The sequence below is a fragment of the Tinamus guttatus genome, unplaced genomic scaffold (genome assembly GCF_059628265.1).
Source record: "Tinamus guttatus ecotype Peru unplaced genomic scaffold, ASM5962826v1 Tinamus_guttatus_pri_ptg000116l, whole genome shotgun sequence".
Taxonomy (NCBI): Eukaryota; Metazoa; Chordata; class Aves; order Tinamiformes; family Tinamidae; genus Tinamus; species Tinamus guttatus.
In genome coordinates this window covers 1,401,279-1,472,282 of record NW_028288650.1, presented here as the reverse complement: position 1 = coordinate 1,472,282, position 71,004 = coordinate 1,401,279, and the positions used below count along the sequence as shown (strand labels likewise).

The 71,004-nt window shown below is 45.2% G+C and overlaps 2 protein-coding genes across 3 annotated transcripts; one reads left to right on the top strand and one right to left on the bottom strand.

Annotated features, from left to right (window-relative positions):
• Positions 1-16,098: 16,098 nt before the first annotated feature.
• UGP2 (UDP-glucose pyrophosphorylase 2) lies at positions 16,099-35,438 on the top strand. 2 transcript variants are annotated; one of them, XM_088521244.1, is made up of 10 exons: positions 16,099-16,159; positions 21,204-21,331; positions 21,877-21,984; positions 30,968-31,153; positions 31,899-32,032; positions 32,316-32,613; positions 33,543-33,740; positions 33,914-34,156; positions 34,571-34,675; positions 35,231-35,438. In XM_088521244.1, exons 2-10 carry the CDS (start codon positions 21,218-21,220, stop codon positions 35,336-35,338), a joined length of 1,494 nt encoding a protein of 497 aa, XP_088377370.1. In that variant the 5' UTR covers positions 16,099-16,159; positions 21,204-21,217; the 3' UTR covers positions 35,339-35,438. The 2 variants fall into 2 exon arrangements, with proteins under 2 accessions (XP_088377370.1, XP_010214199.2); XM_010215897.2 differs by lacking the exon at positions 16,099-16,159 and adding an exon at positions 16,617-16,685.
• A 1,721-nt stretch (positions 35,439-37,159) lies between these two features.
• Positions 37,160-65,833, bottom strand: VPS54 (VPS54 subunit of GARP complex). The gene is made up of 22 exons (XM_010215898.2): positions 65,676-65,833; positions 64,855-65,096; positions 63,377-63,455; positions 62,075-62,109; positions 60,816-60,947; positions 57,754-58,139; positions 54,791-54,917; positions 54,300-54,407; positions 53,560-53,615; positions 52,547-52,643; positions 51,725-52,062; positions 50,005-50,134; positions 48,942-49,123; positions 48,099-48,211; positions 46,997-47,060; positions 45,685-45,790; positions 41,465-41,552; positions 40,839-40,960; positions 40,647-40,727; positions 38,822-38,929; positions 37,933-38,027; positions 37,160-37,265 (listed from the first exon to the last, which is right to left on the bottom strand). Exons 1-22 carry the CDS (start codon positions 65,809-65,811, stop codon positions 37,160-37,162), a joined length of 2,931 nt encoding a protein of 976 aa, XP_010214200.2. The 5' UTR covers positions 65,812-65,833.
• Between the last annotated feature and the right edge of the window lie 5,171 nt (positions 65,834-71,004).

The following is a 71,004-nucleotide window of genomic DNA, read 5'->3' as shown; positions in this document are numbered from 1 at the left end:
CTGCAGACGGAGATTAAACCCTGCAGAGCTGGGCATTAAATTTGATAGTTCATATATTTTTTAAAGGGCCAACCTTTTACTTTTGCCTTAGGGTAGGAGCAGTGATCCCCTTTCACTCTAAGAGAAAAAGAGCAAATCTTTTCTAATCTCCTTTGGGTTTGCAATTGAGGTATCCCTTGGTGCAACAAAAATGGAGGGAGAGGAGCATTATTTACCTCTTCTTCCCAATTCCCTGTGTCCTGGCTGCCAGGTGGAGGCAGAGAAGTGATTTAGAGAAGTGAATTTCCTGTCTGGCAAAAAGAAACTTCCCAAAAAGTGACGTCTTTGGTGTAGAATTTCCATTGCAGTTTGTGTTCTTTTGATCCAAAGAGCACAAGGGTGGCATAACACTGTTTCAGTTCCTACTGCTCTATGATTGTGTCTGCAAGGTGAGATTAGGAGCAGTTGTCCCTGTGTCCAAAATTCTGGCGAGTCTGGCATTCTCCTGAGCAGTTCAGATCCTCTTGGGCAGAGATGGAAACCCAAGGAGTATCTTCTGGTTGAGTTTGAGCAACCTGACGGATGCAACTGAAAGCCCAGTCTGCTGTATGAACTGGCCCTTCCTTTCTTCTCCTTTTCTTCAAAGTCCTGAAACAAACTGCTCTGTTTTGGTTCACGGGTCTCCTTGACCTGCTGGCAGCACCGTTCCCAATGCACCACAGGGCACCACTGGCCTTCGTGGCCTCAAGGGCACATTGCTGGCTCCTTTAATGAGAGTTTTATTCCAGGAGAATAACGTAGGGTTAGGCTGGTGTTGATGCTTTTCCGTACTGGTATTTTTTCTTTCCAGGCTGGAGAAGTCTACAAAAGGATAACTGAACAAAACCTGACTGAGAATCATCTGTCTTCTGTAGCATCTCTCCAAACCCAGAGGCCAGCTGCTTTATAGCATGGCCCAGAATAACCCATAGTGAACAAAGATGCATCTTGGCCAAATGATGAGTAGCTAATATCTTATTTTGGCCTTTGGATACCAGAGGATGCGTCCAGTGAATGCACAGAGCAGGGTGGTGCATTCCGAGTAATTGCATATATGAGTAGGGAAGACATTATTACACTTCCTTTTGCAAATCCTCAACTATCGCCTTACAAGCCACAGACCAGACCACCACAGCTTTGGGAACTGACACTTGTCCATTTTGAAGAGCCTGCATCAATTTGCAGGCACATTCCTGCAGGCTGTTCAGACATCCGACTTCTAACTGTGCCTGGCACAGCAAGAATTTTGGAAAACTGCTTGAATTCTATAGAAATTCTATAGAAAATCTATAGAATTCTATAGAAAAAAATATGCTGAAAATATTGCCTACAAAGTGTACGCTACTTACACAGTCTACATGTCAAAACCACCACATGTAAAACCCCTAAGCCCTTCAGAGAGAGAGTTGTCACATTCCTGATCCTTACTGCAAATCTCAATGTATTTTTTTCATTTTAGGAGGTAACTGATTTCTGATATAGCCACAAAGGGGGTTATTAGGACCAGCCCTACTCATCAATAAAATCTTTCTCAGCAATGGGAGTGATACTCAAACAAATAAATGGGAATCTGACTCAGAGTGCTTTTACGTGGTGTTTCTCAGCCCTTGACGTGGGAGAGTTCCTGGTGTGCAAAGACATGATGAGATAGTCGGGAAAATGACTGCAAAAAAGAGCCATTCACGCATGTATATCCTCATGTACACAGTTAAGCAAACAGACTCAAGGAAACAGAAAGGAGACAGAAAAGAAACAGAAAAGAAATGATAAATGGTTACTCAGAGTTTAGCCTGCCTTTTATTATTTTTTTATTGACCTCAAAATGAGAACACTGTGATAATATTGCTTAAAGTGGCTCCTGAATATTTTTCAGGAAGGTGGGACTGAACAAGCTCAAGAAATGCAGAAAAAGGTCAAGTGACCTCAAACTGAAAGTCAACACCAGAAAGGTGCAAACTGATCAAAGCCGCCCTGTGATTTCACAATAAATTTTACTATTGATTTGGACTGGAGTTTGGTCATGGACTTCAATAAAAGCAGACCTGGGCACAAAATCAAAGGTCACTTTGGTTTAGGAGAAGGTGGTTAAATGGAAAGGTGAGGAGCAGGAAGAGAGTCAGGTTGGTTTGAGTGAGAACTGCAACAGCTGCAGAGCACGGGAAAAGTGGGATGCAAACTGTGAGGATGTACAAACATGTTGGGACGAGGACAGCGAGGACGTGGGGACAACCTGGAATGCAGAAGTGCTGAAGGAGGAAAGAAGTAGAAATGGGTTGAAGTAGAACATGGAAGGGTGTTTTATCCCCGTGGAAAGGAGAGAGGTCCTGGTGGAAGGTGGAAATAGGGCAGAAAGGCCAATGCTGCTGGGAGGTGCCGGGGCCTGTTATCCTCTTAGCGGATCCCTGCTCCAGCAGGTGTGAGATTAGAGGCAGTGCCGTCATCCCTGCCGCGTGAAGGAAGCTGGCAAGGGCCCAAGGCCCAGCACACGCTGCGACAAGGCGGCCGCGGGAGCGCGCGGCACGGACGGCGTCTCCGCAGCGAGGTGCCTGCACCGTGTTTGTCTTGGCCCTGGCAAGGCGAACGAGCGGCTGGAACGAAGCGGGATGGGGATGGCAGCTGGCGATGGCTGCACGATAGGGACGGCCTTTGGTTCGCCCTGCCGGAGCCACCGCTCTGGGGCGGGGATGGTGCAGAAACGTTGCTCGGGCAACTCTGATTTGCAGGGCTACAAAGAAGTCACGGCAGAATCCAGCACGAGAAAGGAAAAGCCTAGAAGGAAATCCTTCAGATAAAAAAAACACAAAAACGAGGCAATGATAATGGGCAAGGAGCGGCATCTATGCCTGGTCCAGGGCGCGATGCTGGGACAAGACTTGAAAAATGTTGCAAAATTCCCATGAAAGATGATGTTCCCCCCGTCATCACTGAGCTGACTCTTTAAGTGAAGGTAAGAGCAGCTGGACTCTACAGGCTTTTTTCTGCACTGGGAAGACTCTTATCTCTGTCTCTGCTTGGACCTTTCCATGGAGCAATCCACCTCTGGACATATCCAGGAGCCAGGATAGTCAGCACAAATCAGGATGAGGGTTTGGAGGGAAAGAGCACCAAAAGACACATTTCCACGTCGTTTCTTTCTTCCCCCAACAAGTGTTGTGAGGAGACTTGAATCCTTCACCCTTTTGACCAAACAAGATAAGTATCTCGGGGGTTCCTCACAGCACTTAACCAGCATCAGACTGGAGATGGAAATAGCCTCAGCCAGACCGCTGTGCTCAGAGGTTTTAGAGGTTTCCTTGAGCAGCTAAATCCACACTCTGCTTGGGCAAAATACCCAGGCGTTTCAGCCAGGCACTTTCTCCCACTGAGCCATGGCAACGCCGGCGCGGTTTTCACTGCCAGCAGTGCATTGCTGATGGGCCAAGTCCACCTCGGCGCACAGCAGCACGGCCACGAGGCAGCAAACTGCTCCCCAGGGAGTGAACGGATGCAGCCCCTGCAGCCTGGGCTTCTCCGAACGTCCCGGAGCAAAAACAAAATGTGGGAAAGGCCAGAGTGCAAACTGGAGAAAACAGGAGCGGGCTCTCCCTGCTGCTCCCACGTGTTTTTTTACTGCCTTTCAAAGACAGTTTGTGGCCGTGGGCATCTGGGCATGGCAGGGCCATCAGGAGCTGCCTTCCCTCCTCTTCTGACTCATTCCCTGCTCATATTCCTCAGCTACGAGGCAGAGGAAAGGTTGCAGGACTTTTAGGCAACCTTCATTTAAGCAGCTTCGGCTGGGCCTGAGAGCTGACCTCCCATGTGTAGGAAGGCAGGCTGTTCCCAAGGGAGCACGTTTCCCAAAAATGTGTGCTCATTATATCAAATGGATGTAGTGCTTTGGTGCTTAAGGGCTCTCCTTCCACTAATGCTGCTTGACTGAATCAATATTATAAAGATAAATTGCTTGGCCAAACTACTGTTTCCCTTTCAGGGTGAATACATTTGTGTTTGCTTTTGTACATGATTGCAACTTTTTTTAGAGTTTTATTACATTTATGTGAGGGAGGAAAAAGCAATCCTTCATCCACAGCATATATACCGCAGTCTAACTGGGCCCTAGCTCCACCAAACTGGGGAAAAGAAGATGAGCCTGGGAGGTGAATTACTATTTTAACAACCTCCTTGCGTAGTTGTATAATCCTCACTGAAGTTGAGGTGCCGATTTTCAACAGAGCAGACAAACATAAAGAAGATAAAAAGGCATTAGCTGTGATTGAATTCGATATCTATAGGCACTGCACATTGTGAGTGCAGTCCTCCCTTTAAAAATGTTTCTTTTTCCTTTTTTATTTTTGTGACTCAATCCCACATTTGCCTCATTTTCTATTCACAATCAGTACAAGCAGTGAAAAGTGACTGCTACCGTTTCTGTTTTGCAGGTGACCTGAAATTTTCTTCACTATACACAAAATTGGAAGCGATACTTTAGCGAAGTGCATTTTTAAAATCAGTCAACTAATCACTCCATCAATAGAGGGAATAGTTCAGGTGTATCTCCCTGGATAGTTTATTTCAAAGGCATATGAAGTCTTTTCCCCAGTAGCCATAAATCAGACAGAAAGAACTGTAATTAAAAGGAGCAATAAGATCAATCTTGTAGCAATTAAACTGGAATGGGAAGGATAGATTAGATATTATGTTACTTGTGTTGTTATTAACTCTGCCCAGAACAGAAATATGACATCAACTTATGCAAGGCTTTGTTCACTGCCTACTACATCTAGTAATGGAGCTGTCACTTACTTCATCTTTCCATAACTGTGGCATTCTTGGGAGAACAAGCAGGAATTGGATCTAGAATGAGATGGAAACATTGCAATGAGTGTTAATGTTTAATTTCACGGAGCTTGCCAGTGCTGTGGCACCTGCAATACCAGAAGGCTGAGTCAGGTATCAATCACGCCGTTTACAGCATTTACACATTGCCCCACTGATTGCAAGGACAAAGTCTTGGACTGTAAGAGTACCAAAGTCCCTGTGATAAGATGAACTGAGTCAGCGCAGGAGGTGTTGTCGCAAAGCACATTAAAACATTTTATGCAATAGCTCCGCTTGATACAGAGCCCAATTCAAAAACAAACAAGTGATTTTTCTTGAGGCACTGATGATAAAGGAAGACATGAAAGATCTCTGGCTCTCTCCAGGATAACTGGCTGCTAACAGCAAAGGCTGCAGCCCAATTTACGTTGTGGTGAGTCAAAGCAGGTGCTCTGGGCATCTCATTTGGCCTGACATTTCTAACCCCAAGACAAGGTAGGAATCATATGCTTTTTGCAGGTCCCTTCTGTAGCATGGTGTCACTCCTGGGCAAAGGGAAGATCTCCGAGGAGAAGACCTGCTTGCTCGCACCCTGCACCTCTCGTTCCTCCAGGTGCAGGTGATCTTTGAGAAGCCCTGTGAGGTCCATCATCCTTCCTGCAGGAAGCACATGCATCTTAACCCAGTCCCATGGCCTCCCAAAAGCCGTCTGCCTTAATCCCTGGGCCACCAGGCTCTCCCCACCTCATCACATGTGTACGCAGCCGTGCCTCAAGGAATGACGCTGCTTCCCATGGAAAGGCACATGAGGTTTGCTTGTGTTGAGAAGAGGCCGAAAAGCCATCCATCATGAGCTAGGCACCTCAGTATTTGTAAAGTAACATTTAAGCTCCTTTGTATTTATTCCACGTTAGCTCTCCAGAGCTGTCAGATGATTGACATATGTGGTCATTCGTGGCCATCTGGGAAGCCCAGATCAGCTGATATCACATGGAGCAGCCGGGCCCGCCAATGCCAGGGCGAAGCGCTGAGCCTGGAGTTAGTTTCAGAGCTGGAATTTGTCCAAAGCTCGTCAGCTTTCACCTTCAGAAGAGCAGTGCAATTAGGTCACGCGTCCCGTTTAATGGCACTGCTACCATAAATGCTGGGCCTGACTTTTGGGGATTTAGAGAAAGAGGGTACGGAAAGACAGCTGGAAGATGTATTGTTGGAAACAGAGAGTGTTTTTATAACCTGTTTATTTTCTCGGGAATTAAGATCACAATGATTAAAACAGATAAGAGATATAAAATGTGGAGCTCTGAGAAACTTAGGCAAATGCACATCTTTTTCAAGAAGATGCTGGGAGTCACAAGACGATTTGCCACTATTTTTAGCAGCGGGAGAGCTCTCTGGTCTCAGCACACCTAAGGGCAGCAGTATAAAGCCAAGGAAACCCTGTGGGGAATCATCCCCAAAGAGGCAGTGGTTTCCCTGGCCTACAGGCCCTTGCAGTCCTCCAGAAACCACTGGGCTGTGTAAGCACAAGCACATGGAGGGTCAGCACCTTGAGTTACTGCTCCCGGCTCTCCTGCCACTTGCCAAAGGCACCTTCCCCTGACTGAAGTGGGAGCAGGAGCTTTTTAAGAAGCCTCCTCTCCCCGCTGCCCCTTATGCAGCACTGTCCACCCTGGGGTTTGCTCCTCTGTCAGGATCAGCTGTCCTGGCATGACCTGAGAGCAGATCCGCTGGTGGTCTTTGGGAGGGTGAAGTATTCGGCGTGTTACACGAGCATCCGTGTGGGTTACATCTTATTTTGTTAGCAGTGGCAAGGCTCGCTGCCAGGTCTCCTAAGAGCCGAGCAGAAGTCACGCCAGCAAACAACGTTCTATTTTAAATGCAGCTCTGACAACTGTCCCTCCTCGACAGGGATTTGAAATGTCATTTTAAAGATGGGGGGCTTAGTACATGCTGTACGGTTTAAGGAAGAAGGTAAGGTGCAGCCTCCTGAATAGGGTTTTTGCTGGGTTATACTAGGAAAGTTAAACAGCAGTCACACTCCATCACTGCATCGCTATATTCTACCATATAAAAAAAACCATGTGATGTTAGCAAAGGCCAAAGACTGCCTTTACGTATGCAAATACACATGCTATGCTTGACCCAGGAGCCAGCAGCCCATGAATAGGTTCATTCACCTCTGCAGGAGTTACTGGTTTTCTGAATGCAGGCCTTCAGCAGAAGCTGAATGTACCTCTCTGGAAGGCAGATTTTGGATTGCAAATTAAAAAAAAGCCACTGTTGCTTTTAGAAATGGAGACTCGGTGCCGCTTTTTGGAGGAGGAAGGGTTGTGTCTGCAGTTTTCTGAGCATGAGTAGGCCCTTCTTTGGAAAGCCTGGTCTAACAGAGCACTCCTAGGGCATTCACCAAGGGAGAAACACAGCTTCTAAAGGGCCAAAAGCCTTAGGGACTCGCAGGAACAGCCCCTTTCTGCTCTCTCACCCATCTGTGCTCCTCCCTTTTGTTTTGTTTTCATTCTGAACAACAGGCAAAAATGCAATGCCCATTTTCACATCACTGGGAGCGTTGATGTCATTTTGCAAGTCATTTTTATCAGCAATACTTGTTGTTGGTGGTTTTGTTTCTAGAAAAAGCAACGATAGAAGAGCAGGGGATGGAAAGCCAGCTGGCAGGGCCGAGCAGATGCGCCTCTGCTGCCTCTTCCTCAAAGCAACCCTTGTTCTGCTCGCATGCAACACTCCTGCCAACACACAACTTTCGTAAGACAAATTTATAGTGTGACTCAGAACTCACAGAGCACAGCCCCTAAACGAACCCTTCCTTGGAAAAGTTTCCATCCGTGTAATGTTACTGCGCAGGGTCATGGATGGGGTGTGATGCTCCATCACATGCACATGACCCCGAGGGATTCCTCTGCTCCTGGGTGCTGAGGTTGTTACAGGAGAGCTTAGGGGGAAAAAAAAAACAGCATTTAGTGTCCTGGTCCTGGTGTGAGAACGATCAGCTAAAGATAAGTTGCCTGTGACTGCATTCAGGAATAGTTTGCATTGCTCCAAGGTCTTTTAGGCCCAAGGAGGTCGCCGTTGGCATGGCAAATGGCTCCTCGTGCGTCGTGCTTGAGCTTCCCAAGAAACTGTTAGTCTGGTCATTGCAGCCTCTGCGTTTGTGCCTGCCCAGCACCAAAAGTCATGAGCCAAGGGGTAGACCTGGCTCTCCTTGTAGGAAAACAGGAGAGGCCTTTACAAAGTTCTGTGAGTACTTCTGGTTAGTGCAGGAGGTGACAAATCCCATAGTGCCCAGTCCCTTATTTCCTATGGAAACAGCAAATCTCTCAGTGGGTCTCATCAGAGTCTGGATTTACAAAATAATCACTTTTCTGGGGAAAAACAAAAACAAGAAACGCTGTACTTAGCAGGAAGTGTGTATTCTGGCAGAATTATCGGAAGGAAGCATACAACATAAAGAGGCAATGAAGAGGGAAAGTCTAAAGTGACCTGGAAGCCTACAGCATTTTAAACCTTGAATTCCTTCGGTGTCACAACATGTTTCCCCTCCGCACTGAGATGGCAAATGCTTATGGACAGAAATATTTAGAAAGGATTCACTTTTACAGAATTTTACAGTAGGACACGGGTTCAGTCCCAGTAGTTGCTCATGCAAGTAAAGTTATTTGCTTACATCCCTCTTGGAAGGATTAAGATGAATTCTCTTTAACCTAGCAGCACTTGCCAGCTGTTGTGCTTTGGATTAGAGCATCCTGCCATTTCTCTGCTGCAAGGCTTTAAAAAATGTTGATAACTGCTGAATATCTAAAGAACAATATATGTTAAAAGTTAATGACATATATATATATATCATCGTATATGTATCATCATTGGCTCCCAGTTAAGCACTTAGGCAACAGACAACAGAATACAGAGAACATGCAAATAGTAATAACATCTCTGAAAGAACAGATGATGATTGTCGTGTAGTAGTAACATGTACTAGTATTGTATCACCATGGGCATTATTTAAAATATTGCACTTCAGTCCTAGCCTGTGGCCAAGTCCGATATACTTTTAAGGGGAAAACAACCAAATTGGCTTCTTTCTCTCCATGTGGAGGGTGCAGCTGCATGGGAGCGGGATGGCTCAATGTCCCTCCGTGTCCCGCGGCGCGCGGGGAGCGTGCGGAGCGCGCGGGGCCGTCAATGCACGGATTGCAGCGCAGCTCCCGCGCGCTTCCCGAGCTCCGGCTGCAGCTTCCCCGGCACGTACTCGCCTCCTCAATGGCCCCTACTGTATCGGTGCCTTTTGGCCGTTCCGCTGCTTGGCCTCGGAACGCCGCTGGGGAATGGCACGGGTCTCTGCCCTGAAGAGGGGGCAAGAAGGGCTAGGGAATTAAAAGCTTGTCATACGCTTAAAAATACGATATGGAGAACTTCGGATAGACAGAGCTCCCTCCCACAACACATACGGAGAAGACTTAATGGACAATATGCTGCCAAACTGTGCCCGTTTCACCTTGGAGGCTTCACCCACCTGGGCTTTTCTGTGCTTTCTCCACCTGCAAGCATGGAGGTCCTGAATTGCCAGTGCACAAAGCAAAAAGCATCACCCCGTGTAAACTGTGTGACTCCTCGCCCCTTCCCTCAGCCAGCTCCAGTCCTCCCCTCTCCCCGTGCTTCCCAGATCCCTCCTCCCTGGCCCAGTTTACACAAAAACAGGGCATCAGCTTCTCTTCCCACCAACTATAGCCACCTCGTCCACTGTTTGGCTCCGAACTGTCCCATTCCCGCACAAAGGCTGCCCCACCGTGCGTGCCCAGAGCTCATTTCTGTTTGCTGTTTGTGCTGGGACTTTACACTACCTAGCAACCGCTGGTATTTCTTTTGCCAGGCTGGTTTACTATTATTTATATCCGTTCACTATGTCTGCTTTGCAGGGCTTTAACACAGCCCGTGGCCTGGCTTTGCCCCAGGCTGACAGTCCAACCAGGTTTATGGCCCACTATTTCATGCTTCTGTGGCCAGTCCCTTAATGGTCAGAGCTATTAAATGCACAGTTTGTATGATTAAACGAGATTTATGTCATTAAGATTTATATCAATGAATACACAGCTCCCATAGCCCGGCTGCAGCAGTGTCCCCGCAGCCTTTTGCTTGGTGCCCAGCCTGTGGCCCATTCCCGGGAAAGGCAGGCCGGTGACCCAGGGTGAGCAATTCTGGGTGTCTCTCTTTTGGGGTGTTTCTCTCCTGCTGTTTTGGCTCCAGTTGCTGTTTGGTTCTGGACGTGGACGCCTTGGACGGGCCATTCACAGCCAGTATCTCCTGCCATGGGGAAACTGCTGGAATACGCTCTTTCTTTGGAGCTGTTGCTAGACACAGCTCCCAAATTGTCCTGTCCAAGCTGGGAACGTGCCCTTGATGGTTCGCGACACTGGGGACCACCTGGCAAGCAGGAGCTGGTAGCCACATTGTTCAGCTCCCTGTCCACCGAATGAGCCGAGCCACCAGCCGGGCCGCTGCGAGGAGGGATGGAAACCTGACTCACCCATCTCCTGCTGCTGATGTAATTTCCACAGAACTGTGGGGATTGCAACAGCGGCGGGTCCAACCCTGCTGTTTTGAATTCTATCTCCATGGTTTTCGCTTGCTAACATGTGCTCTGCGAGAGCCTTGTATTTCTGGATTGGTGCAGAGGCTTTGCCTGGAATCGCCATCTAAACCCCTGTGAGCTTTGGAGGACCTGGAGCTGCCTCAGAAATGGGCAGCAGGACCTTAATTTGAGACGAAACACTAAATCTGGATCTGCACACACCCCATGGGTGGGAAGAGCACGGATTTGAGCGCAGGTGGTAACTCTGCGGCTCTGGTGGATGCTGGAGAGGGAAGCTGCCTTCGCCGGTGCCCTTGAGCCCTGGGAGGTGCCGTCCCCGTTCCCCGCGAGCCGGGGTGACCTGCTCTCCTCCATACCATCGGCTGGACGTACTGGTTCGCCTGCATTCTCACATTCCTCCTCGTATCGCAGGCGCCCTCGGTGCAGCCACGTGCGCGGGGAGAGCCCGGTTTGAAAAATAACCTTCACCAAAAAAAAGGAAGAAAAAGAAAAGGGGGGTTATTTCTAAGGTGGCTCCACTCCTCCGCGTGACTCACGGACCACGCAGAAGCGCGTGCGGGAAGCGGGGCGCAGGCAGGGGAGAGCTGTGACTCCGTGCACTAATTATTTGACCCCCTGTGAAACCCAAGCCCGGCGCTGCGGCAGATGAAGCTGTAATTCTCCAAAAGGTCACGGCAGCTGCAACCGTAGAGCCGGTGACCGCGGCTCCGGGTCCCATGACTATTGTCATGTTTACGGAGCCATCCGTAGCCCAGAGATAAGGCTTCCCCTGGCAACCTCCCTGCTCCACCACGATCACCTCCTGCCCTCGCTGCGGCTTCTCCAAGGGGGAGCCGGGCCTGGATTTTCCCTGTGGGGCTGGCCAGGTCCCGGCCCTTCCCAGATCGTGGTCCCGGATGGCCTGGGAGGCTGCGACCGGTGTCCCCACCAGACCGAGGTCAACCAGCCCGCCTCCATGCAAAGTGGACAGCAAGAATAATCCTTGATTACTCTGAATACCTTTTAAACTGCCACAGAGGTGCTTTTCCTTTCTCATATCACTAAGAAGAAAAGTTGAGCTCTTCGGATTTGCAGAGAAAATAGGAGCAAACTTTGGGCACAGAGTCAGTCCAGCAATAGAAGTGCTGGACCTGGATGAGAGCTTTACTTTTTTTGTGATGTCTTAAGATGCCCTTAGAAGTACATGCTGATGCACTCAGTAAGGTTTTATGCTGCTCTTATTGGATTGATATCAGCTGGCTCTTCAGGTTGGCTGGAAACTATATATATATATATGTTTTGCTCTAAGAGGGATGCTTTCATCTCATCTGAGAGGAGAAAGGGCCTTGGAGAGCTGCATCAGCTTCAGATTATGGCAGTGGCAGACCAGGCTCTCTAAACACAGACAACTTAATCCCATTTGTGCTAAGAGCACTTTACATTATCCTGGGATATTTTAAGGCCAGGTCAGTATAAAGTGGCTTTTGTCTTAATGAGTATCAGACCCAGAGATTTTGTATCTCCACTTATTGCAAGCCTCATAATCAGACTGAAGTCTCCAATTAGCTGTGCTAATGACTCTGCCATATAGATAAAACCTGAAGGTGAAAGGCAACATGCTAGAGTTGCTCTCTTACCTGGAAAAGGCTGAGATGCAATTTGCCTTTTCTTTGTTTTCTTTTCTATTTTATTTTTTAAGGAGAGCCAAACGGTCCCTCTGTTGAAGAAATTTATCCAATTTATCCTCTGCCCGGGCTCCATTAAGTGATTAGCTGACCACACAAAATGCCATTCAATACATTCAAAAGCCAATCCTCCTCTATTCCGACCGGATCAGAAGTCCCTCTAAAGTAGCTTTAAGAGATCCGAGGGCCAGCTGCTGTGGGGCTTTTTGGGGTGTACCAAATGGGATCTGGGTTTGCTGACGCCGTCCCGAGCTTTGCAGGTGATCTGCACCGCCTGTGCAACCTGCTGCTGCTCCGGATTCGTGCGCACAGAAGCGGCTCCCGAAAGCAAATCCGCTGGCCCGGTGCAATTCGGATTAAAAGAAGGGAGGAAGTTGTTGAAAAAGATGGGGTCGAAACCTCAAGGGAGAGCAGTTTTGCCAGCTGAATGGCTGCTGGAATTTGTTGAGCTTCCTTAAATGGCCATGACTGGTTTTCCAACTGTCTCAATGGCTCGGCAGAAATATCTTGTAAAAGTTATTGGGAGTCCAAATTTTCCGTGCCTTTAAAAAAAGGCCAGAATTCTCCTGCGCGTTCTACTGAACTCGGGATCTTATCAAGCTTGTCACCTGCCCCATGTCCAGAAACCAGGCTTATTTGGTGACAAGCTGCCGTGCTAGCGATGGCGAGACCCGGTGTCCTCCTCCCCAGTGACACCTTGTCTCGCACAGGGCTGTAATCCGCAGAGAGACGTAGGAACGCTGCGGAGAGGAAAATACCTTTTTTCCCTACGTTTTGCTGTCCCAGCTCCCCTAAAGGGCTGATGTCCACTGAGCAGGCCGTCAGCTCCTTCCTTTCCTTATCTGAGGCCTCAGCCCCGCAGCCCTGCGCTGTCCTACCATGGTTTGCGTTTCATAATTATTTCCATAAATTATGGAATAATTATTCATAATCATAATTTATTTCCAAGGTTTCTGCTGATAGTTGCAGCACTTGGGGTGCTCAAGTGACCTGCAGCTTCCGTTCCCCGATGCCTTGGTGGTGTTCGGAGCTGGTTTCCTTGTCGGTGACATCCGAGGTCAGGGCCCACAGTGACAGATAAAGTTCAGTGACCCGAATGCTGAAAGGGAAGCTGCCCAGTTTGCAAAGACAGTCCTCAAGCAATACAGCAAACCTTCTGCAAGTGCCTCCCTGCTTCAGCAAGGAGCTGCCGTCGCCTCCCCTCTGGCTGCAAAACATTTCTGGCCGCTTCTGGATTTCTCTGGCAAAGTTATGTAAGAAGAGATTAAACTCACTCGTGTTTCACAACAACCCACAGAAAGCAGGGCAAAAAGGGAAGTGCTCCTGGATGCCGCATGTGCTGGCTGCAATTAAAGCCTGGCTTTAAGGGGATAGCTTAACACTATCAGTCCCAATTAGCAAACGTTACTGGAGCGGGGAACGGGAAATCCCATCTCTGGGGAGATGCCGGAACATCTCAAGAAGTTCCAAGGGGCAACCGGAGCAGCCACCTTCGCTGGAGACCTCCAAGCTTTGGCTCAGAGGAGAAATTCCCCGGGCAGAGGAATTTCTGGCTGGAAGAGCATCCTCCAAAGCAACCAAAACACAGCAAATGTGCCTCACAACCTGTAGACTGAGGCGTTTAAGGAGCAGGGCTGCAGCTCTGCTGACCTTGATGGCAACAATCCAAGTTGCCACTGGAACAGCCTGAGTGGCTCTTCCCTGCCATCAAGATGAGGCCGAGACTTGGTGTTTGGCGAAGCACTGAAATAAGATATAGTAGACATGGCATGTGTGTGAGTACTAGAAATACATTAAGCTGCTCTCTGATGGTCCTTTTTGTCTCCCCTGGCATACTTAGTACCGCAGAGAAAACATTTTAGTAGGGAATCCAGCTGAAATGTTCATTCCTCTGTAGCTGAGGAAGGGAAGTAACCATGGTCTCAATTAAAAGGGTTGACTAAGCACTCTTCTCTAGCGAGAGCCTGTGAAACTGCATTGGTTCAGCTCAGGTGATATATGTACTAAGTGGGAAAGTCTGGCTTGCTGCAAGCTAAAAGGGGGGAAATCTACTGATTTCCATGTGAGAGAGCAGGAAAAAAGAGCACTGCAGGTTTTGCTGATGCTCGCTGTGCTGGGGAAACCGTGAACATCTTCAGAAATGGAAAACACATGTTTCGGGTGTTTTTGAAAAGTTTGCCTCGCGAATGTTGACTTGTCTAGAAACCCAAGTTGCAGATGAAAAATATGCTCACTTGTAGCATTAAATGATCAAGTTCCCTCTTGGCATACGGCCTTCATCTCCAGACCTCAACAGCACGTGTCCAAAACAAGCAGAATTAAAATTAAAACAAGGTAAAAGCGGTCAGTAAATGCACTAGCCTAGAATGGGTGCTTGGCCACACCACTGCGGTGGATGATGCTGCCTGGAATGGGACTACGGGAGCCCGGAATAAGATCAGGCATCCTGGATCTTGTGCTACAGATGATATCTGACTTTTGATCCTGTGCGAGCAAGGCAGGAGGCTGGTGGTGCGAGGCACTAACTATTGCACAACCGATACAAGAAATAAAATACATCTGGATCTGCTTTATGGCAAAAGTGCCTCCTCCCAGGACACCTCAGGCATTTCGGGGGAAAACCTCGGACACATTTGGGATTTTCCGGCATTGCAGGAGCGAGAGGGCGGCCAGGAGCTGAGCAGGGGCCCCAGGGGCTGTGACTGGCCCAGAGCAGCCTGATGTGGTTGGAGCTGCTTTGAGCAGGGGTGGGATGAGGCACCTCCGGAGCCATCGGAATTCTGTGATTCCTCAGCAAACAGAGTGGGGCTGGAGCAACCGGAACAGCTGGAATCCCGTCTTTAATCCTGTTCTTGCCTCCTCCTTCCATACATGTCTGTTCTGTAAGGAGTTCACTATGTCCCGGTGCAGATCTTTCTGGATTCCCAATGTTGCACACCCAGTTATTGCCAACTTCATGTCTCCTGATCTGCTTCCCTGCTCTTTTTCTGTTATTTTTTTTCCCAGCTTTTCAGTGAGAGCAACCGCCACTACTGATCCCTTCTTGAGCCTCACTGGGCAGCCAGGAAAAAGGAGCCCCCTCTGAGCGGGTGGGAATCTGGGAATGCTTCCACCGGCTCACACATGTGCACGCTCACTCCCCTGCACACACGCGTGCACACTCAGACACCCCCATGCACACAGGCCCTTGCGCATACTCACATCATGTATGCAGATGCATTCACACAACCCACACGCATGTGTGCACACTCACTGTGCATGCACACATGCACACGTGCACACTCACCCATGCACACACGCAAGTGTGCACTCACACTGTGCGTGCACGCTCAAACCCCATACACACATATGTGCACACACTGCACATGCACTCGTGTGCACACTCACACAACCCCATGCACATGCATATGTGCACTCACCACACATGCACACATGCACATGTGCACACTCACACTGTGCGTGCACACTACTCACACAACCCCCCCAAACATGCAGGCACGCACTGTGCACTCACACTGCGCATGCACACTCACAATCCCCATGCACACGTCGTGCACACACTGCACACACACATACGTGTGCACTCACGACGCATGCACACGTGCACGCATGCACTCACAACCCCCGTGCACACACGTGCACACATAGCACGTGCACGCGCATACACGCGCGTGCACGCGCACGCCTGCACACTCGCACCGCGCATGCGCGCACCCGTTCGCACACTCCCCGCGCACGTGCCCCCCCCGCCGCGCGCATGCGCGCGCACGCCCGCACGTGCGCCCCGCCGGCCTCGCACAAACCCCCTCACGTGCGCCCCGCGCATGCGCGACGCTTCCGTTGCCCCCCCACCGCGCAGGCGCCTTCCCCGCCGGTGGCGGCGGCGCCTCCCTTCCCCCCCCCCCCCCCGCGGCGGCGGCAGCGACGGCGGCGGCGCGGGGGCTGCCGGGAGGGCGGCGCGGCGGCGGCGGCCGCGGCGGCGGCGGGGGCGGGGCGGGCGGCTCGGCGCGCTCCGGGCCCGCAGGCCGCGCCGCCCCGCCCCGCCGCGCCCCGCCCCCGCGCCGCCGGCCGCCACGAGGTGGGTATCGCCGCGGCGCCCCGGCCTGGCCCGGCCCGGCCCGGCCCGGCGGCGGGGGCGGAGCCGCCGAGGCCGCAACGGCCGCGCGGGGAGGGAGGGCGGGGCCTGGCGGCCGCCGCCGCCGGGGCGGGGAGGAGCCCGCGGGCGGCCCGGCCTGGCCTGGCCCGGCCCGGCTCGGCCAGGCCCGTCCCGTCCCGGGGAGGCGGAATGCGCCGCGTGCCGGGCCCGCCTCTTCCATTGATGAAATTTAAGTTGCCCCGGGCTCCCCGCCGAGGCGCCGCGACCTCCCGCTCTCCCGCCCGCCTTCCCTCCCTCCGCTCGGGGCTGCCCAGCGGCAGAAGCGCGAACGAACCAGCGAGCGGGCGAGCGAGCGGCGGCGCCCGGCGAGAGGCGCAGGACGGAGGAACATCCAGAGCTCCTTCCCTCCGCCCCCGCAACCTTCTCTTGCCTTTTTTTATTATTTCTATATTTATAAAAGCAGATTATTTATTTTGTTAAAGAGCGAAAATGTCGTCCTTTGCACAAGGTAAGCCGACGTGCTCTGCGGTTTCCTGACTCTTCAGCCGTGTTTGTGTGCATGTCTTTATTTTTTCCCTTTCTTTCTGATTTTTTTTCCACTCTTCCCTGCACCAGGAGGACAGCAGATTGCTGGGGCACTGAGGGGTGTCTTTGGCCGAGCAGCAGCTGAGTTAAGCTCTGCAAGGTTTCTTTTTTAAGCAACTTATTTATTTTTGCTGTCTGTTTGCCAGCAGCGAAACCAGGCTGAGGCAGTTGTAGCTGCAGGGCTCGGATCTACGGACCGGAGCTGGGATATACGGAGGGAGCCTGTGCTGAGCAGCCTTGTAACGTATGGGAAGAGCTTGGGTGGCTGCACTCTTTTTTTTTTCAGGGGAATGGGTGTATTTGGGCATGTTCTCATCCCGGTAGACTCTGGTAATCTCGTTTTTGATGTGTGTGTGTGTACACGTACGTGGTCTGAGTTTCAGATTCCTCTGTTGCGAAATGGGGAGCCAGCCCACAAGAGGTCATTTCAGGAAGAAAAATGACTTTGGTGCATTGCTGTGGCAATTTTCTTTCCCTCCTTTTGGTTATTCTTAATGGGGGGTGTGTGTGTGCGTGCGTTTCTGTAATGAATTCCATGCCTGTGGGGTTTTGTTTTAGTAATATCTCTCTAAATCAATGCAGGCCTCTCAACCAACGTAACCCTGCCTATGGACAGAACAGTGTACATAAACAGCTCTCCTGCTCTGTGCACTTTGGAAAGCTTTGGAAAACTGCTGTCACTACCTGGCTGGGTGTCCAGGGCTGCACGACACTTGCTATGTAAATGCACCCACTGTTTGCAAATGTCCCGAGGCACTGGGGCAAAATACAGAGCCCTGAGGAGGGAGAAGTGCTGCCGCCCTGGTTCTCAATGTGCCTCTCTAAAAGTTACCACTTTGAAGTGACTTATTGGGTGGCTGGATTGCCAAGGTATCTTTTTAAACTGCTCCTTTGAACAGCCTATTGCTGAAGGTAGCCATCTTGCAGGCAAGAGGTATTATTATTTTTTTTTTAATAAATCTGGAAGCTGAAGAAACCTATGTAAAGATCATAATCACCTTTTAAAATATTATAAGGGCCCGCCAATCGCAAAATCTTTTCCGAAAACAGAAAACATTAGCCGTGTAAGTGTTCTTTTAATAGGCCAGTAATACTAAAATATGTTGCCAATGTCAAGTGGTATTTTTAGCCCGAGGATCAGGCGCCAGGCTGAGAAATCCAGCTGTGTCTGATCATAACATCTCAACTTTGCAGCGCGCTGCCGGCCGGAGCCGCTCGCCGCAGGGAGCCGGGACCCGCGGCGCGGCCGCGCGCGCTTCCCGCCCGGGACACCACGAAGCTGTTCGTAGCAGCGAGCGACAGAACAGCGTTTGTGAAGGGGGAGCGCTGCAAAATCAAGTGGCGTCCGTTAACGTTGCGGGTTTTTTTCCTTGTCAGGGGTAACAAATTGCCTTGAACTTTCAGTGGAGACGGAGGAAGCAAAGGCTCTGTCCCCTCAGCATGGAGCTCAAGGTAGAGGATTAAAGTTGAGCCGTGTGTTTTTAGCTTATTGGCCCTCTCTGGTTTTTATGCACATAGTTTGACTCCAAGGAGATCTTTATTTAAAAAAAAAAAAAAAAAAAGTCCGCTCTAAGTGTTTTCATATGCTTGCTTTGTTTGCAGAAGTAATTAAAATAAAATTCATAACCCTCAGCACAAGAGATTCTCATTTTTTTTCCATGAGAGTACTTCTTGTGACTCCCTCCTGGGCCGGACCTTGCAATCCAAGAGCCAAGGCAGCAAAGTTCTCTTCTGGCTGAAATAATGAACACTTAGGGCAATAAAACCAACTTTATTGCATTTCTTAAAGTAAAAGAAGGAGGAACAGCAAAAATAAAATACATGCAGCCTCCTGAATAAGAGGCCATTGCTGTTTTGGATAAAAGCACAAGAGCAGACTAGAAATAGCCATGGGGCAGTGTAGTTTCAATGAAACCCTCCACCTTCCAGACGCTGCTGGCAACGTGATTAAAGATCTCTCCTGGCTGTACCACCTGAGAAAGCCTTGGCTACAGTAGCATTACTGATAGCATTAAATTAAGGTGTCCTGGATGGTAGTTTGCAAAGCCCAGTGTTTTTTTGAAACTCGAAATACTTTTAAAATAGGCTCTCCCGTTCTGCACTAGTTTCCTGCTTGGACTGGTCTCTTAAGAGTCTTTCACACTATTTTCTCTCACCTCTTTACCGCCTTCGGATGCGTGCTGGAGAATACTGATGCCATAAAAGGGAGGCGAAGCTGGAGGCTGAGCATAGGTTGCAAACAGCCTCGAAGAGACAATTCTTTTCTAACATAATCAGGATGTTTATGGCAGCATGTACCCTTGGAAATCTGTTTTTAAGGTTATCCAAACCCCTTGCCTCCTATCTTATTTTACAGTACACGGTTAGTACTTTCTATTATAGTTTTAAGAAAACTCTACTTGCCTGTAGGAAGTGGTTTTGGCTATACAGTTGCAGTGGTCTTTCTAAGTCTCCGCCGCTGTCGCGGAGAAGCGAGGAGCAAACCTTAACCCTCGGTGCCTGAGCTCTGGCTGCCTGGATCTAGATTAAAAGGGGGACCATCCAAGCTGACTAACCTGCTTGCCTGGCACTTGGTGTTTGGAGAAGGCAACGGGCTCTACTTGGCTTCCCTGCAAGGACACTGATGTTCAAGTACTGCTCTTAAGTCCTAGAGAATTTATAGTATTATAAACAGTGGGATATTATCATAGTTTTATTATGCATTCTTCTGTTTATGATATTAGTTAAATCTCCAAATGCTTTTGGCTGGTAAGATACAGGCCTTTTGCCCGTTATAACTATCAGGCTTTTCCTACTTACATGGCAGCCTGGGAAAGGTTGTAGCTGGCTCTGTCCTGGGCTAGGATTAACTGCAGGAATGCGCATCTCTGGAATGCCTGATACTTGGAGTTTCTTTTAAGAGGTGTTGCATCATATGAGGAGGTTCACGTGTTTTACAGCCTCACGAGCGACAAGAACTGGACTGTTGTTGCTGTAACCGTGGGCCTGTATTGCAACATGCTGAAGGGAGGGTTGCAAACATCCCAAAGTGTCTTGTAGCCCTGGTTTCCTTGGGTGTTTAAACAGTGTTTCAAGATGAATCAACTCAAAATGCCTGGAATGGAAAAGCAATGGAAATACCTGTAGCCATTCTGAGAAAAGTGTTAGGCTGGTGTGTATCTGTAGGAGGGAGCACTTCATAATAAAGAGCCATGCGAGTTTTCACATGGTTGAAAGCCTGCTAGGTGTGCACCTCCAGATCGGATATTACCTGTTTTTGCTAGTAAGTGAAGCTTTTGATTAAAAAGGAGCCTAGTGTTAGTTGTTCTGTTCATCTGGAGCTTGCACGTGCCCCGAGTTGCACCTCAGTGTGTACGCTGCAAAGCTTTTTCTTCTCCTTTCCCCTTCCTGCAAAACGGGGCAGAAAATTGGCCTCTGCAGGCTTCAAAGCAAGGTTTAGATACTGCCTCTGAAACTGAGGCTGCGAAGGACTTTTAAAAAAAAAAAAATCAAAACTGTATTGAAATGATCCACCTCTGGCTTTCTTAGACATTTGCAATATAATATCTTTTTTGTTTGTTTGTTTGATATTATTCATACAGAAACTTTTAAAACAGCTTCCTCTTCTACCACTATTTCCCGGCAGTTTGCTCTAAAGTTGCTATCTTTTTTTTGCACTAGTATTCGGGGTGTTTCAAAAACTCCAGCTATATTTGGCAGCGCATCACTCTGTGTTACAGAGAAGTGATTACTCAAGGGATTTGACAGAAATTAAATTAACTAAGGTCCTTAGCAATCATACTCAGAATGTTATTTGTGCACTTACTCTTTCACGTGTATTGGACTTATCACTGTCTAAAGCAGAACAAATGCTGAAGTGATAAACAAACTAATTTTCTAGGTTGCTAAGTAACTGAAGTGCACCCTGTAATGCAGAAATATTCATGAGATCAAGAAAATAGGGCAATATTTACTGTCCTGAACTAAAGATGGTGCGGAAGTTCACTCTATAATAATTAAAATACATTTTTATTTGGCTGCGTGAACGGAAGGATTCCCTTGATCACAGTGTTCTAGATAGAAGGAAGAGTGGTTTTAGTGAAAAGCCTTATCACACTTCTGCTTGTTAAAGTATGAGGATATGGTGGGACCGGAATTCCGTAGCTGCCTAGCAAGGAAGTGAGCACTTGAAGATTTCCAGACATTTCTGTTTTGGAGAATTTTTCTCTTTTGTGATGGAGAGAGGCACCAAGAGAGGGGCACTGCTTGAGGCCCCAGTTTCAAGTGTGTGCTCTAAGTTACTGGCAACAAAAGCTTCAGGTTCCAGAGTGCCAGAACAGTAAGAGAATGGGACTGGATTATGTGAGTTTACCTTTTTAAGAAATCTAAAAGCTGTCTGTTGTCCAAATAAGCCAGTTTTCCTCTTTTTCCTTCAACTTATGTTTTTTTCCTTTTGCTTAAGATTTGAGAAAAGCGATGTCTCAAGCCGGCACGTCGCAGTTCCAGGAAGTCATTCGGCAAGAGCTGGAATATTCAATGAAAGTAGAACTTGATAAGATACTTGCAACTGCACCTTCAAATGAGCTGGAGGTAAGGAGGAAAATGAAGGCACTCCGAAGCATAAGAAATTAAATGTAGGAAATTAAAGTGAATTTTATAGAGGGAGATAAATCACAGACTACTGTAATCTGTGTTTTTGCAGTGTGCTCTGAGCCTGTGTGGAAAAGTAGTCTGGGTACAATGTCAGTTGGAGACTTCCAGTTCCATGCAGATGGGTGACAGAGTTATTACTAAGCGTTTAATCATCTTTGGCTATTTAAGGTTCTATAGAGTCTTTAATGGATTATAGAAGGGGAGGGTGAAGTTGCTCTAAAGATTGGGTTGAATTCTAATTTAGTGCTACAGTTTTGACTAAAGAATGGTATTTTGGGTGTCCGCATTTCTTTTAGCACCTTGAGTTTTAAGTGGAAATGGTTGTAGCCTTTGGTTAAATGTTAACATGCCTGTACTTCAGTGCTGACAAGATTTTTCTTGTGACTGGATTGTACATCAAGTTTATAGAGAGGAAAAAAAAAACTCATTAAAAAGATAGGCGTTAAACACCAATATTAACTAATGCATTTTTCTTTTTGTAGCACACAAAAAAAGACCTGGAAGGATTTAAGAAACTGTTTCATAGATTCTTACAAGAAAAGGGACCATCTGTGGACTGGGAGAAGATTCAGAGACCTCCAGAAGATTCTGTAAGTTGCAATGAGGTGACACTCTTTGGAGAACATGAAATTGAGAATTGCTACTTGTATCAAATGGCGTAGTTACCATAGAGTGGATATAAAAATGGATATTGTGGTTCTTTACAATAATGTAGGACAACACTTTATTTTGAGCTCTCACTTTGAAAGATTTATTTATAGACATATGTTGTATGTGTTGCTGAACATCAGCTCCTACTTAATGTATGTATCAAGTTCTGTGGTGGTATGAACTGTTAAATTGTCCTTTGAGCACAGGAACAAATGGGACAGCAGCCATCTCGCCGTTTGGTACCTTCTCTGGAGTAAACGATAGCTTGTGTGAGAGGGGAAATCCGCAGGAGCCTCCCGGTGCGCGGAACGCTCACGGGTCCCCTTCCCCTCCTGCCTGGGAAGGAGGTTGCACCTCTCGCACGAGATCGTTTCTGCAAAGCAGTTCGAGAGGGACATATGGCAGGTGGGCTGGGTTCTATAGCTCGCCTAGCAATTCTATACAGCACTTCAAGAAAAGCAGAGAATCTGAAACAAGTAGATGATGTATTTTTATTTTTATTTTGTTTTAAGGAGTATAGTTTTATAATGCTCTGCATGTTAGAACTTTTAACCTGCCATTTGAGATACTGCTGAGAAAGCACTAAATCTATTTTTTTTCCCCAGTACTGTTTAGTACTGAAATAAACACTTTCAATTACACCTAACCTCGTTTTATTGATTCATCTGTGGCCCTAGGCTGTCTTTTGGCTCTTGCATAACTAAAGTTGTAGCTGTGCTATGAATTTTTGCTTTTCCCAATGTAGTGATCTTGGCATATTGTAGGAGTTCTGTGAGTTCCGTGTCCTTGCACATTTGTGGTTTCTTTTAGCCTCTCTGTGGTGATTCAATCAAGGCTCTGTTTGCAACTGAAAGGCAGGCTTTTCAGTTGCTTCCAGAACAGATGCAATACTAATCTCTAAAGCATTGAAGAATGATGCTGTTTTAGAGCAAGTCTAGGTTTGGGGTTTTTTTTTTTTTTTCCCCAGGCTGAGTGTTTTCTTTTAACTTCAAAAGCGTGTGATGTGTCTCTCCTGTGCTCCTGTTCTCTACTGCATGAAGTGTTGCTTTGGGGAGAAAAATCCCCCTTAAATGAAGAGGGCAAAGTGAGAAGTGGGAGTTCTAGGTGACATGACTGAGGAGGCAGGCTGGAGGAAGGGGCACTGTGTTTAGGCTAGAGGGGCATGAGACTCCAAGGAGTGGTAAATCTCTTAATTATAAAAGAAAATTAGCTGCAGTAATGAAAGAAATGGTTCTGTTTCAAGATGAAGATAAACCCCGGGATTAAATCCCAGTAAGGTGATGCAGGTCGGTAGGCCCCTTTGAGGAGGAGTGCTCTTGTCCATTTTCTTTAATTTTGTGCACTTTTCAATGGGAAAGCTTAAGGTAGCTAACAGAATGCAAACTATCTGGTTAGACATTGGGAGCAACTGTCAAACAGGAGGCATAACAAGGCATTAAAGTAGATTGGGAGATTCCATAACCTCCTAGACAAGGCTTTTTTGTTTTGTTTTATCTTTTTTAAGAAAAAAAGAACATATGTGGGGAATGGTTTAGATAACAGGGCTGTAAAGAGATCAAGATCAGAAAGGGAATAGCTCTCCTTTCTGGCCTGTGTTGTCTTACTCTCATTCCAGTACAGTTTCCTGGACAAAGTGCAACTTTTAAACTTCCTGGGTTGATGGGAGGAGTGGGTTGAGTAGTTTCAAAACCTAAGAGCAAACCTGATCTCCTTGAGATATATATATTTTAATTTTTTTTCTGACCACAAGAGTTCGGTTTTCCAGAAGCCTCAGTTGTATTTATGCCTGCTTTCTTCCCGCTGTTTTAAATATATAAATCATGTAGGTATGTCCTGGGGAAAGTTAAAACAGTTTTACACAAAACACTTTCAAGTGTTCTGCGAACTATCAAATTATTCTTTGCAGAGGAAATTATTAGAAATTATTAGGTAAATGTTGACTTCTTCCAGACCAGAACTACCCATCTTACTAGTAGATGAAAAGGGTGGGCGCTTTAAAATGAGAATTTTAAAAGGGCTTTGTACCAGAGTATAATACTGAGTCCTCTGGGGAGGACTGGTGGCCGCCTGTTGAGAATGTGCAGGTTTGGGTGTTTTTTGTTTGTTTTTAACTTGAGCTCCCTTCCGCTGTGTCTAGTTGAGTTAACTCTTCCTTGTTGTAGAAGTCACCTGAAACACTCCTAGTCTTGTCAGGACAGCACAGCAGGACTTTGTGTTCTTCGAAAGTTAGTTGGTGATGTGACAAGTGGTTTGTAATTCAGAAGACCTCGTTTTAGGGACAGGAGAGGGAGGAGGGGAAGAGGGTTTTTCCAGCTGCTTTTGAAAGTTCTTGAATTACAAATATGGGCTAGGAAGGATTTCCCCTTCCCAGTGTGAGGTTTTTGCCTACTATGATTTTGGGGAATTGGTTGGCTCTGTAATCTATCCACACTACTGAGAATTCTGGCATATATAAATTCAACTGATATCTGGTGGAGCTCAAAATGTAGACACATTTGTGGGTGTATATACCTGTACATGTCTGTGTGTGTGTCTGTATATATATACATATTTTAGAAAAAAACAGTCTAAAACATGACAGAGTTTAATAGGTTAATGTGTGTGAATGGCTTACTGCTCTTACAGGGCTTATCTTATAATCTTCTATTTTACATAAGGTACTTGGGAGCTTCAGGTTCAGCAGGAAAGGTGTTTCAGGCTTTTGCCCAATGACAATGCTGAATTTCTGACCAGGCTTCCGGGGTGACTCAGTTTGTTACCCATTGCACTTTTTCTTTCAATGTTGTCTTATGTGTGTGGCTTCTTTTTTTGTTTTTTTTGTTTGTTTTTTCCCCTTCCTTGAAGCATCTAGGATTCTACGGAAGAATGAAAATAACCCTGAGAAATAAAAGCTCCTGTCAGAACTGTCAGTAAATTAAAATGTATGAATGACTGTATTGTAATGTTCCCTGCCCTCTGCAATGGGAGGTTTCACCCCTGATCTTCTCATTTTCATTGCAGCAATTAACACCAATGGGGAAGCAAGTTGTAGGCTCCAGACAAGGATAACAAACAATTGAAGCCATTTCATGTTATATTCACAAACTTCCAACCTGTTTTTCCATACAGATGCTTTCCTTCCAAATGCCCAAACACTCACAGTGATAGCAGGCATAGTTAGAACTCTTTCCTGTTAGAGTCTTCAGAGAAGAAACTGTGTTTAATCAGAGGGCCATTTAACAAGGAGCCAGGGCAAAGAATGTGGACACGGCAAGTGTAATTTAATCCTGCAGATGCAGATTGCAGCAGTGTGTTTGAGCTGGAAGCAATAGCAAAGTCCTGCTGGGGGCCCTCCAGGGGAACTGCAGTAATCAAGCTAATCTCAGAATAGCAATGCGAGACTTCATCTAAGACATACAGGGAGCATCCCAAACAATCTGAGTGCAAGGAGCTGGCCTGTTAGAGGTGTTTTGTGGTTGCTTTTGCGTTTGGATGTTTGTCTGCAGCTCAAAATGTCATCTCGGTGAACGCTTTCATGAAGGAAGAGGAAAAAAATGGCAAACTCATACTGAAAAGCAGATTATCTTCCCAATCATTAACTTGGAAAACGGTTTTTAAGGTTAACTCGCTACTATTTCTAGAACTATCCTTTGGTGCTAAGTAAATAATACCTTGGTGCTTTGTTAATGTGTATTGATTAATGTGGGTGTTCTCATTCCCGTATGTCTCCTCATAATGACAGCCTTGTTACTCATTCTGTGCGTCTCCAGCAAACTTTTCCAAACCTCCTTGCACAAGGAGTATGCTTCTGAAGTTTGTTGGTCAAACTCCCAACGTTGCCTCATGGAAACTGCTCCAAAAATCCCTTCTGTGATGTTGTCTACAGAACCAAGTGAAGCTCGAGGTCATTTTAGAACAAGACATGTCTCGGATGAGTAACGCTGTAATGGAGCATCAATTCTGTCCTGCCTGCTTGTTTTTATTCCTGGAGTAATTCCCTATCAGCAAGTATATTCAAGCCCAGTATTCCGAATCCCGAGAGCAAAAATCAATTTTTATTACTGTGAAGCACTTACTTGTGTGTGTGCTTATAGGTAACGAGGCGGTTCTTCAGGTTTGTGCCTGCACATGACCAGAATTGCTGGACGACCATGTAGATATGCAGTAATACTGATGCTGCAAGGATTCTGCTTGCACTTGAGTTCTTTGACATTTATTGCTCTCTGAACCTTCAAGATCAAGGCCTTCGTTGCCAGATTGTCAATTCCATTGCCTGTGCTGCAAGCAGCTGAAATATTTCGTGAGTCTGAGCTATAAATTTTGTGTTGTAGCTGATGCAACAGCAAATGAACTAAATCCTTGATGAACGACCTGTTAACTTCAGCAGGACCAAGATTTTCCTCAAGCCTTCTACATAAGCCAGTTTCAGACATGACAGCAAAGGCACAAAAGGGTAGTTGGCACTTAGCAAAAGCAAATTATTTTGGGACAGTCTGGTCCTTAACTGAAAAGCAGGTTTTTGTCTTTTTGAAGAACTCTGAGTAATGCAGCGAGAGCGCAGTGAGCTTTGAAAGATGAAATCATTCTTTTGGCTTTTCCAGCAGTGCCTGAACGTTGTGGGGGTGACTTATGTCCCACCGGCTGGAGTTCAAACCTGAGCGTTTTAAATGTATGGATCTTACAGTGTGTGCAGGAGACGGTGGTGACGGGGAGCGAGGATCTAAGCATGAGCTTTTCTGGCACCAGGTACAATTTGCCGTAGCTCCTGTTTGTAGTGAATTGTCCTTGAAGCTCTCTGATGAGTTTATACCTTCAGCACATTAAAATTGGCAAATGTAGATTAACAGCGTGTAGCTACTCTTACGTGTGAGTAACTAATCTCAGTATTGGCCCTGGGGAGGTAAGTGTTGGTGTGTAGGGGCTGGTAGCAGGTAGTGTGGGTGTAGCATAAAGGTGTTGGTACTTGGGGTGACAGTCTCTTTAGGCAAGAATTGAAAGAATGTGTCTGTGCATGTTAGCGCCTCTGGGTGCTCGCTTGGAATTGGATATTTGCCCTCAGTTCCTACATTCATGACCCCTCATGCTGTATCAGCTGTCCCTGCCTTTCTGACAAATCAGTACTCATAACCTTCAGGATTTTTTTAACCTCTATGGTTTATTCAGATGTATCCTGCAGCACTGAAATGCTGTATTCTGTGTCCTGCCCCTTGCGTTTATTCTGCGTGTTTCTATTTGAAAAATGTAGCAGAATAAATGGGCTGTGGACTGAATAAACTAAACTATGAGCAGATGGTATTCCTGAACGGATATGCATTTAGAATGAGGTGCACTGCGTAACAAAACTCCTTTTCTGCTTGAATTTTGCATATTCTGCAAACCTGTTTATATCAAAGATCCCTGCATAGTACTAGAAGATTGCTAAAGGTTTTTCTTTCATATCTTCATCTGCATCTTGTCGATGGAGAAGTGAATGAGATGGAGGGAACTTTCTGTTTTCTCATATGCTACATGACAAAAGTTTCATCTCAGTTTGTCATGCCTTTATTATTCTTTAGCCTATAGAATTGTACTTTATTGTAAAATAAAGTGGTGTCTGAAACTGTTTTTAGGAGCGTTTAGCTCAATGGTGAGAAGGGTGTTGTGTCCAGCTGCAACTGGAGTTGCTTGGACATTCTGCAGCTTCCCCCAGCTGTAAATCTGCACCCTCCACCTCGCAGTGGATCTCAGCTGGAGAGGGCCTGTTCTGTGGAGCGCCAGCCCCTTGGCTAGGGCACTGCCTTCAGAGCATCCTGATGTGCTCCGTGAAGTACAGCTTCCACGCAGGAATGATAAAGTTTTAGTTTTTGTTTACCGTGAAGCTTCGCTTTGAATAAGCTTCATCATCATACTCGGGAAAGGTACTGTTTGCACAACTTAGTTTTTCTGTTTCCTCATGCTCTCAGTAGCTGACTTTTCCAGCTGTCCTTGCTTAGGACTTCAGTGTTTTCAGGGAAGCTTATTCCAGTAGAAAGTGTGTAAGTGTGTGTATGTGTGAGGGGGGTGTGCACAGCATATGCTATGTATATGATAAGCTATGTATGTGTTTTCTTTGCTTTCTTTTTCAAATATTACCATATCTCACTTCCTGGAAGAAATGAGCTTTTCAGTTAAGTTGTAAATAAAACAACTCTGCAGACTGAAGGCTTTCTCTGTCTTCATTTCAGCTGAATAACTCTATTGCCAGCCATAAGTTTCCTGATGAAGGGCTGTAGTGTTCCTCTCACATAAAGTGCTTGTGTGGGCAATGTGAAATGGTCCTTTCTGAGATGGGTAGAGCAGGCCCTCGTAGGGAGTAACTGTGGCACTGTTTTTAGCCAGGTTCTCCCAAACTTAGTAGCATGAAAAGTTACTATGTGTTCAACAGTTATTGTTCAGGCACACAGCAAAAAACTCTGTTGGATGTGGGAGAAAAGTGAAGTCTCAACTGAAAAGTTTTCTAGCCTGGTTTTTGATTTCTGCAAAAGACAAGAGATTGCTCCTAAACACTCAGACAAGCCAGTGCTCTGGGTCGGCCTCAGAGGATGGCTGTTCTGCCGACCTGAGATGGGCCAACCCAAATAAAAAGGTATTTTGAGACGCCGGGCTCGGGGAGTTTAGGGGCTGGACCTCAGCAACCTCATCTGTCTCCTCCTGTATCCTTGATCCAGGATGGGAACATGTGTAGATTATTAATAACGAACGGTGCTGTCGCTTAAACCACAGCCTTTTCAGTGAAGGGCGTGGGACACCTGTAGCTAACTAGCTAGTTAGCAAGGAAGGAGCCTGCTTTTCATTTGCAGTCCAAGGCAGCAGAAATCCACTGTGCTCATTTTGTGTAACTTTTATAGGGATTACTTGGGACATGTTATTGTCTAAAAATTGCTGTTTTCTTTCATAATATTATACTATGGAGGGAAAATTGAGAAGCTCTGTCAAATGTTTCTGACACCCTGGACCTCGTTTGCAAGCTGCATCCCTTGGGTCTGTGGATGACACTGTGGTGATGTAGGTACATTTGTAGGGATCAGCGCTCTGCTTTTCCAAAGGTTAGGATTCAGGCTAAGTCTAAGCTAAAACAAATTTCCCCTCCCCTCCTCTAGCAATCCACATGGACTTTAGTGACAAATCTTTGTGGTAATTAAACAGCATAATGTTTCTTATGGAAGTATTCTCTGTTGGTTGAATGGAAAACAGCATTCCAGCATTCCCTGCTTGCTTCTATCAGTTAATCCCTTCCTCTAGGGAGAACCTGGGCAGGCGACTTGAGCCGTGCTAACTCCGGGTTTACCTTCTAGCTGCCCTGCTGAAATACAGTCTGTTCACTCTGGTACTGTGATTTAGTTGGAAGGTTGTAACTGAAGTGCGTGTGTGTGTGTATATGTATTTTCCCTGTTCTTACTGTTATAAGCCAAGTCTGATTTGTTTTGCACATAAGGATAACTTCAGCTCTCAGGGTAGTGCCTTGCTCATAGCACTCTTCAGCTGTGTGTGCTAACTCGAGAAGATCTGATGCAGGGAGCCTCTTCTGCTTTTGGAATACAGATGGAGACATAGGGTTTGTTCCGAACTACTTCCGTAGGTGAAAATGCAGAATATTAACAGTTAAGAGCACATAGATGAAGACATTTAGGTCTGGAATGTGTTGGTTGGCTGCTGTGGGGTCCTCAGCAAGTCTGGAGGTTCTCTCTTAACCTGGGGAAAGCACAGAGAGGGGGTGCATGGCACTCCTGGTTTCTCTTTATGTTTGGAAGCTGAAGAATCACACCTGCCTGAAACGAGCAGGAGCTTTCCTGGTAAAGTATCGTTTGTGCAGAATGTAGCCCCTAACAATTTTGCTTTAATGCATCTTTAAGTAGGCTCATTTGTCCAAGATCATCATTTTACTTTTGTATCTTTGCTTTGATGCGTATATCACAAAATACTCCAAATCCCATGGAATCAAAAATGACATCAGAACATACACTTCTGTGTTCAATAGGCTAGAGTGTTTCAGTGGGGTATCTGTACTGTTATACGTATTTAATATGGGTTTTTTTTGTGTGTGTGAGGTAGTAGGTGTTTCAAATTAATTGCCTGCTTTTTTAGAGTATGTATCTTGTGCAGTGGGAAACTCTCCGCACTGGGCTGAGTTGAAGCGGTTGCATCAAGAGGCCCCTCGGAGCAGTGCGAGTTTCTGCTGTGAACAAGCAGAGTTCAGTTACTGCTGGTGCCACAGCTCGCGGGACGAGCTCGCCTTGCATATCCCATCCGTAGTCACCACCGCCTTTCCGGGCGCTTCCCAACGCCGGGAATCTGCCCTCTGCGCCTTAGGGCCGGGCTGGAATTGCGCAAACTCCCCCCTCTGCCCCCGCGCATCCGGGTGAGAAATCCCAGCCTTGCTCCCGCCTAACGTGGGTTTCCAGTTGCAGCCAGCCGGGTTTGCCCGCAGCCAGCGCGGCTTGGAAAGCTCCTCGGGATGGAGCTGCTGTGTGAGCAGGACCAGAGCAGCGTAGGAAGAGCTGGAAACACTCGTCCTCAGGGCAGCTCCGCGCTGGGAGAGAGGGGATAGTGCACTGGACTGGTAACTGGAGTAAAAAGTCACTTAGAGTCAAAGAGCCACCCTTCTTGCTGAAGTGTTTCCTTTAATGACTCAGTGCAAATGCCAAACAGTGCTGCGGGTTGAAGCAGCGTGAGGAGGAGACGTGGTGCTGCCTGCTTGCCTCCTCCCTGCATTGGGGAGGAAGCTGGTGGCCACGGCGTTGATGACGTTGTTCAGGAGAAGATGTGGCTCCATGTGCGCCCAGTGTGGCACGGTGCTGTCACACGTGTGCCAAATCATGCTAACGACTGTGGGTATTGCTGTCTAGTTTAGAGCTTGGAAGGTTTTCCGGAGACGGTGACTTCCTAGCAAACGCCTGAACGCCTCCCGCTGCTCCTCTCTTGCAGATCCAGCCCTACGAGAAGATCAAGGCCAGAGGGCTGCCCGATAACATTGCGTCTGTGCTGAACAAGCTGGTGGTCGTGAAGCTCAACGGCGGCCTGGGCACGAGCATGGGCTGCAAAGGCCCCAAGAGCCTCATCGGGGTGCGCAACGAGAACACCTTCCTGGACCTGACGGTGCAGCAGATCGAGGTGCGTGGCTGTGCCCCCGGACACGGGGCACCGCATGGCACCGAGGGCTCCGCTCCAGCTCCTGCAGGCTCAGCTTTTTGGAAACTTTAACACAGCCTAGAAAAAAGCTCTTTGCTGCAGCTTAGAGTTCCAGCTCTAATTAAACCCCTCATCTTAGAAGTCGTTGCTGGGATTTCCCTCTGTAGAAAGAGAAGTAAAAGAGAACAACAGCTGTCGGTGCTGGGAGACCATCACACCTTATGTTCCTAGTGCAGAATGCTCCTCTTGCAGCAGATCATTAAGCTGGTCATTAGAGTAGGAAATTGGCTGCATCTGTTGTGCAGTTCCTGGGACTCGGAGCAGTTTGCCCCAGGGTGTTGGGGTGTCTCTCCCTGCTGTGGGTTAGACCCTCCTGCACAAGAGGGGGATCAGCAGGAGCTAGGGCAGCTCTCCCAGGGCTCACGGGGTGGTCTCTTGAAATACCTCTGTGGTATCTTGCTTTCACATTTCAGAATCTTGATGTGGGTTTAAAAACAAAGGTTATTTATGCAGTAATTAATGTAACCCTTATCTTTTACTATTTACAAGGATTTGTTTTCCTTTACTTGATTTATTATCCAACCCATTGGTAAAAGAACCTCTTTCCTGTGACAATTTGGCAAAACGGACTGGAAATAAAAAATGCATTCCTGTCCTCAAAACTAGTAAGGTAGCAGGATTAAAGGTAAGAGCATGTGCTCACTTTACCATTTCTCTCCCATTTCAGCATTTAAACAAAAGCTACAACACTGATGTTCCCCTCGTTCTGATGAATTCCTTCAACACTGATGAAGACACCAAGAAAATCTTGCAGAAATACAGTCTCAGCCGTGTGAAAATATATACTTTTAATCAAAGCAGGTATCAAAAAATGTCTCTGCTCTACCTGGGGTAAAAAGAAGACCTTGCTTGCTCTTCCTCACCCTGCCAGGGGTGGAGGGTGCAGCTTCAGAGGACTGGGTGGTAGTGGTGTCTTTTTATGCTGCTGTTCAAGCTCCTTTTGGGGTGGACTTGGCATGATTGTAAAGTCAGAGAGGGCAATTGGAGAGAAGGGTGAGGGAAGAGGCACCTTCGCTGCTGCCTTTTATTTAACCCGATGCCACCCTGGCCCCGGGGAGAGCTTAACCAAATCCTTGCCTTCCAGGTACCCTAGAATTAACAAGGAAACTCTGCTGCCCATAGCCAAGGATGTGTCTTACTCAGGAGAGAACACGGAGTGCTGGTACCCCCCGGGCCACGGCGACATCTACGCCAGCTTCTACAACTCCGGCCTGCTCGACAACCTCATCGCAGAGGGCAAGGAATATATTTTTGTATCCAACATAGATAACTTGGGTGCCACCGTGGACCTTTACATTCTTAACCACCTTATGAACCCGCCCAATGGGAAACGCTGCGAGTTCGTCATGGAAGTCACAAACAAAACGAGGGCAGACGTGAAGGTAAATACAGGCACTGTCTGAATGCCTTGCATCTTGGAGGAGTCTGAACATCTTGTCTCTTCTGTATGCATGAATTCAGACATACTTTCCATCTTCTTATAGCTATTTCAGGCACTATTTAACACATCAGCTGTGATCTAATTCGAGATGCACAAAATCAGCAAGTTTATGAGGTTCTAATTCATGGAACAAATTGGATCTAGGTTCTGGGCAGCAGCAGACGGCGAAAGCCTGGGCTTTACTTGTGTTTTTGGTGAGGAGCCCTTTCTGCAGGGCGCAGGTAGCGGCGCTGCCCTCTCTGCAGCCCTTTAGTGAGGGGAAGCCCAGGGATGCAGAAGGCCGGAGGGAGGGACGGGGCAGCCGGCCCTGGGCTGCAGCCTGCGCGTGGACGGGGCCGCTGCTCCGCGTCCTGCCCTCGCTGGCTCCCTGTGAGGTCCCCATCTTGGTGACTTGGCCCATGTTCACAGCATGCGGATGCCACCCACACGTAGGGATGTGTTGTGTGACACTCCTTTGAACGTGAGCATGGTGGGGGCACGTGCAGTTTTCTTCCTGTCCATTACACATTAAGAAAAGTCTGACTTGGTCCCACGCATCCCCAGGGGTGCAGTATAAAAATACAGGGCTTCGTCCTCGCCTAGTGCAGCTTGCTGAGGCAACACTCGTTTCTCCAGCGAGTGCCACAGCATCTAGCAAAGTTCTGCTGAAGGTCACTCATAAACCACAGCGCCTTCCAGCGACACTCAGCAACTGCCACCCAAGGGCCAAACTCTCTTTAGTACTTGACAGTTCCGATTGACTACAGAATATGTTTGAATAACAGTAGCCTGGCAGCTGAACCCAGGCCCCCACTGTGGGTTAAATGGTCAACAGCACCGAACGGGCGCACAGGAGAGCAGCACCTCAACCTTGTTCTCGTACCCCTGCAGGGTGGGACGCTCACGCAGTACGAAAACAAGCTGAGACTCGTGGAAATAGCTCAGGTTCCAAAAGCACACGTGGATGAGTTCAAGTCCGTGTCAAAATTCAAAATATTCAATACGAACAACTTGTGGATTGCTCTGTCTGCAATTAAAAGGCTGCAAGAGAAAAACGCCATTGACATGGAGATCATTGTGAACCCAAAGGTAAGCGGAGAGGAGGGTTTCCCAAAAGCCCTGCTCGTTCCCGGGTGCCTGGGCAGCGCCTGCTGCTCCCGGCAGGGAGCCGGGCACTCGGAACGGCGGCGCTCGGAGCAGGCCGGGATCCTGCTCGGAGCGGTCCGTCCGCTGGCCGCGTTCACACAGGCTTTCCCTTCCAGACGCTGGATGGAGGCTTGAACGTTATCCAGCTGGAGACGGCTGTGGGGGCTGCTATCAAGAGCTTTGAGAACTCACTGGGAATAAACGTCCCTCGGAGTCGATTTTTGCCCGTTAAGACCACGTCAGATCTCTTGCTTGTGATGTCCAATTTGTACAGCCTTAACGCCGGCTCCTTGACCATGAGTGAGAAGCGGGAGTTTCCGACGGTGCCGCTGGTCAAGCTGGGAAGCTCTTTCACAAAGGTAACCTGCTCGAGTAGCACTTGTTGTTTCCAGCTTTCACAGGCTGGAAGGAGGTTTCCTTTACCCCTCTCAACGTTCCTTTTTGCTCCCTCTAAATAGACTGCTTCCTATCTGGACATAATGTCCTGCTCTTACCCTGTGCTCCTGCACTCTGACAGTCCAGGGAGCAGCAGGGGGACTTGGCTTCTCTGGAGCTCTCCCACCCTTCAGCCCTCACTCCTGTCATTGCTGCTTCTAGCTGTAGGTACCCCTGACAGAAATGACTGTATCACACTGCTTCCCCAGGAGCAACCTTTATTTTTGGCAGAAGACATTCCAGAAAGATTCCATAAAGTAGTTTTCAAGACGCTCCTATGCTTCTCTTAGCCCACACATGGTTTTAAAACTGTCCCTGTTCTTTTCCATCCCGAAAAGGTTCAGGATTACCTGCGGCGCTTCGAGAGCATACCCGATATGCTGGAGCTGGATCATCTCACCGTGTCAGGTGATGTTACCTTTGGCAAGAATGTGTCATTAAAGGTGAGCATAAACCGTGCGCCACGTGCATGGACACGATTAATCCCTGCTGCGCTCAGAGAAAACTGATCCTCGGTCAGCCTTGGTGCAGCGTCAGCGGGAAGCAGCAGCCAGAGCAGCGCGGGGAGGCCCAGGCTGAGCAGAGCCCCGCTGCAGCCGGGGGTGACGCTGCAGCCGGGGGTGGCGCTTGGCCTTGGTGGGGCTGCAGTGCTGCCCTGTGTCAGGATGTGCTGAGGAGGGTAGGACTTTTTTTTTTTTGCACCCAAGAGCAAGGGGCCCTGATAGGAGCACCCCCAGCAACCACCAGTCAGCTCAACTGCTACTTCACAGTCAGCAGGCTGGTAATTACAGCCTGTCCGTGATTGCTGTTTTAACCTTTTTCATGCAAAATATTACCTGTCTGCCAAGACAATAACTCAGTCCAAGTGCACGCAGGCGCCGGCTGTGTTAGAGCTGGAATCAAACCAGTCTCCTAACCACACAATCTTGTTCCATTCAAGTTGTCAATTCATAGCAAGCAAAGTCTCTAAATGCTCATGTTCTTCTCCCAAAATCTAGGGAACTGTCATCATCATTGCAAATCACGGTGACAGAATTGACATCCCCGCTGGAGCGCTGCTAGAGAACAAAATTGTGTCTGGAAATCTGCGGATCTTGGACCACTGAGTGAAAGGGCCTGCTCAGCTCTGCATCCTACTGTGCTCAACCAGCCTCCTCCGGGAAGACCCTTTTAAGCATTAGAAATAAGTACACAGAGGGCCTCTGCCTTGTCATCTTCACAGTACCGCAGTATTAATTTAAAATTAATTTCTCTCGCTTATCTTTTTAAGCAGCCACATAGTGCAAAGGATGTGTGTAAGTAAGTAAAGCTTCAGTCCTCGAAGAGCTCCTGTCCCTCAGTTATTAGACGCTGGAAGTGCAATACTGTTTGCCTGGGGGGTGAGGAGCGCGGCGGCGGCCGCGGGTTCCGCGTCTCTGGCGGCTGCAGCGGGACACGGGGCGGCTCCGGGGACGCGGCCGAAGCCCAAGCGCGTCCCTGCTGCCGCCCGCGCTGCCGCCACCGTCTTGTGCCGGTGTCACCCGCCCGCCGCGTCCCGCAGGGCTGCAGCGTCCGGCCCGGCCGCCCTTGGGGGAGACGCTGCGGGGAGGCCGGGCGGCCGCGGCCAGGGGATGGAGCGGGAAGTGGGGACGGTCCCAGCTCCCCCAAGGAGCCCAAAACTCGAGAAAGCCGCCCCAGCCCCCGGCCGCTGTTCGCTTCCCCCGTCCAGCCTGGCGTTTCTGTTCATACCCTCACCCTGCCGCTGCCCTCTTTTTCAAAAATGGATTATGGCACTTTGAGTACACCCATGTTCATATTGTTAGTCATGTATGTTAATTTATCATCACTTGTGATATTTCTAAATTTGTACAGGAATCACAAGCCCTGTCCTGATCACTTTTGATTTCTTAATGTTTCTCTTGTATTCACATGCAGACAGCTTTATTTTATAAGCTTAGTATAACACTGGTATGTATCATTAAAGAAGTTGGTCTTTAAAAACAACTGTGAGTGGAGAGGTTTCTTTTGAGGGCTCTTAGTGACACCTGTGACGTTACGAGGATGACTCCGGAGCTTGTCCTTGGAGTCGGAGGGGCGAGGACACAGGCACTTCCTCTCAGTCCTGGAAGCTTCTAGTCTTAAAAAGGTAGTATTAATAACTCCTAATCTATTTCAGTTAAACCTTCCTTAGGGCACCTGGCTGACCTTCTGTGGAGCAGCTTAAAACCATGAAAATGAGCTCTGTGCCTTTTCCTCTTCCTTTTTTTCTTTCTAGGCAGCTTTTTGCATCTTTAAAACAGTGGCAGAATTGGCAAGTACTAATCCTCTTTAAAATTAGCAGAACCTGATGCTTGTTTTGGAGACTGGAGGAGGCTCTGCCCCCACAGCCCTTTTACTACTCTGAAAGTGCACAGAACCCCCCGCCCCTTACTTTAATCCTCACTGGTGATTTTCATTCCAGAAGTCCGGTGTGGAGGTAACAGCTCCAGTGAACAGACAGGTATTAGAGAAGTGGCTTCAGCTGGGAGAAATACCCTGAAACAGGACAGCTCCCTAACAAAGCTGAATCCTATATTCAAGCAATCAAAAGACATTTATTTATATAAAGTTCTGTAAAAAAATAAATTTTAGAACAGCATCGTTTCATAGAGAAAAACATTTTCTACAGCATTCAACTGCAAGATTTTTATATTGTACCATCATTAAATAAGGTGGGACACCACGTGAATTTCATTGCACTAGAAGAAATGCAAAGCATCTTTTTAATATAAAGATATACAGAGCATTCTAGACAACTACAGCTGTGTTACAGCTATGTGTGTGTTTGGATTTGGTCCAAAGCAACCTGAGTCTGTTTCCAGAGCGTGACGGACATTGCACAGAGCTGCCGGCCCCTTCCTGGACACGCAGGGACCCTCCCTGTGCCCGCGGCTGCGGCAGAGCCTCAGTCACCTCTTCTGCTCCCAGATCTCAGCCATGTTCAGGTCCAGGTCGTTGAGGCCTTTCAGAGCTTGAAGGTTTCCAGTGTAAAAAGCTACGTCCGCCGTCACCAGCCTGCAGTGAAACCAGGGGCAGTTAGTGCCCGAGCCCACGGCGGCCTGAGATCTAGTGCCCACCCGGGCTAGTCACATGCATGTTAAATACCAGGTCAGAACAGAACGCTACTGACTACTGCCCATCTTACAGCTTAAAACCTGGATTCAATTTTAACTTGGAATATTAATTGCTGTAGTATTAACTTGAGTATTTTGGATGCTTAATATAAAAGGAGCCCAATGCACTGCCCGTTTAACAGCTGACGCACAGTTAAAAGCCCTCGAACAGCCTGGAAAGATCCTGGGCTCAGAACCCCCATCCTGCTGTCCCCTAGCAGCAAGCAGCAGGATGTAGGAACAGCAGGAAAAATTTAACCAGCATTCACAGAATTGGATTTTTAACCATTATTAAAGAAACAAGCACTTCAGCATAGGATAAGAGGGGAAAAAAAAAAAAAAAAAAAAAACAGGTTTGAGACCTAGGTCAATGAAAACTGGTAGCAACAGAGCTGGTAGGGCAGGGGCCAACGCTGACCTCCCCATCTACACCAAGCTGCTGCCCCTCTTACAGCTAAAAAACACCCAGTGCCACCCGGGTAACCCGGAGCGCAGCCGCGTTCTGCAGCTCCCAGCAGGGCTGAGCGGCTTCGGGTGCCTTTTGTAATGCTCGATATCAACGAACGTACCCGTTCTGAGGGCCTCCATCATTGACAACGTTGAGGTGGGCTAGCTGCCTCTTCAGATGAAGTTTGTAGCTTGCATTAATCCTTAAAAACAACATCTAGAAGAACCCACAGAATGAGAATAAGGAACCATCCCCATATTTGTGTCATTGCCTACAGAAAAACACACTGCAAACCATGTCTCAAGTCACTAAGCTTCCATTGTGTTCTTGTAAACCAGGTTGTTTTTTTTTTGCTTTCTAAGCTTTCTGGCCACATACAGCGTGTATGTGTGTGTGTGTGTGTGTGTGTGTGTGTGTGTATATGTAAATATATGTATAAATATATGTATATGTGCCACAGCAGGTGGGACTGTGTACATCCTCACCCGTTTGTTACGTGCCGAATTTAGAGCACACAGTCTCTGGAACATGAATGTCTCTTCCCTATTGCCTGAAGCACCTAGCAGCATATGTTAAGGCTAGAAAATAAATGACTCTTCTGACTTTTTTACTGTACTAAGACTATTAAAGGTTTCTTTTTCCTCCAAAAGGAAGTGGAAAAAAAAAACCCAAGAGTGCAAACAGACCTTTTAGTTTAGCGTAAAAGAGAAACTACAACTCTGCATTCCATGACTGTGTCAGGCTTCCTGTTCTTAGATTTACAGTTCTGCAGAAGCACTAACTGCAGGGGAAGCACAGACAAACAATGAAATCCACATCTAGCAGACTTGGCTTCACGTTGGATTTAAGGACCTCAACCCTGTTCAGCATTACAGAAGAATTCCCTACAAGGAATTCCCTGGAAGGGCTGCCTTTGAGTCACCAGCGTTGCCGCCCGTGCGGCACCTCAACCCATTTCTGCGTTTCTGCCTGGATGAAGCACCGGTCGCGCACACGGAGGCTGCTGCTACCTGAGTCTGCTCCTCGGGAAGGAGCTCGGAGATGGCTTCGTGCATCTTGGCCATCTGCTTGCAGATATTCCTGAAGCACGCCGAAGGAACGGGAGCTTTCACTTCATACTGCAACAGGAACAGAAGGATGAGTCCTTTCCACGCCTCGGAGCGGGGGATGCCCCGTCCCATGGGAAGCCCTGCGCTGCTCATGGCATTTTCACACATTACGGATTCAGAGACACTCTGCGGCTCTGCTTCGCTTCCTGCACGCAGCCTCAGCAACTCCCGACTTGGTCCATTCATCTTAGTTAGGTTATAATTGGTTTGGGCTTCTTTAATTGGTTCTCTTTGCTCATTATTTTTGCTCGGTTGCCATTAACCCACAATAATTATCCACATGCCAGGTCAGCACCAAACCGCCCGCCTGCCTGGCGCACGCAGCGCCGCTTCCACGGAGAGAGGGGAACAGCCTCCCGTGTCCACGGAGAGAGGGGAACAGCCCCCCGTGTCCTGCTTGCTGCCCACCTGTCTTGGGCTCTGGATTCTCACCAGGGCCAGTGCAACAGGAAATTCTCTCTACTGTGTGCACCTCCCAGGGTTTCACCAGAATGGTCCTCCAAGACGCATGCATCAGAATTTCTATCCAAATAGAAGCCCTAAGGAAACTCAGCATGGGCCAAGCTGAAAAAACACTGCACAAGTACCCGGGAAAGCAGAGTGAGGAACACCCCTTCCCTCACAGTGCCCGAGATGGGAGCAACAAGGCCCTGGGCAGCCAGGGCTAGAAAATGAACCCGGCTCCTCTGCTCCCGCCACGGAGAGGGCCGATCCGAGCTGGATTCGGAGGCACCGCGGGGAGGTTTCCCGCTGGGAAACCCCCTGGTTTTTATGTTCCCCGATATCTTCGCTGCCAACACGACATTTGGGAAACGAGAGCGGCCAAAACAGGGCAGCCGCCAGGAGGGGAGGCCAATAAGTCGCCCGCGGTCGTCTCCCCTCCCGCGAGTGCGGGGGGCGTCCCGGGGAGCCGGGCGGCCTCGCTCGGCCCTCGGGAGCCCTCAAGGACAGGAGCAGCCTCAGGTTGCAGCTCCCGTGGCCCCGAGGAGACCTGGAAGGGATCCCAAGGGACAGATACTGCTGACTACTGGCAACAAGGCAGACACTGCTGCTGGGGGCTGACTTCCTTAGGACCCAAGGTCTAACTTACAGCGTTTGCCTCTTGTTCTCAAGGCATAACAGCAAAAGTGATCAAAAAGGCAACCTACGATACAGCACAGGCCTCCCTCTCTAGGTGGAGACCACTATATAGATCTTTTAAAAGCTCAAACACATTTCACAAGTGACTTGAAGAGGATAGCATAAACGCCGAGGGAAGAAAATGGGCTCCTAAAAGGAACAGGTTTGCCCAAGCCCGTCAAATCTGCCACTGAAGAATTAATCTTTCCCCCACCCCAACATGAAATGGCTTAAAAAGTGGCAGAAAACCCAGAGCTAAAGCTGCCCAGGGGAGCAGAGCACTTCAGTCTGTAACACCAGAGCAGCTGCAGCAGCCGGAGCAGATCCGGTCACGGTGACGGAGCCAACGACCCGTTGGTGGTGGTGCTGGTGGTGCTACTGTGTGTGTGTGTGTGTGTGTGTGTGTGTGTGTGTGTGTGTGTGTACGGAGGGTGCACGGGACCCAGGCAGTGAGTGCAGCGCTGCCCTTGTGCATGGGCACCTTGAGGACGTTCAAACAAGTCCTGAACAGGAAAACCTGAGACTGCATTTGGAACATCTAGAGTATACACAGCAACACATCCCAAGGCAATTTAGACAGTGCATAATTATTTCCATAAATCATTACCTTGGATAATAGTTTGTCAAATAAGCTATCCATTATGGCTACGAGCTTTGCTGAAATTTCAGCTATGTGGTCATGATAATCCTGTAATGAAAGAAACCAGGTTTTATTTACTATCTAATGGCATTCATATTCTTCAGAGCACAAATGAAAAGCAGAACTTGTAGTTTAATTAGAAAGTGCCACAGGAATTACCTTCGTAATGTGGTCAAAATGCCTGAGCATGCTAAACTGTTTCGGCTGCAGTCGAGCTTCAAAATGAGCCCTGATAATAGGAATGTAGTGTACGATTAGCTGTAGGCAACGTGAAGAAAGAGCTGTAAACCCAGAAGGAAGAGAGGGAAAGAAAAATATAACTTAATTATTACAGGAACAGTCATTTGGTATAGACTGCACTTCCTTCAACATAAATAACAGCATCTAACACAATTTAATGTGCTTAAAGATTTTTAAAAAAGAGGCAGCTCCCAAGCCTGCCAAAGCCACCGCTGAAGTTACTACAGCTCTGCAGTCAAGCATTCCCAGGAAAACCTGTTCACTCCTATGTTGGCTCTTTTCTTTCCTTCATTTAGGACAGAAAAGTTTCAAATGTAAAGTGATCTGATAGCAAAGGAATTGGAGGCATTTCAGTGCATCCCTTAAATGGAAAAAAAAAAACTTACATTTTTACTCATATTTTACTCTCTTCCTAACAAACCTGCATCACCCTCTGTCTTCTACATGCAGCACCATGACATGGATGTAGCTTATCCTAAATACTTAGCTTCTACTAAACAGCCAGAAGAATATGATTTAAATATTTTAAACTCGAAAATCCATACCTAGATTTTTTGTAGTGATTGTTTTCAAACCAACAACTTGCAGCGCACCAGCTCCAAGCACGAGTTGGCAACTTCTAGAGTTGAAATACTGCAAGAGAAAGAAAAAGTTACCGAAAGTGCATGTTGCCATTTTAAGAACCACAAATATATCCCAAAGCGGCACTCCAGGATGAAAAGCAGTTTAGAAAAAGCATCAAAAGAAGTCTGCAGGACTGAACAGGTTACGACAAAATAAATGAAGGCCAATAGCCAAGTTTCATGTGTTCCTCCAAGAGGACTCCTAGCTAATAACTGCTCTGCGTGTGCTCTAACGATCCCGGGATCAGCACATCACCTAAGCCCGCGGGCTCAAGGCAAAAGCAGCATTTTCAGTGGGCTCTGATTTTTCTGACTCAGCTTACACTAAAGCACTCAAGGCAAGGTCTTCTGAAATACTCTTATTAAAAGTACAGCTGGCTACTCAGTGGTTTTATCTTGGAGGCCGGTTCCTGCCTCTTTACGGGACCTTTTGGGGAGGTTTCTCAGTTGGAAGGAAGGCAGCAGGGCAGACTGGCTGCACTCGGCCTTACTTTGAACACAGAACTGGGTCCTGCTTGGGGTTTCTCACCCCATTTCTCACACCTGGGCCTTGCAAGGAGCGCAGTGCAAAGCTTTGTTCAGGAAAACAGTAATCCCAGAATGGAAAATATCAAAGGAGCAGTTTTCTGCCCTGGCTTCAGACCCTCCCAACGGTCTGAGCATGAGCTGTTTGGTGCAGGGATATGGGGTAGAGCAATGAGCAATTCCTCTAGCAAGAGAGTATCACTCTGCGCCGATGCCCATAGTACCAATCTACTGAAGAAGCACAGTTTGGAGCAATAAATACCATTGGAAGTGTCCAAGCTGGCTTATGCTTTCTCAGGAAGATGCTGATGACAGGAATACACACTTATTTTCAGCAATAACACCCTCTGGGTACAAGAAGGCAACGACAGAGATGGAACAAGGGGTTTCCCCCCTTGTGCTGTCTGCCTATTCACACCTGAGTGTGCATCTCAGGGATGGAGCACCCCAGTGAACACGGCTTTTAGAGCATCCTTGGGCAAGAGGAGAGCAGGGAAAACACTCGGGCAATTAGGACTTAAGAAGGGAAATTGGTTCTGCTGAGGTTATTCTGGATTCTCTCCTCAAAACCTCAGCACGTATAATGGCTTCTTCAGCTGCTCCGAGCAGGACCTTGGCAAGGAGGGATTCCTCCAAGGCAGGGAAGGAAAAACTAACTGTGGTTTCAGCACTGAACCAAGGAAAACTGTGAAAGCGAAGCGTGCGCCAGGGTGAATAAAGCTGACCTCACTGGACTCTTGAAAGGACCAAATTCGCTCCTGCTCAGGGAGCTACATTTGTGTTTGTAACACCAAAAACGCTGACCTCTCAGGAATGATGCACGGGTGATTTAAGGCTATGTCAGATTCCCCCCGCACACCGGGAGAGTTCCACGTACTGGGTGACTCATGGCTGGATCGTCCCTTGTCGGCTCCAGCAGAAAAGCAGCATCATTAAATGTATGCAGGCCAACTAAGGTCTCTGCAGCAGGGAAACAGCCCTTATTAGCAGAATCCATCTTATTTTGGTATTCTGGTCTACTACCTAGCTTGGGGCACAAGATATTCTAGATTGGGCTGAGTGAGTCAGGAGAGACAGGGAAACTGTCACTGTCACCCTCAGTTCCTGCAGTGTGAGCACGAGGAGCTTCCTTGCTGGCTCTGGCTTATGTGGGTTACAGGGAGTTCTGCTTCCTCTTCATCTTTGAGCACTTTTTTTTTTCTTCCTTTTTTTTGCTGTAAGCATGGGAAAAATACAGAGAAAGTGATATTGCCATCTGAGAGCAAGGAGAGTTTGCAGCAAGTATCTGCAAACAGCAGGACACGTCCCGGCTGGAGCAGCAGCTTTGCTCTCCCATGTGCTCCATGTCACAGCATTTCTTGAGGAGCCCTTTCCAGCAATCAGCCCCCTGCCCAGGGCTGGCAGAGCCACTTCTTTCATTCGGAGCATTATGTTATGTACAGCTCTTTGAAAAAGGACTTTTCATCCAGAAAATTCTTGTGCCTTTTTTTTTCCCCTCTCCAATTTATCCATATTGGACAGAAAACAAAACTAAGGACTACAATTAGATATTTCCTCGAACAACTCAGCAGTCAATATGCTTTTGTTCTCTCTGGCCTTGCACAAAAGCTTTGGTCTATTGCTGTGCCCCTGGTCAAGATACCTATCAAGTTTTCCTTTCTTTGTGCCTTTAAGGGAAGGGTGATGTGTGATGGAAAACTAACTCGCAGCTACTGCTGGAAAATCATTTGAGCAGCCTACATTTCATGACCAGCTATCTTCTGGCGAGATCTCAAGTATCCTATAAGCTGGAAACAAAGCACAAGGAATTCCATTGTTTTTATTGCCTTTGAGGCAGGAACACATATACAGAGTACATGGAAGAGTTGACAACAGTCCCATGTGGTATTTGGGTTTTATTTTTACCTTCAGTTCCCCCTTTCTGTCACAGACTGTGAGAAATCTTTTAAGTTCTGCTCTTTTCCATCTGATAGAGCACAGAAAGCGTAGGAGGAAAAACAAACCAATGCAACTCAGTGCTTTTAAAAACATTATCCTCACATTGAGGTCACCCAGGAGAACAGGCAGCTTATGCACTGACAGAGACTACGGGGTCAGACTTGTTTTGTTCATTCAGTTCTCCAGACCTACCACTTTCTTTTAGGGCAATGGCAACAAATTAAGTCCTTGTCAAGTGACTTAAACTCTGTGGTTCTCAATGGGAAGCAGAACACTCAGGGCTCCAAGGGCTTATGTCTGAGCAGTGCTTCCTTTGGGAAACAGGGTGGGAATTGGGAGGCCAAACCTACACAGAGCTCAAAGGCTGATCCTCTCCCTTCTACCTGAAGCAACTGTTGCTCTACAACTCATCTCTGCAATACAGAGGTTTCCCCTTGCCCAGAATTAAGCTTTTTTGCCACACTCCTGCGCCACAGTTTGCACAGAATTTGCTTCCTCTCCTCTTCTCCTCCATAGAGAGGAACAAGACTTTTCTTTATGCCTCCTGGTGGACATGAGAAGTAGAACTGTCAAACTGAAAAGTATCACACACTGTCTAAGCTCCACTGAGGTGTTTAGCTTAGGTTAGAGCTCACTAAATGTCTGGTAGATCATTATAAGCAAGGTCTATAAAGAATGACAGACGCTCATGTTCCCTCCTGCAATACAGGAATATTATGAACTCACCCGATGGCCTGCTGGGGACAAAGCAACAGGAAAGCAGCTTGTCTGAAACATCAAGGGAGCAATATCCCCTCCTTGTGCCTGCCTCGAGGAACGCGTTTCTGCATCCTGATACCTTTTCTCTGAACCTTTGAGGTGCCTCTGGCCTATTCTCCTCAGCACATTACAAACTGTAAGGTCCATCTCCCAGGGTACTCCCAGCCAGCATATGCCAAAATGTATTTTGTAGAGAAGAATCTGCTGCCCTTGTAGGGATGCTCATGTTCATCACTCTAATGCCTGATGTAACCTTTGTAGGCAAAACCAAAGATAAAAACCTTGGAATAAATTGAGTTGTAGGCTTTGGGTACGTGTAACAATTTTAGCTGTATTCATGTGTTCCTTTTATTACTATTTACTGGTCTTACCTTGTTGTACCTGTCTTCCACCAGTCTTCCTCTTCTCTAGCAAGGAATAAAAGACCAGGGCCTATTCATTCATCATCTTTACCTTAAGCTACCTTTACAGTGGCTTTGTCACAACCTATTTTTCACCCTTATGATGATATTACTTCTACTGACTTGCACAAAGCAAGAGACTAGTTTCTTTCATGACTGCAGATATGTATCAATGGGATCTGGAATGAAACTGCATTTTCTCCAACAGCACTGCTTATACCTCCAGCCTGAAGGAATAACTGCTATGAAAATTACTGCCAGATGAAACTTGCAGATTCCCAGGTGGAGAAAAAAGAAAAGGAAGGACATCCTTCCTGAAGTTAATTCACCCAACATATCTGACCTTCAAATCTGTGTGTTTAAAAAACCTACCTTGTAACAGAGTAACAAACAAAATCATTTTAGTGTAACTTATATGGTTTATGTTACATCATAAAAGCACATAAAGCATTTGGGAGAGTAATCCACAGTCTCCTGGCCTGAATCCCTGTGACCAGGGCAGGCAGGACACGCTCATACCTTCAGTAAATCAGACAGGCGGGTAAGCATGTCAGTGGTGATGGAGGGAATGTTGTCCACACACTGGCAGTACTCGAGGATTATTCTTATTAACAGCAACACTGTCCTGCAAGAGAGGTAAGAGCCAAATGTTAGCCCCATTAGATGCTGAAAAATTAAATAAAGTCCACTCACAAGACTAGAAAGCTACCTAATGCTACAGGTCGTAGCATTAAATCAATCCACTCACTGGCGTGGGACAAAAGTGAACTGTAAAGAGGATATACAGAGATGGCTGTAAGCACTATCCACTCCACAGGGTGGTTGGGGGAAATACTGAACAAATACGAGAGAAAAATGTCTAAAGTTTACAGAAGAACTTCTTATTTCAAAGGGTGACTACTGTGGAACTCGAAGTCTCCATTCAGATGTTAGAGGGGAAAAAGCCTTAAAGCTCCTTTCTTAAAATACTGTACAACTCCGGCCAACTCTTGGTAACTGAAAATCCAGAGCCTATAGACAATGACAATCAGTGGAAAGGCTGCTATAAATGCAGATAAGTGAAAAAAATGGACAAACATATGGTCTATTAAATGTATTTTTTCTCCCTCAGAGAAATGCTCTTTACCCTCTAAAGGCTGCTCAAATACCTCAACCTGAAACACTATTTTGCAGTGATAGCAGGAGGCTGGTTTTAAGTTCTAAGCAATTGGGTTTCTGCTTGTAATTAAACGATGGCACCTCACCACAAAGCACCCCGAAACAACAGCTGGTCAAAGACACCATGAAAATCAGCACTTTCTTGTTCTAAGTTTGGGACAATTTAACCTTTTTGGACTCAGGTTTCACTGAAGCCTGACAGGTCGGTCTCTCTACCAAAAGAGCATCTCATGGATGCTTAAGCTTCTCCATCTTCAGAAATACAGAAGACTTGCAAATTAAGTAGTAGTGGTATTCATATTTTAAAAGCGCTTTGATATAATCAGTATTAAGAAATTCACATTCAAACCAAAAGCAATGCAGATACAAAGAAATAACATGCAGCACATGCAATGTGGTGTGAAGATAAATGTGTATCTTCACAAATACATGTTTTCATAAAGTAACTGCAAAACAAACACCATCTTCAATTTCAGCTTAGTTGTTTAGAGAAGAACAGAGAACAACTGGCAATGTTTTATAATTGTTTGGAAACAAAAGAGTGATTAATCTGTGGAAAGAAGGCTCTTATTTTATTCAGGTAAGGATGCTAAAGCTGTTAGTATTCACCCACAGTTCTGCCCAAAAGCACTTGCCAACTAACCCACTGCTAAGAGAGAAGACTGCAGCTTACCCAACTGTCGCATATTTTTGTCCTTCAACAACGAGGAATTCAGTGGGTTTTCTTTCTTCAGCAGCTAAACGTTTAACGAGAAAGGGAGAGGGATGAGCACAGAGCATGTGGGTTTCCAGAAGTGAAGTGTTTCCCTTACTAAGGCTTGGAAAAAACAAACAAATCAATCCTTGGAGCACCACTTTCTACTTTGTAATAGTCACATGCAGAACGCAGGTGGCCACACATCATAATTAGGACCAGTATCACTATTTATACTGTCAGTAATGCCCTGGAGTGCTTCTGCTGAAAGCAAAGGCTAACAAGCACATTTCCATGCTGCGCTCCATCGCTTCTAGGGTTAATGCCTTTACGTCCTCTATCTGTTATGTCCTTTTTCTTGGGGGAGAGGTGGGAATGGGGCCTTTCTCGACTGTGATATTACTGTTTTTATCCCAACTTTCTCCTCAGTTGCCATCTTTCTCGCCCTCTAAATATGTTCTCTTCCTTTTCTAGCTGCTCATGTAGGTTCATCGCCACCACCCTGGGAAAGCAATCCTACAAGGCAAGGAGTGCACAATAATGCAATCTCGTTTTGCACACAGGGAAATGAGGGTGTTTTTTGCTTCTTGTTCCTCATCTGAGGCCACGTGAGGATCCTGTGGTGAGGTAAATAATTGAAGAGACCCAAGTTTTCAGTTGAGTGAGCAGCCACATAGCATGCCAGCTTTCAGCTGAACAACTGGCAAATCAAGTAGTGCCAAAAAGCACCGTTTCACACAAACAGGGCTGAGCTCTTCTGTTTCTTCCAACAATTCCACGTTACGTTCTGGAGAAAGACTGTATTTGTGCAAAGACTCTAAGCCTCTGTTTTGGGAATCTCCATTCCTGAGCTAGCCCCTAAATGGGTTCTGCTAAGACTCTTTTAAGGTCAACTCAAATTTGAACAGTGCAAACAAGAGAAAAAAATATATATACAAATCATCTTCCTTTTGCACTCCCCAGAACACAGCAAACAAGCACAGATCAAGACTGATGCTGGGATGTATCTGGCCGCATTCAGTAACAGCATTTGCTGACAATCACTTGAAATGAGCTAACAGCAGCACTGCAGGATACCCACCTGCTGCCTTTTTTTCAGGGAGAGAAATTCTGCCATCTGATACGGAATCGACGAGATCCTGAAACTCGGCAGGGACTTCAGCTTGCTTCCAGCGCTCGTTGTCCAGGAGGAGACTGCAAACACAAGGGCAAGGAGGTTGAGAAAATGAAATACCTTGTATCTTTATGCCTCTCCTGCATGCACTGCTGTGGAATCAAAACTACAGTAATTTAAGAAGAGCCAAGGACTGAAAAATGCTACATCATTAATCCTTATTATAAAGAGATACTCCATAAGGGTAGTAACAAACTCAAAATCCTGTTGCCTGGGCACTTTATGGTTTCTACATCCAATCTACCCTAGAAGGCCAGAGGCCCTTGTAGGAATAAAGATCCTTTTGTGATCACTGCCACGGAAATGATGTGGCAACATGGTCATTTTGAGAGCTATTGAGGGATGAAGGCAAACAGACTAAATGTTCATAGGAAGGCTGCTCTCAAGCATTACAGACCACAACCAGCCACACACATCTGGCTGGGGAGTCACTGTTCTGAAATTCCTAGTCCCTGAGACAGGGAAGTCCCACCCTTCAATATCAATAAAAACTCAGGCAGTTTTTAGTCCTTCCTGTAGTTATTACTGCCCCAATTTAGACAGTTGTAGAATAATCCAATTAAAAGAGGTTCTGAGGAATGTAAAACAATCAAAAATAATAGGATTTTACAACAGTTTCCATCCCCTTCTTGTACTCATCACTAGAAGTGGATTACAGGTGTGCCAGGCAGCAAAAGACTTCTGCTTACACAGAATGCAACTGATAAAATTCTTCTTTTACAAACACGAAGAGCTTCTACTGAGAGATACCTTAGCTTTGTCTTCCTCTCCTCATGGAACCTATTCACAAATCTGTTGGCTTGGCTCTGAAGTGCTCCTCGCAAGGACATACTTTTCCTGCCACAGATCTGCTCAGTATCTAAAATAAAGCCTTCCATCAGCCGGGAGAGGGCAACGAACTCGCTGGAGTTCAGCTTCTCCAGGAAGCCATCCTATGTGCAAAGGAAAAGGCTGTAAGGAGATTAACACCACAAAAATCCAGAGACGTGAGGAAGCCTCTAGACAGCCTGTGCGAGCGCCAGGGAGAAATTAAAGATGCAGAATTCAGAGTTCAGTTCTTAGTACTAACTCCTGCAATAAACTAATTTGGCTCTGGATAAGACCCCTCTGCTAAGGCTCATCCCCAAGTGAGATTTGTGTTGCTGTGTGCCTACTTACTGTGATTTTTGCTGGGGACAGGTCTGACCCACAGGCTGCTGGCTGGTGCCAGGCACAGAGCACCTCTCAGTGTGTTAGTCCTCTGTGCACCTTCCCTTCTGTGAGATATTGGGGAGAGCCAAATCCCAGTGCAGAGCAGGATAAAATATAATAAAGGTTGGCTAGAAGCACGCGGGACCTTAATGCAAACCTGACTGTGACACACCACAGGGGTGAGAGACTGGGTTTTCCTGTGGTTTTGTGTGCTCTGGGCCTGCCAAATCCCCCCAGATTTTCCCCACTGGCTTTGCATCAGAGCGAAGGTACTGAGAAGTCATAATATGGGTCCACTAGTGCCTGAAGCAGTGATGTTACCTAACTCCACAGGGTATATTAGAGTGGCTAAATTATAGCCACCTTGTCATAGATACTCTGTATTCCCTGCACAGAGCTTCCAGCATGGCATGTTGTGGGGTAGGGACCCAAGTAGGTCACAGAAACTCATAAGGCCTTAGAGTGACATATGTTAATCAACACCAAGTGCATGTGACAGCAGGAACAGCTACTCAATCTCAATCGAGAACGCTTTTTGAAATCTTGCTTATTAAACCAGTAACAGGTAACAACTTTTCACTAAGGCTGCGAGCCCGACCGTAGTCCCGGTGAAGCTCCCTACCTTGGCCCGTGCCATGAGGAACTTGACCGAGCGATCGTGGCAGATATCCGAGGCATTATACAGCAGGTCCTGGATGTTGTTTGCCAGCTTGCCCAGCTCCAGGTCTGTCAGTTTCATGTCATCAGTCATCCTACGAGGGACAGAACCACATGGTTGAATATCCATATCTATATATACATAATAAATCAGTATTTTATATATATACACACACATATATATGTTTCTTTTCACCATCTGAAGGAGGAAAGAGCCTTGCAGCAGCTGTCGAATACAATCAGTTAATCACCAAAGTGGCTTGGTACAGATGGGACCTCCTAAGCTGCTGTCACTGCCACATCAGTCCGCCTGATAAGCAAGTACACAACTCTATTATCTTAATATTTTTAAATCCTCACTCTAATTGTAATTACCTAAGGCAGAAAATATGATACAGCAGTAATTAATAAAATAAATATTGCTATAATTTACCCAGCTCCCCTAATACTTAGGCATCACTAGCATATGACAGACAAAAACAGTATTTTTCTTCCAGTGCAAAGTGCAGTTTCCGAAGGAGATATCCCGCAGCGCTCACCACCTTAATCTCCAAGCTACAACTCTTTGAGCTTCAGGCTCTTAAGCTTGTGCTTTTTGGAAATACTTTCACAGTTTGTCTGCTGCTTTGAGGACAAAACTCTGCTGTTCACCCAGCTAAGATATGAGGACCATTTTCTGGTCTAGCCAGGCTGACAGTGTGAGAGGAAGGTGGGAGCCCAGGATGCTGGGAAGCAGCCACTCAGCCAACACTGCTGTAACTGTCCCATTTTTTCCTCTAAACACAAAGCAGGGTTCCTCAGAAGAGCAGAAAAGGGATGAAGCAAATTCATTTTAGAACAAGTTAAGTAGCTACTCTCAAACTCTTTTGTTACTAGAGAGCTCTTTGTGGTATATAACTAGCTACTACCTTGGCAAAATGCTCCCAATCGGTTGGGATCCAAGTCCTTCCTCCTCACTCGAATTCCCTTGATTCCTCTGTGCACTGCAGTTCTTGTATGGCACCAGTGTTTGGGCACAAGGAGACCCAACTCCATTTTATGTACACAATATTGACTGTAAATCTATGTCATGCAGCCAGCACTGTGATTTGGAGGGGCAAATGGTGGCAGTTGCCTCAGCTCCAAGACACAGACACTCAAGTACCCAATTTCACCCAAGCAGGGGTGAACTTCCATCCGTAAATACGTGGAAAAAGTTGCAGTGACTGGACGCCTACAGGGCTGCACTGCCTGTTACCAGAGCATTGGGATGTATTTATTTAGCCATGCAAGTCACTGAGCAGGCAGTGAGCAGCACTTTTCATCAAGGTATATTTCACTGAGACAGCTTAATAAAAATAAAGATTAGCTATCATGAGCAGGCAGGAGAATGAGATGCTGCAACCAGCCAAGGGCACAGGGGTGATTAACGTCTTTTATGGAAGCTAGACTTGCATCTGCCCTGCTTTGCAAAGCAGAAGGCTCCCCAGCACAACAAATGGAGAAGGAGCCTCTCCAAAAGACACGGTCTGATGGCAAGCTCCAGCGATGGTGCTAGAGGACCATTTATATTTCACTTACCTAGAAAAGTCACACACACCTCCAAAGACTTGAACAGCAGCCTCAAAACAACCCCTGGCACCCACTACCTCGCCTATTCCCACGGCGAGTTGGAGACGGGCAGCGCAGAGCCCACGTTTACTCACATCATCTCCACTCCTCCCGGCGTGACAGAGGACGACGTCTGCTCCTTGCTGGAGGACGAGTCGGTGGTGCCCTCCGGCTCGGAGACCGAGTCGCTGCTGCAGGGCTCGCTGCTGGGGGACACGTTCCTTTGGGAGGCAGTGTCGGCCACCGCCGCCGGGAGGTCCCCCTCGCCGAACGCGTCGCTTATGAACAGGCCCTCGTGGGTCAGATAAGCCACCTCGGTGTCCACTGCGCTGTCCTTCGCCGAGTCCTTCTGCAACGGCTCCTCCAGCTCTCTGGTTTTCTGGTTCTTGTCTAGAACCAAGAGAACCACGCTACGGATAACATTTAATGTTGCCTAGAACCAAATAGAGTGTTTATTATCAAAAAAACTGTAGCACAAGCTTGAGCTGAAAAAAGATATTTCCTTTTGCCCATAAAATTAAAGTAAAGCCTGGCTTTATCTTCTATCATGTAATTAGCATTCTGAGACAGACCTGTTTGTCTCTGATGGCAATCGATATCAGATATATCGGAGAAAGGTGCAAGAAACCTCATTTGGAGTAATCTGCCACATTCAAAAGTGCTGTCCTAATCCCTAACAGCCTCAGATGGATGTAATCAAGCAACAAGAGGTATTAGCTCCCTCCCAGGGCTTTCTTTGTTAGCACTAATCATTTTTGCCCTGGATGCTAATTTTCACATATCCCTCTTTCAATCAAAAGTTTGAGTCCTATAATCAAAATCAACACCTTAAGATTTCACATGGAAAATAGCCTCACCCCGTTTCTGCAAAATGCCTGAACAAATTATATGAAGCTCTTGATAAACTAATGTCTTACCTTAATTCTCTTGAGGAAGATGGTAAACTTAGAAAAAATATTCTTCAGTAAATCAAACCACTGAGGAAAATTCATCATCCTCATCTGGTCTGCAAGCCTTAAAGAATAAATAAATAAAGGTCATTTAAACAAAAAACATGCTTTAAATGGAATTGTAAATAGTAAATACAAGGAAGTTAGTGCAGACTTATCTTGGGGCAAAAGACCCCACCTGAACAACAGCCACAATTAGCACAAAGCAAGTGGAACAAGGAAGGAGGTGCTTAAAATACATCATGCCAGGAAAGTGAAAGCCTCTCACCTAACACTGAGCTTTCCCAAGGCATGCTATTATTTCCCCGTGGGATTAGTATGTAGCAAAAATGGGGCAGGGGTGGGAAAGGGGAAATCAAATTGTCACAGACTGTATCACACACACACACACAAAAAAAGTTACAGCTATTACTAGAGTCTCATTATAAGCCCACACAGTCGCACTGCAATGAGAACAATTCTGCCAAAGTGCAAGCCAAGGGCTGAGAGCAAAGGGCAGAAAGTCACCAACAGAAGGAAAGTAAAACCCTGTAATAGATTCTTACGTCCCTAAAATAAATAAATACATTTTGCAGAATAATAAACATTGGAGAATGGGAAACGAATACACTGTTTCTAAAAATGGCCCTGTTCCCAGGGTCTCTAGAAGTTCCTTATGCAGCCGCTGCTCAAACTACATCAGGCTGCAGCCAGTCAAGGCTTGAGTATCTGCAAGGTCAGAGATCCCACAGCCTCCCTGGGCCCCTTCAAATGTAAATTTAATTTAAAAAATAAAATAAATGCACCTTAATAAACATTAGAAATCTGAAAAAAAAGAGGGCAGGGAAGCAGGCAGGATCAGAGGCTTAGGGAGAAACAAAAGAACAATTCTTAATTACTGGGAAATTTAAGCACAGATTAGTACCCTAAGTTTATCTATGCTAAGAACACCCATTTCCTATCCCCACCCATCATAAAAAACGATCTAGCTGTATACTTACTTAACAACCACTTCTGTATCTATTTCTTCCATCTGCGACACCGTATTAACCACACACTGTCAAATTTAAATGGGGAAAAACAAAACAAAAAGGGTCTTAGCTTCTTGGACACTGCTTCATTTCATAACATACATAATAACCTTCACGGTAAGAAAAGCAAAGATGTATTTGCATCATATAACAACTTTTTTAAAAAACAAAACACCCCTTCCAACAGCTAATTGCAAAATACGGAGGCCCCACATGTTTTTGCTCTAAGTGGGTGCATAAAACCCAGACAGTGACTGATGCTTCCCAGGTCGGACTGTGCACGTTTTGTACCTGTGTTTTAAATAACACTGTTAGTGGGGGAGCTTTTTAAGACACTGGCCTTGTTCTTGAAGGGCACAGTGACTTCCAGACCTCTGCTCTTTTAACTCCCGGCTATACAGAGCTACTAAAATCCTGGTCAAAACATCCCGACAACGAATCCAAACGGGAAACACATTTGAGACTGTTTCCTTTGCTAAGGAAAACTACCTGAAGGCGCAGACAATAGGCAACAATGCAAACACATTCCCCAAATCACAGGGAAATACTCCTTGGATCCTGTCAATTTCCCCTATTTCACAGAAACTTAAACTGGAAATTGATTCAGCTCAATCTATTACTGAGTACATAAACAAACAAACAAAAGCAAAACAGACACTTGTAAAAGATCAAGACAATCTTATCAGATAAGTTAGAAACGTTTGAATTACCTGTTTAATTATGTTCTTTGCAGTAATAATCATTTCATCTCCATATATCTCATAAAAATTTAGCTTTCTTTGTTTTAAAAGTCCAAATACTAGTGATACAAGTCTCTCCTATCAAAAAAAGGAACAACAACAAAACACTAAGGATATCAAAGGTAAGGACAAGAAAGGTAATTTAAGAACTGCAGAGAAGCAAAAAAGTTGATATATCAAATACACAGTGGATAGGATTTAGATGAGTGCAATGCCTAAAAACATAATATAAACCTACATTTAAACACTAAAACATAATATATATTTTTAGTTAAAAATACATACATGTTTAAAAGAAAAGGGGAGGGAGGGAGGAAAAGAGGCAAGAATTTCATTAGAATAGAAGCAATATGAAATGATAATGTTGCTACCAGGAAACTAAATGAATTAGTTGATGCTAATTAAGTATGTTAGAGATGCAAACATATTCATCAGACAGTTCCTTTCAGTAACAGACATACCTCTTCTAGAATTTGGCAATCATCTTCTAGGGGTCTATTTAAATCATTGCGAGCGTAAGTTGAAAACTCTGCAATCATCATTTTATCTATTAGCTTCTCCAGTTCACAGAGCTGTGAGCCAAGATGCCTAAGAGAAACAGCCATGGAGATACGAGCTAAATAATCAACCTGTAAATGAGCCATTAGTTCACAGCTGAAGAAAATAACCACCTAGGACGTTATTTCCATGCACAATTTCCAAAATTTCAATGCTGATTTAAGGAGGGGCTCAAATTTTTCGCTCCTTAGAACAGCTGAGGCCACATGTTTTTCAGAAGTGCTGTCACCTTGAAGCAAAACATGTATGTGAATGTTAATAGCACTTAGAAAATGGTACTTAGGATGTAGGAACTTTCTTCTGTTTTTTAGTATTTTTTTGTTGTTGTTTTGGAGAGTTCCGAGTACTTCTCTGCCAAATCAACCAAAACGGAGACTTTCTTTTGCTTGTCCAGTTCCTCAACTCTTCAGTCTGCGAGTTCTTCCATTTCCAACATCTGAACATTTAATACGGACATGGACATTGAATTCACATGGCTGAGACACAGCAATAGCTTTAAACGCCAGAATACACTTCAAAGTAGAGTTCCCTGATTAGGTATTTTTAATACCCCTGAAAATTAAAAATATTTTTTCCACATATAGCAGATTTTACACTGTATTGGGCAGACTTGCACATGCAGCCGCAAGGGAGTTCCTCACATCAAAAATGCTGACCAGAGTTCAAACGCTGGCACCTAAAGAGATTCTTGGCTGAGTTAAACTGAAAGTGGAAATTTCAGAACTGCCAAACAGTTCTGGTTTCCTAACTTTTTGTGACAGCACTGAGTCGTCTGGCAGAAGGAAGGAACATATATACATATATATATGTGTGTGTGTGTGTGTGTGTGTGTGTGTGTGTCAGGAGGGAGTGTGGGGGGACAAAAGACACTTTGCCAACCAATTCCTGATGAACAAATTGGCAGACATAAGTGGACACATTTTAAGCAGTATCCAATTTAGGCCAAGCTGGCCTCTAGCAAAATATGTATATACATATTTGCAAGCCTAATACCTAAACCCCAAAGGCTCTTACTTAGCTAAGCACCAAGATGCTCTCTTAGCTAAATGACTTGGATGGGCTTTGCTTAACTGCACTTGAACAGCTCAACCTACCCACTCAAACCCACAGAAACACAGAAACATCCTCAAAAAGCTGCCAGCATTTGGTGCCACTGCTTTACTCAAGCCATTCTACCCTTAACAGTGAGCAGCTACAACACAGAAACATCCCAGAATAAATCGGGGTGTAATTCAGCCCCCAGCTGAACACCCCGGGTTTGAAGAGGCTCTGGTCGCACATCATGTCATTTTCATGTCTGACTATGTCAATTTTTAGACTATGTCAATAAATACAGGGTAAACAAATATTTATTTACAAATAATTATACTGCATCTGGATTCCTAGGCATCTGTGTTTTGCCTGTATAAACTGTAGCTTGCCAACAAAACCTGTGTAAAAATTTACTGAATTTTCATCACCCCAACAATGTTAAAACAATGTCAAAGCTGTCACTACAGATTTGTAATTCAGTTAATGTCCATTAAATACTTTTTCTAATTAAAAAGATGAATTTGCAAAGCTCATGAGTTGTAGGATTTTAACTCTATCCTATAAAAGCAACAAGCAATAATCAAAAAGTTACGACTGATGCACATAACCACACAGAATATTAAGACTATATTAAACGGCACCATTAAGGAATATATATTATATATATTACTTTTGCTGTAACTAGAATCCAGTTACATTTTCCTGAATATAACATAGCAAGAGAATATTTAATATATGGACCACCTGAGTAGTTTTCTTCCTGCCTTACAATAAATGATTCTGCAACACGCCTCAATTTAAAACTAAACATTTCTGTTTTCCACATGCTGCCATATGCAGCATGCTAAAGCATTTTTTAAAATCATTACAATAAATAACTTTTATTTAGAAATTAATCTCTTTAAAATAGGTCTCACTTGACAGCTGCAGCATTCTTGCTGAGAACAAAACAAAAACATTCATTGAATCCTTCTGAATACAGGAACAAGCAGAAGTATTTGTATTAAATTTTAACTTAAAAAACACCAACATTCTACTGAAAAGCTTTCTTAAACACTGCCCTGTCTCTACCACACATTTTCTCTGGGCAGACAACGCACCCAGGTCACTGGGACATGGGGAGGGATCAGGCTGGGCTTCCCAGATAAACTTTTGCCCTTACATCTCTGTTGGGATAATGGCAATTGATAGGTTTATATCACTTTTCTGAACCTTTAAACTCTAAGAAAACAGAGACAAAGCCCACTCACTTTTATCTATTTATTTCTAACTCTAGCAAGCTAATAAATTATTAGTTATTTGCAGAAAACTCTTCTTACATGCTACCTGACTGCTGACACGCAAATATGTTCTACGACGAGTGTAACTTCAGAGTAAGGAATTCCAAAGGGGGGACATCACATATACGGCCATGAGAACCTAACAGCCTCCTCTGCTGACGTGGCAGGTAAGAATCTTAGGTTATTAAACTGCCAGCTGAAACTCATTCTGATTGATGCTGTCACAAGCTTAAAAATTCACTTAATATCATTAATATAAACATAAACATGACTCACTTGAGAGCCGTGCGCTCCAGTCAAACGCCTGGGAAGAACAGAGGAAGGAAATTGCTACCTGAAGGTTGACTGTGCTTAAAGACAGACTAGCACCTTTCCTCCCAGCAGTTTATTAGCTCTCACCCTTTCTGTGAGCCAGCTAGAAGGGGATGTTAGGAGCAGCTCAGCAGAACAGCGAGAGCCGAGTAGGAACGTCAGGATGTGCAGCTCGACCCTCTCACCTGCTGGTGCATCCCAACAGCACCTGCATTTTGCCCATCCTTTAGATGGTCACCTACCGAAAACTGTGGACGCCCTGGAGCTCCTGCTGCAGCACCTCCTGGGTTGTTGCTATCAAGTCCAACGCTCCAACAAACTCAGAAGTGGAGAGCAGCAACTGTACCGTGGGCTGCGTTTGGTGCACGGTAGCCATTAACTTGAGTTTATTGTAGGCTTTTATACAGTTATTTCTGGTGAGCGATAGTCTTAAAACTCGAAGCGATCCTTCACACATCACTTTATCAATTTTGGAGATCTTCTCCCGAAGTAATTTTACAGCCTGGGAGGTTTTCCTGAGGTAGTCCTGCAACTCATGCTGAGAGGTCATTGCATGGAAAAATGCTTCTGAGCGCAGAGAAATTTGATGTGCAATATTAACTTCCACAATGTCCAGATAATGGCTCAGCTAGAAAGATGATGGGAAAAAAAATGCACAGCATGGTTAGGAGTTGGCAAGTTTATCCCAGTGCAAACACTCTTTGAGGGCGTAACGGAAATGTCTTTGGGTATTGTAAGGAAATTTTTCCAGTAGCTAAAAATCCTAGGATCTCTTTGTCATGTTGGCAAGCAAATAACTACCTACTGTGGTTTGTTCACTTCTTTTTCAGCAAGCTCAAAACCACTTTGGAAAGGCTGACTTGGTGGCTCTCTAGCTTGACAATTTAAAGGTAGAAAAGTAAATAACTAAAAGACAAAACAAAAACTATTGAGTTTTTGTATCACAGAGTTTGCATCCTGGAACCCTCACAGCCATTAGCCCAGCTATGGAGACTAGTTAGCAAAGAGAGACCCGTATACACACGCAAATACGCCGTGTACTTGAGGTCATTCGAAGGATGGTGACGATGGGAAAGGCTGGTTTTGGTGTGGCCCTGCTGAGTTAAAAGATTGCAGCATCTTTTCATAAAGGACATCTAAGCTGTCTGCTGCTGCTCTTTGCCAAGAGGAGTTTCCACGTAGTGTAGTTCATGCATGGTAGCCCTGTGGAATTTCCAGTGGCCGAGCACAGCTTTTCAACACAAGCTTGAGACTCCCCAGGTCCAAGTGTTACCAGCCTGCTGGGCTCACCTGATCATTTGAGCTGCAAGAGCTCTGTGTTGGGCCTCATGCTGAATATGCAGACCCAAAGGAGTGAAGCATTAGGATGCTCATTTGAATGCTAATACTCAGATGACCTGGTTTCTACCAAGTGACACGCGCTCAAACCTTATGCTGCATTTAAACATGTCCTACGGCTGGTTTAGATCTCTGGAACATAACATCAGCTGGAGAAGATTTCCTTCTTTCTTATTTTCCTGCTAAATATATTGAAAATTAGGGATTTATCGCCTCAGTGCAATATGCAAACTCATGTTTCCGGTAACAGGTTTAATGAAAAATGTCCTTCACTCACCAGCTGTAACACACCTAGCCCATGGGAAAAGCCCACCAGGACAGATGTGGCACAAGGATCAGAGAAAGGATTGCTATTAATTATGCTGAACATTTATTTGATTGCACCAACCAGATGCTCTAGGCCCCTTCACTGCGCTAAGTGCTGTAAATAAAACAGAACAAAATGACAGTACCTGCCTCAAAAGAGCTTACAGTCCCAATGTATGGCAAGAAACGGAGAGAGACAAAAAGGAGAAAGACATCAGGGGAAAGTTGTTCCACGCAGATTAACAGCAGTCCAAAAGCACTAATAGTCTAAGGATGTGTTTTGGCAGGGTTTTCCATATCCTGATGAGAAATGCTGCCCGCAGCTAAGGATAAGAGCCATAGAGCTTCTATTTGCACCTCTCATTTGCACCTATATGCATTTGAGGTGCAAATGAATCTTGAGTAATTCCAAGCCTTTAGCAAGGAAAAATAAATAAATAAATGAACGATGGGCACTTTATAGTAACAAAGCAGTGCAATATTTTGGATGCGAGGCATGTGGTTTTGGAGGCAGCTGAACTGCTTTATACTATTTAGGCATAATTCTCTAAAGAAGGGTGGCTCAAAGCTGCTCAAAGGCCTGTTTTCACTCCACTGCATCAGAGGGGTTCTGAGTCTCCTCAAAATTCAAGTAGGCTTCAGACACTGGTTTCAAACAGTGACCATTACAAGAAACTCCAAAGGCCAAGGTATTCCCAAAGTTATCTGTAGACCAACCCAAGGCAGGGTTGGTCTAAACCAACCAGATGGGTTGTCTGAGAAAGGGACAACCTAAGGCAGAAGCAAGCTACTCTCCAGCAGAGCCTGTTCTTCCCTTCTGATCTGAAGAAAGATGAGGAAGACAACTCCTGCAGTTTCTGTAACATCTTCCTGAATAGCTCACACCATATTTTTTTTAAATAGCTCCCAGAAGCTTTAGCATGTTACATGGGAAAGAAAATGAGTTGGAAAACAGGCCATAAAAATCACAGTTTTCCCAAGTGTTTGAAAATTTACACCATTAAAATTATTTGCTGCATGGTTTTCTCCACTTCGAGTGCATAACTCTTAAAAAGCACAAGAAGAAAACGACCCCAGATGAACAGGTTATCTTCCAGACTCCTGCTTCCAGCAGGGATGAAATCACTCTGCCTTCATGTTCTCCAACGCTCTCCAGAAGGAGGTTGGTGCAGATGGCATGACAACAACAAGAAAAAACTACTGTCAAATAAAACCTTAGGAGTTATTATTTGTTTTGGCACAGAGAGCACAGTGCCTGGAATCTGCAGTTCTCCTGAGATGTGAGAAAGCAGTGGTTTTAAAGGATAGTGCACAGCCTCTAGCTTTCCTACCTGCTTTCCCTTCCTAACAGTATCACAATCTAACAGCTCTCAGCATACACCTGCTTTACTAAGTTTTAGCAAAGAGAGCCAGCCATTATGCCATGTGCAGATTTTTATTTTCCAGACCAAGCAGATACGTTTATCTGGCGGAGAAATACATTTTTTGGTAAGATATTTCTGCCATTATTGACTAAGAATCCACAGCCTGATGTAAAACAAGAAATACCCAGGACCATCACAGTGATGTCTCAATGGCTGAAACGAGCTGCAGTTGACTTGTCTAACGGTTTCTTTGCATTGGGTAACAGCTGAAACGGGTAATTGCACTGAATTCGCACCTTTTCTTGAAGTAGCTTGGAGGAAGCTGCATCACGATTTCCTTTTCCTCCGGCAGTATTAAAATGAGACCATGGCAAAACGGCATTAAACGTTATGGAGTCTTCCAAGGCAAAATCTGGTTTCATAAAAATCTGAAACAACAAACAAGAAGAAATGCATCTCTCCTGTTTTCTTTCCCAATCCAACAGACATCCTGCCTCACAAGGCTTCCAGGAATTTATTTGTTGACTTTTACAATTCCATTTCCCAGGAAAATGAATTCATTCCATGCCTTGCAGCTGACTTCTTTCATACAGTACAAGTCTGCGTGATGTGACAAAGATTTAGCTTCCTGAAAGAACAAGTCATGAGCCCCATATGAGCCAGATTATAAAGAGTCTGAGCACTAAAACACAGGCAGCATTAGTCTGCAGGTGGGTCCTCTAAATGGCCAGAACACATACACTTTAACAGCAGGGACACTGAATCACTGCAACATTCATTTCTGATCATATCATTTTTATGTGACAACACTGGTACAAGCCTGAAACTTGCAGGTGGACAATACTACCCTTTTCTCTACACACACCAAGTGAGGCAATGTTAAAAGCTTTCATGCAAACTTCGGTATCATACCACACTCAAATATTCTTGTTTACTGGACTTTAAATGTTACAGTGACAGGTATTAAAATAAGTCCACATGCCCTGCACACATATGCTGACCCATATTAACACTTGGGCTCCTAGATGCCTAAGGAGATGATCAGACTGAACTGGAACCTTTGTGTCTTTTGTCAGTCAGCTGCAAACAACACATCACACACCTTAAAGTAATCTACCTACGCTGACAATAGCGTGCTTATTATAAGCTGGTCTTAGGACTCAAAGAGGCAAAGCTAATGCTGAGTTGTACATCATTCCATATTCAAAACTTGCACCAGACTCTCTCCACGTTCCCTGGAGGGCATGGTTCATTTGGCACCTTTGATTTGTGGCTATTAAAGATGAAAAGAGCAGGTGTTTGTCTATGTATTTGTATAAGATATGTAAAATACGTATGTGTAAAAGAAAAACAAGAACACAGTATGAAAACAAAAATGAGGTAGATTGTTCTTAATCTTTGTAAATACTATGAGCATTACCTATCTTCTGAGTTCATTATTTAAACTGATCCTCAAGAAAACTTCCACATACAAAAAAATAAGTTCATATACTCCAAACTTTATAATTATATGTGAGAAATACTTGTAACAGCTTAGCATGCCCAGCAATCATACCTTAGGTACTTGTTCCAGATCCGTCCTGGATTTATCTAAAATTAAACAGAACACAAATTGTTATTCATGGGTAAACAATGGAAAACAGTTACCTTGAATACTGCCAGACCCCAAGAGGAGGTTACCAAAAAGACCATGCCAGGCTTTTCACAGTGGTGCATAAGCAAGTGAAAACTGAAACAAGAAGGATTCTGACTTGATACAAGGGAAAAAAAATAAATCACTGCCCAGACTCTAAGCGTTGGGGCAGGGTGCCCAGAGAGGCTGTACAGCCTCTATGCCTAGAGGTTTTCAAGACTGGACTGTACAAAGTCCCAAACAACCTCATTTGACCTCAGAGCTGAACCTGCTTTGAAGCAGGAGGAGGTTGGACCAGAATCCTCCTGAAGTCCCTTTTGTTCTGAAGATCCCAGTTGTTCTGACTCTTTGAAATGTACTGCTGCCGTTTGAAATGTTCTGTTTAGGTCTTATGTCCAGAGCATTCAAAATGGATAACTTGCTGCTTTGAGAATGAAAATATTAGCCACACGAGACAGCCTACTTAACACTTCACGTTCCTCAGTGCTCTCGAGACGTTGCCCAGGGCCAGGAAAAGTCCCCCTCACATCTCCTTGATTTTTGCACTCCAGATTGAAGCCGCCTCCGCTATCACTTCTGCACAGCACTTAGAGGGTGGATGCACAAAGGCTGACAGCAGCACGAACGAGGCTGCTAAGGCAGACTCAAACATGCTGAACAAGCAGCACAGAGGTAGCCACTTCCTCACTAAGCTGAACTGACAGTTGCAGGGGGAGGAAAAGAGATAAACTAGAAGAGGTGCAGCCTTGTAGCCCAGCATAGCCTGCAGAAAAGGCATGGGCAGAGTATTGGAGAAGAAAGTCGACCAAAAGAAAAACTCAGTCAAAAGGAGTAAACTGCCAGGAGCTTCCTGCTGCATTACCAATAGACTTGGATACAGACAGGCCCAAAGAAACAGCAACTGACAGATGGACTCATTCATGTTAACATTTATGAGGAAATGAAATAAAGAAATCAAGTATAAGCTCACTACAGGTTCTGTTTTCCCCCCTTTTTTTCCTTTTCATTCTGTTTTCTCACCTTCCTCTGTTCAGTTTCACATTAGCTGAGCTACTTCCATATATTCATGGCATACAGCATTGTGAGAGCTGAAGACGCCCAAAAAAGCTCTTCAGCCATTCTTTGCTAACAGTAACCCTTGGGGTAGTGACACGACCAGTATGTTTTAGTGTCAAAGAGGAAGAAATGACCTTTTTAGCAAGCAAAATAAGACTCTGACTGTACCATGGGTGTGTAATAGAGTCCTGTCAAAGGTATCTTTAGGCGGACAAATATTCTTGCATTTCTCATGAATCTTCTCTCTCTGTAAAAGAGAAATATATTAAAGAATTATTCCCAGACTGAAAATAAATACATAAAAATTCTTTCTTAGAAATGGAACATTTGGAACACTTTCAGTGAAACATACTGCGTTACGCCAAATAATTCTGACAACTTCACAATAATACTTTTTCCTCTTAAAAGCTCAGATCATGTTTGTCCAAACGAAAGGTAACATAGCTTGAAATTTTTGGTCAATATGTTGTTTTTTCCATTAGCTTTACATCTCAAGAAAAAAAGGAACATAAAAGTTACAGCAAACACATAACTGCCTCTCCACAAAATGAGATAGCACATACTGGATGCAATTACAATCACTTACTTGCTGTCTTATCTAGAAATCATAATAAAACATTGTGGGTTTTTTTTTCTTGCTGAATTAAATTGAATCAAATTCAAATTACCTTCACAACATACTAATGAGCACCTTGCTGAAACCAAGTACCTTCCCTCATCATGCTGAGCTTTAAATATTATCTACAGGTGTAACCAACACCCCAGACCTTAAGAGTCAGGAAGAGTATTTCAACAAAAACCTACTCATTGTAGCTAGATCTCTATTAAAATTACATCACAGGTCAGTTCCCTCTTTCCAAACCCTTGGGCCATTTCAAAATCACTAGGTTACATTGCTAATTTTAACGAACAAGCTCTTAACCGTTTTAAATGTTGGGTATGCAAGCTAATGGCATTACAGACAATTCCCTTCCACAAATTTTAACTATGAGTTACACCAGTAACATTTCTTGCAGTCAATTCTGTAACAGCTAAAGAGAAAGAAAGTTACAAACCAAGGAGGCAGAAAACAGTGGGAGACTTATTCCCTATTCTTTCAGCCAAAAAAAGGTATGTTACTACATACTTACTGACATGGACATTTTATCAGTTTATAGAAGTCTCCCACTGCTCCTGGTATCCTTAGGTATAGCTTTAACTTTCCTGTTACAAAAAATATCAAATAACAGACCTGCTTACTGTTTAACAATTTAATCTTTAAATGTTGCAAATATGAGACATTCTTAAAAGAATAGTAATAGTAATAATAATAGTAACTGAAAAAGTAATAAAGTATACTCCTGTTTTATAGCTGATTTAGAGGACTGAAAATGCTGTATATCTCACTGAATATCTCAACCACTGAGCAAGTCTTACAGGAAAAAAAGGATTCATAGAACAAATGAACATGAACTGTAAGTCCTGATGCAGAGGACAGTATTCAGTCTATCTAGTCTGAAATGCCTAGTGCAGGCAATGAATGCTGGGGCACACAGTGATCACCAGCTAACCATATGACCAACTATTAATCAGGACAATCACTAATTAGGAGGAGAATCTCAAGTTTGTTTCTGGTCCCTGGTACTACGTGTGCCTAGTCTTCTTACCGGGGTGATTTCCTGTTGGTATGATGCAAAATGTTCCTTGGTGATCTGTGGGAGGTAGAATGAAGGCGTGACTTCAGTGTCCACAAAGTCCACTCCCCATGTTTTTGTAAAGAAATCAGATTCCCTTTTTGCTAACCTAGGATCATTCAGAGCTGCTGGGAGATTGACTTTGGAATGATAAATAGTCCATCTATGCTGATCCACAACTAGAGATGGGCTATCGCATAAGTTACTGGCATCGCCTGCAGTACAAAAGACAAGGCAGTTTGTTAAGATGACAAACGAAAAATCGTGGTTTTGCTACAATGCAGTTCTTCAGCAAATCGTGCTTCCACAATTATGCAACGGACCCAAATTATCTAACAAAATATACATGACATTCTCCTGCAGCACTTGACTTTGCATCTCTTTTTTCAGATTAACTAACACAAGCTTTAAACACAAAGGTAAAGCTGCACTATTTACAGATACCTTTATATGAATGCCACTAGCTTCCACTAAAGAGAAAGAAAAAGACACTTACCTTCATAGTCTGAAATTTGTGAGAATTATATTTTGCATTTCTCAATATTCCAACCCACCTCTCCCTGTACACACTAAACTTTAGCATCCACAGTAGCTATATGTGTGACCAAAAATTAGTCTTATGATAGTGGCAGATCCTTGTGTCTCAATCTCTTGCTCCCTAATGCACTTAGGAATAAGACTACACCTTAACACATTACACCCAGCACACAAGGGAACTCAACTGACCGATCAAAAATGCAATAAAAAGCATCAAGTTCAACTGTATTTTCACCCTTCGTGCAAGCCAGCGTTACCTGTAGGTTCCTTGGGACACACGTCAGGCAGTGACTGCACAGGTCGAAAGCGCTTTGATGCGTCCGTCTCTTTTTTAAAGAAAGCATCACTACTTTTTGACTGAGGCACTGGTGAAGAACTGTGGCTTGATGCCATTGCATAAAATCACCACTTGGTAGAAGCTAAATAAGAAACAATAAATATTGAGGCTTTAATGAAGTTCTGGTTACAGACTACATCAAAACAACAACACTCTGCCAGCTACATGAAGTGCTGCACTGTTTTTCGGTTTGGGGATTGGAGTTGGTCATACATATATATACACTCACATTATATTTTATATGTATTTTTATATATATGTATATAATATATACATTCACTTTAAAAAATACATATAAAACATATATACATAACCTCTCCTGAAAAAAAAGCCTGAGATGAAACTTGTCTCTCTACTACTTCTGTTACACATTCATACTCTTCTTCCCCCAATATTTCCAAGCTATCATCTTTACTAACATTCTGGAGTGGTTTTGTGAAAACCTAGTTTATAACAATGACAACATGGTCATTTTAGCATTATTTAAGGAATGCGCCCATTAGTAATATACGATTATTAAGTCTCCTAAAGGCACACAGTAAATTTATCTGCACTTTTAGCTTTTATATTTGCAGCTTTTCTCCTGAAAAGGCTTCTGAAATGGGACAATCAAAACCAGAAATACCCGAGAAATGTATGGAAATCTGGAAAAAGCACTGCAGTCCTCTACTCTTGCAAAGAAATTCTTCATTCAGACCCTTTCCTTTTCCCATAGGAAAGTATATCCTCAAGGCATTCTCTAAGATGTCAACTGTCTCAACTGCACAAATCTTGAAGTAAACGCTAAGAGTATGATGCAAGTGCAAAATTTAAGATATTTAAAGGACACAATGCTAAAGAGAAGATTAATGCTTCAAAACCTTCCAGTTAATTTCAAAACCGAACAGTTCTTTTTATTGTTTATCATCACAAAATATTTGCATTGCCTTTGTACACTGACAAAAATTTTAAAATAGCCTGAAAAAAGAACAATAAAAACATCAATGCAAGCAGTAACCTTCATATTATATCTTGCTGAAATCCACTCAATAAAGATTAACAGGCAGAGACCTTCTTAAGCGGCAAGCAATATGATGCTGTACTAAATTATTCATAGTTGACAGCTATTCTAGTAGTCATAAGTGAGGGCTTGATGGATAATTAACCCCCATAAACACCCTTATTTGTACAGGAATAAATCTATATTGCCAAAAACAGACCTTCCTCAAACTGCAGTCCTAAATTAGCCAAATAAGCGGAGTTCAGAGGCAGAAGAAGGAAATTGGACAGAACTACCCTGAATTAAATCCAAATTATACCAGAGAATGTGATAAGTCTCCATAAAGCCAAAAGCCCTGCACCCAAGCCCTTCATGTGGACAACTAATTTGCTGACTTAAACATGCTAGAAAAACAAAATTCAAAGTTAATATAGAACAAAAAAGCTAAATTAAGAAGAGAGGAGATCACCACCACAGAATATTTAAACCCATGCCATTTTAACTCCATTTACCTGCATTTCACTGGCATTTAGCTGCCTAAGCTGTGCAGAATGAATTAGAAAATGGTGAATCCCCTGGGCTCCTTACTTAGGAGAGCAAATGTACAGCAATAAGAATATGCAGCTGCCTAAGTTAATGATATCAATATTTAAATGGTGTAAAATTAGAAACTGGGTTAGACTGACTCTGTTCTCTCCAATAACGACCATAATTTATTCACATTTTGTCTAGCAACATATACTAAAATAATAAGAAAAAAAATAGGGAATTTAGACACAGAAGTAATGACAGAAAGGCTGACAATTATGTCAGTATTTGTAACATCCCTTCAACATGTTAAATTAATTTCACACACACCATATTAATTTGCTGGGGGGAGGCAAAAAAAAGTCTCTTCAGTGGCATTAAATTACACTATTACTGTAATGCCTTATCACTAAGGTTAAATATTAAAAAATAAAGTTTAAAAATTCAACCATCTCACTACCAACAAAAAGAGTTGGGGCAATTTAAGAGTGTCCTTACAGTCTGAAAACATGAGGATTAATATTTGAGATTATAAAGGTCTTACAGCTTCCTCTACTTAAAAAAAATTCCTCGTTCAGTACCACACTTGGTAACTGTGACCTGACGTGTTCACACGTGGCAGAGCACTGAACAACACATCTGTGATGACAGACGTGGGAGCTGCCCGCCTGGACTGCCATGTAGGCAGACTGCACGAGATCGGTGCAGTCAGTAATATCTTAATTACAGCCATTTATAGAAGGTCTTTCTGTGGTGACTACGGCGTGAGGCTGGAGTTCCACCAACAAGATTCAGCAGCCAAAGAAGAGCACAACAAGCAAAGGGTTTTACTCAGAGCTGTGCTTGTAATAGCTGCACTTATAATTGCTCTGCTTGTTTGTTTTTTTTCTTTTTAAGTACCAACATTTGCAATTCCTCAGAAACTGCCATAATCTGAGAGCTATTCTCACTGGTTTTTAGACAGAAGAGTCTTTGTTACTCTTACCCAGTATTACCTCAACATATGCATTGTATCAGAGAAAGCACAAGCTAAGTTTCACATATTTGTGCACATTAGTTTGAATTATGTTAATATACTTGCTCCAAGCATTTGGGCATTTTTCCATTAGTGTTACTGAGCAAATTTTCTGTTTTCTACTTAAGATTACAGCTTTAACTGGGGTACTTACTTTAATTGGCTCTGTGTGTGTATGTGTGTGTGTGCGCACGCGTGCACACTCGTTTGTAAAGCTAGAATCTGTTTTGTTAATAAAAGACAGAATTAAGCCAACACAACGCCTGCAAGATGCCTAAGGTAAGTAGTAACTTATGCACTGAAGGAACCCAGTTCTCCCCTTTCTAGGGGCTCTGCCTCACAAATGAAAGTAAAACCTATAATCTCCTAGCAATACCTTCAATTTATAATTTAAGTTTTTCATCAGTTAGTTGGTACTAGGACGCGCAACCAGGAACATGGAGCTTATTATCTCGAGCACTTGACAAAAGCCAAAGAATTTGCTTTCCAAACTTGATTTTGGCTTGAGAAAGAGGGTCATATCTGAGAAGAGACAACTCTATACCCAGTGGGAAGCCCCCAGGACTTCCCAAGAACTACACACCGCATCCCAAACGTGAGGCTTGCAAGAGGTTTCAGGGAAGACAAGGGGCATTTTAACCTCCCTGCTGCTGTTTAGGGCTTTGCCTGGCAACTAGAGAGGTAAAAGTGCCTTGGGAAGTACTGCTTTGGTCGGCCACCCCCTTCGGAAGACAGAAGCTCCACAAGCCACCTGCAACTCAGGCTGAAGTCCAACATTTCACCATTTCTAGAAGACATGGCAAAAACTGGAGGTATTAAGGCAGTGTACATATAATTGGAAGAGACGAATATGCAAAGAATTGTTTTCAGGACCTCAATAACAAACCAGGCATCTATTATGGGGCTACTGTTGGGTTACTTTTATTCATTCTCTGTCCTCAAAGGTCTACGTTTGCCACTCCATTATTCTACAGCACTCTCACTTCAGCACATCTTCACAACCCTGCAATAAGGAAACCGTGGTACAAGCAAAGCACACACGACCACTTTTGTAAGAGGATGTGAAACAGGTGGGAATCACTCAGGCTTCCCATTTCTTTCACAGGGCTAATTCCTTGAGCTGCATTTTCCATGCTTGCCCCTGAGCAAGGCAGACACCTCAGCGGGAAGCAAGAGGGTTAGCTCTTTTAGCAAAAACATTTAAGCAGTTTTTCCATGAGGAGGTTACAGCTGCAGATGCCTTTCTGCCAAGTCAGCTCTTTCTGAACACCGATTTGCACCGTGGGGTTTTGAGTAGGAACAGCAGATACAGGGGGACAAGGCAGGGGTTGGAGAAGAGCTGGGACTTGTCCCCATGACATGCCGGGCACGTTCCAACATACATCACTTGCTTACACACCTTGGAGAGGAGTCTGTGTCACCCCAGCCTTTCTGCAAGCCTAATAATTTATATGTATACACCTCACACACACCTACATAAGCACATAGATACATGCATTTATTTCTGTTCATTCCACAGATCTCTTAATCGCAATCCGCAGTCGATATTCCGACACCTCCTCGGCAAAATCGGCATTGGTGACGACCAACCAGCAGGCAGCCTGCCAAGGAATCCACCTAGGAACTATCCAAGGTTCACATCAGCCCTGCTCTTGTCACACGAGCTGTTAAAACTGCTCATATTCCATAATTTCTTGGATGACGTTGAGTTTGGCCAGGCTGGGCTTCTTTTCCAGCCAACACATACAGGGATTATGGAAAAGTAGGAGATCATAAGCACTTGAATAGTTCAATAAATGCCATATTCCTGCTGTATACTGTGTTGTTCATAATTCAGTCTTAAATCGCTCTCGTCAAATGGGGAAACGGGCAAGAAGAAAGCGATCTGGCTACGAAGAGCAGGACAGCTGCGTCCCTACTGCAAAACACTGCGGGTAGACGACAAGGTCAGGGAAAAACAGCACCTGATTTTCACAATACAACACTTGGTACCAGTTCCTTTTCTCCTCCCCAGTCGAAGTCATGTTAAGCGTTGAATCAACATAAAAATAGTAACACAAGCTTTAGGTGAGCGTCACTTCTTTAAATATAAAGACAGAATCCTCTGAGGTAAAACCACCTCAATAGCCCCCTTTGCTCTTCAGTCTATAGTTATTTGAATGCACATATGCACAGATTGTTCAGGATGATACGCAACCGTAAATATTTTGTTAAAAATTAGAGAGAGATTAATCTCCCTATAGACAAACTATGTTAAAAGTAATATTTCACAGTTCTGCAGGTAGCAAATAAAACAAATGGAACATCGGGGATACAAGCGATGTCCCAAATCCATTTCCTCTCATCTGGAAACCTTACTTCCTAATGATAAAAGCTGATTTGAAATTAGAAGGCAATTTCAGTGCTGGAGAAACAGACTTTCCGACAGCTATTTAGGTCATGCATCAAGTTCTTCAATGCCAGGGGTGGTAGGAGCATTCAGAAACAATTAATAGAGCAATAAAAATACATGTCGGAAAAGAAAAGACCTCACGGTTAGTTGCCCACACCATTATACAAGAGTGAAATCTCTTTGTACAGGCATCAGCATTACAGTGTGCAGCATTCGCCTGGAAAACAGTGAAAAATAAACACCTCATGACATAGTCTGCTTATGCTACATTGCCAAAATAAAGGCAAGTTCTTGCATTGCTGCTTACAGTAACGGTGTAAAATTGATGTGAACAT

What these genes read in the sequence shown, in the direction of transcription:
- UGP2 (XM_010215897.2), top strand. An exon ending in AGAGACCTCCAGAAGATTCT is followed by an intron (nt 21,985 to 30,967) that starts GTAAGTTGCAAT and finishes CCTCTCTTGCAG; the next exon opens with ATCCAGCCCTACGAGAAGAT. An exon ending in TGACGGTGCAGCAGATCGAG is followed by an intron (nt 31,154 to 31,898) that starts GTGCGTGGCTGT and finishes CTCCCATTTCAG; the next exon opens with CATTTAAACAAAAGCTACAA.
- VPS54 (XM_010215898.2), bottom strand. Translation starts at nt 65,811, where the DNA reads ATGGCATCAAGCCACAGTTCTTCACCAGTGCCTCAGTCAAAAAGTAGT. An exon ending in TCTTCCTCAAGAGAATTAAG is followed by an intron (nt 52,063 to 52,546) that starts GTAAGACATTAG and finishes ATTTGGTTCTAG; the next exon opens with GCAACATTAAATGTTATCCG. An exon ending in TTCCCGAGGAGCAGACTCAG is followed by an intron (nt 38,028 to 38,821) that starts GTAGCAGCAGCC and finishes GGGTTCTTCTAG; the next exon opens with ATGTTGTTTTTAAGGATTAA.